General features: G+C 33.8%; 3 protein-coding genes and 2 pseudogenes across 4 annotated transcripts; 3 read left to right on the top strand and 2 right to left on the bottom strand.

Annotated features, from left to right (window-relative positions):
• The first annotated feature begins 17127 nt into the window (after nucleotides 1–17127).
• On the top strand, nucleotides 17128–19955 carry LOC143547897 (putative LRR receptor-like serine/threonine-protein kinase At2g16250; annotated as a pseudogene). Its single transcript, XR_013137859.1, has 4 exons — nucleotides 17128–18904; nucleotides 18979–19107; nucleotides 19213–19235; nucleotides 19324–19955. The product of XR_013137859.1 is annotated as a putative LRR receptor-like serine/threonine-protein kinase At2g16250 (transcript).
• Nucleotides 19956–20476: 521 nt separating this feature from the next.
• LOC143547891 (uncharacterized) lies at nucleotides 20477–23933 on the bottom strand. Its single transcript, XM_077039196.1, has 6 exons — nucleotides 23684–23933; nucleotides 23396–23592; nucleotides 21398–23299; nucleotides 21187–21310; nucleotides 20833–21101; nucleotides 20477–20725 (listed from the first exon to the last, which is right to left on the bottom strand). The coding sequence occupies exons 1-6, from the start codon at nucleotides 23931–23933 to the stop codon at nucleotides 20498–20500; spliced, it is 2970 nt and encodes a 989-aa protein (XP_076895311.1). The 3' UTR covers nucleotides 20477–20497.
• A 23673-nt stretch (nucleotides 23934–47606) lies between these two features.
• LOC143547870 (uncharacterized) lies at nucleotides 47607–50265 on the bottom strand. Its single transcript, XM_077039179.1, has 2 exons — nucleotides 49726–50265; nucleotides 47607–48319 (listed from the first exon to the last, which is right to left on the bottom strand). Exons 1-2 carry the CDS (start codon nucleotides 50243–50245, stop codon nucleotides 47694–47696), a joined length of 1146 nt encoding a protein of 381 aa, XP_076895294.1. The 5' UTR covers nucleotides 50246–50265; the 3' UTR covers nucleotides 47607–47693.
• Nucleotides 50266–57015: 6750 nt separating this feature from the next.
• On the top strand, nucleotides 57016–60197 carry LOC143547898 (DUF21 domain-containing protein At1g47330-like). The gene is made up of 12 exons (XM_077039202.1): nucleotides 57016–57224; nucleotides 57942–58018; nucleotides 58114–58197; nucleotides 58280–58393; nucleotides 58458–58544; nucleotides 58613–58752; nucleotides 58844–58931; nucleotides 58997–59070; nucleotides 59161–59285; nucleotides 59377–59600; nucleotides 59675–59721; nucleotides 59815–60197. Exons 1-12 carry the CDS (start codon nucleotides 57050–57052, stop codon nucleotides 59897–59899), a joined length of 1320 nt encoding a protein of 439 aa, XP_076895317.1. The 5' UTR covers nucleotides 57016–57049; the 3' UTR covers nucleotides 59900–60197.
• A 4648-nt stretch (nucleotides 60198–64845) lies between these two features.
• LOC143547871 (uncharacterized protein At1g01500-like) overlaps nucleotides 64846–64939 on the top strand; it is an 878-nt pseudogene continuing 784 nt past the window's right edge.

Below are 64939 nucleotides of genomic sequence, written 5' to 3' on the forward strand. Positions count from 1 at the left end.
TAGCACTTTATTCATTCAACTTCTAAGTCTGACTCATGCCCTATATGAAACTTCAAGAATCTTCATAACTTAACTTCCATCACCTGAAAAACATGCGAGAGTGTCAACTAAAAATAGTTGGTGAGAACATAGGTTTTAAAAATAAGTTTTATGTTGAAAACATTCCATATGTGTTAAGTTACTTGTATACTTTTGTGATTACAACCAAACCTTTGACACGTTTAGCGAGTCGTCTAATCCATGATTAGACTATTATGTTTAATGTTTAACGATCGTTGGATTCTGAACACACAGGCCTCTACCCGAGGCCTGAGTGGGCGGGTCGGGCCAATAGATCTATCATCATACTACCACGGGCTTAACAAGTTAATGGTTGTACATGCGATTAAGCATACACTTGTAATGATTACACATAACGAATATAATGAAATAAAGCTTGAATCAAATAGCATGTATAAAACGTAGAATAAATAAGTTGCATGTTTCCACCCCGAAGTATAAAACGTTTAAAAGCATGTAAAAGGGGCTATGAACTCACCTTGTTTGATGGGTGAACACGAACACGAGCAAGAGTTTGTTGAACCAGTCAAGAGATGCCCTAGATAAAGTTTTTATTTTTAAATTAGTTAGAGTGTCGCATACTAGAATGTTTTAAACCAAGAGCATGACCTCCAGCAAGTTGATTCCCAGGTAAGAGTCACGGGTCCGATGGGATTATTTACGCCACTCTTGCCTTCGACAGAACCGTTTGCTTGTCAGATACATACATACCCGGTGTATACTCTATTTGTATACTAACTCAAAATGTTTTAGAATGGTTTTGATAAATAATAAAGTACGAGGTTAAAAGTGTAATATCATATAGTTTGGATGTTTATTGACATTTAGGAAAGTATAGGGTTCCAAGTGTAAATATTATAGTTCAGGATGTTTATCGACATTTATGAAAGTATAGGGTTTAAAGTGTAAATATTATAATTTAGGATGTTTATTGACATTTATGAAAGTATAGGGTTTAAAGTGTAAATATTATAATTTAGGATATTTATTAACATTTATGAAAGTATAGGGGCTCTGTTTATAGGCCAAAAGTTAAGGTTTGAATATGATTTAGATAGAGATAAAACTTGTTTAAAGATTAAAAGATAAACTAATAATAATAATAATGATTATGATAATAATAAAAAATAAATAAACATATGTAGATTGATATAATTCACGGCACTTTTTAATTTCTTTTTTTTTTCTTTTTCAAATTAAAAGGATAGATAAAACAAAGCTTAAAGAACAAGGTTAAGATAGAAGGTTCTAGAATGTTCCTTTTAAATCACATGATTAATTTCAATACTTAGAATACAAATTTCATGTTATAAATATTAATTTAGGCATTCCGGTTCAATGTGTCATACTAACTATTAAACATGATTATGATAAATGTTCATAGGATCATATAATTACGCATATAAAGATAATGTTATTCAATAAATGACACATAATTCAACACTAATAAATGTAAACGATGAAATTAATACGAGGAACTTTATTTAATACGAGCACAAAAGACTAGCGTTTTTGCAAGAGAAATCCATAGATGTTACAGATAGTCAAGCTACTATTCGTATAGCTAAAAATCCGGTCTATCATGAACACACTAAACACACAGAACTGAACTGTCATTTAGTTCAAGAAAAGTTACAAGATGGTCTGATCAGTTTATCTCACATTTCAACAACTAAACAATCGGCTAATTTGTTTACTAAGAGTCTTCCAAGCACCAAGCATCATGATCTTCTTTGCAAGTTGGGGCTGTCATCTTCCCCAATTTGGGGTGGGGGGTTGGTTTATTTAAAAAATAGCTTAGCTAATCAGCCGTTAGTGTCTTTAGTTTGTTGACTATCTGTTAATCAGTTGTCAAAGTTTTGTAACTAGGTTATATTTACGCTTGATTTCAATGAGAAGTTAAGTTTTTCCCTCATTTCAATTCTCTCAAAAATCACAAATACTCGCCTAACTTTAAAATATAAAAAAATATATATATTTCAAAACATACTTCATCTCTTCCATATTTTACTTCTGTAACCCTAAATTATACAAAGTTGTTATAGTAGCTTTTCATATGTGAAAAGCATCTTGCATCAAATTATTGTGAATGTATAAAAATGATAAATATAAAAATAAATGTTTGTAAGTATGATAAAAAGAATATAAATGATGAATGAGATATGAAAGATTTTTTAAAATGAGAGATGCATTTTAAAAGTTATGAATTTTAGTTAAATTACAGAATAAAAAAATAATGAAGGAGATGTGAATTCTCGTAAAGATCTACTTTATACATTTACTAGATTTTATCCCCCGTATTACGGGGGTTGTTTTACATTATTCGTTTTTAATATTTATATATATATATTTTGGATTTTAATTTTATTTATTGTAAGAAAGTTAATAATTAGTATACTTAAGGTTTGATGATAAAATGGTTTCACAAATAAATGATATGTTATAATCCAGTTTAAAAGCTATCTGGGTTTGGTGATACTCATTACCCGTTTATTTTCTTTATTATAAAATTGTTTCTTAATTATAAATAGTATCTTTTTTAAAATAAAATAGGATAGAAATTTTTAGTATATCCATATTTTATAGGATTTTCATATCAAATATTTTATGAGATTAATTTTTAATATAATGAGATGTTATAACCTATTTAAGAGCTATCTGGGTTTGGTGAGACCTTTAGTCGTGAATTCGGGTCAAATGCGTGAGAAACCTTCATTTACAAATAAAGCAATCTGATGGCTTGAGAGAATGGTTGTTTTACATTTTTCATTTTTTAATGTTTATTTTTTGGATTTTAATTTTCTTTATTGTAAGAAAGTTAATAATATACTTAGGGTTTGATGATGAAAGGGTTTCATAAATAAATGATATGTTATAACCCGTTTAAAAGCTTTCTGGATTTGGTGACCCATGACCCGCTTATGTTTTTTATTATAAAATTGTTTATTAATGATAAGTAATATCTTTTTTTTTAAATTGGATATTAAATTTTAGTATATCCCTATTTTATAGGATTTTCATATCAAATAATTAGTAAGATTCATTTTTAATTTAATGAAATGTTATAACCCGTTTAAGAGCTATTTGGTTTTGGTAAGACCCATATATAAAAATTTGGGTTAAATCAATGAGAGACCTCCATTTAAAAATCAAGCAATCTGGTGGCTTCCATAAAAAGGAGGAGCGATCACATCTCGACACGTAGGATTTTAGGGTTTTTGTTTATATATATTATAGATATATATTCTAAGATATTAAAATAGATTTTTATTGTTCTGCCTGATTTTTTGTAACGGTGAAATGACTTATCATCTTTACTTCATGTACTATAAGACTTTTATTTGGTCAGCTCACAATATTTTGTTTGGTAAACTATCTTTCGTATACGTACATCTTTAGTTTAAGTGTAACAACTTCAGAATAATGCTTTTGTGAAGATAGTGGTTATGATATTAAAAACTCCTCTTACTCAGGAAACATAACGATTTTAATGAAAAAGAACAACGAATTGAGTGAACCATATGAATGTCTTTTGAAGCCCTAAACTATGCACACTAAGGCTGGTCTCCCCCCCCCCCCCCCCCCAAACGGGTATCCTGGAACCACCATCTCGAGCACTCCAGCACCACGTCCGCCAACGGAATCCGGCAGTTCATCGACGAACTCTCTTCCATTGTCTTTAAAAATCTCTGCTGTTGTTTCTCCGAATAACCCGGGTTTTGTTGGAAACGGATTTAGCGACCCGTTTGGATTGGTCGGATGTTATGATACGGGCGAAATCTTGAAGCGTTGGTGAAGATGGAATCGATTTTCCCATAAAACGCAATATCTTTTGATCCAATTTCTTGACGGGGGAGTTCCTCAATTTTATCCTAACCACTTTTCCCCTTTTAGCTTTTCTTTTTTTTAGGTTTACAGACCGGGTATCTGGATCCGCTTCGATATCCGTTAGGCTCGTAAAAATCTAAAAAATAATTAATTATTTATATCTATACTATATATAATGCATGAGACATTAACAAATTAGGTTACCTGCTTTTTAAGTAATTTACAACTTATAAACCATAATTTCAGCATTCAATCGGATTTGGTTGAACATATTTTGAGTAATAAGCAAGATGACAGCGAGGACAACGACTAAAAATGACTTTTCTTGCAAGCAAAGTAATTAATTAAGTTTATCTATTATTTAGTTTTCTTATTGGTTAAGTTTTCTTTTTTCATGTATTTGTTTTCCTATAAAATGTACTTGTTAAAATAAGAAAAATAATCAAAAAATTTGTCCCAAATCGGTTCTATCCTTCTCTTCTTCTCTTCTTGTTCTTGGAGCCTATCAATTTTGATAGAGATCGATTCAAGATGGTCAATCTCCCGATAGATACTGATGCGTTGTAAAACATACTTATTTTCCGCTTCTTTTATCTACGTTACTATATTATATTTTATGTATTTTAACTTGTTTTATATATGTTTTACATAGTTTTGATTATCTTGTAGGCAAAGGGTTTAAAGGAAGAAAAACCGAGCTTCTTGAGCAGTTTAAAGGCCTTTTACGCATACGTTTTCAAGTAAAACTCAAAGCCCGGCCCGTTACAAAATGGAAAAGCCCAAGCCTACTATTATATTATAATATAAAAAAGAAAAAAAACCCTATGTGGGCAGCCCTGGTTCCGATCGCAGAAGGCAGCCAAGGGGAGGTCGGTAGGTAATAAAATAAAGGCATAAAGGCAACCCCCACACATCCGATCGCAGTTGGTAGAAGGGAAGAAAAGAAGAAAAAGTTTTGTGTAGCTAGGGTTTTGATCTTGTGAAAGCTAAGGAAGGAAGAAGGAGGCAAGAACAAGTGTCGGCCACGTTTCTCATCAGTTTCACCCAGCCAAGAGTAGCCCCGAACATCACATATCCTTTCGTTATTCCATTGTTCAACAACTTTCTTATTCTTGGTTAATTGTTAACTAGTTTTGCAATTACTTGAATGATTGAAGTGTTTATGATTAGTATTGATTGTTGAATGATTTTTGAGATGATTGGAATGAGTTATTTAGTGTTTTTATCAAATATTAGCTGTTGTCCAAAAATTATGTTAGGCTAATCTTGTCGGTTCTACCTAGGAATGATGATTATTGTTAGTGTTTGATGAGTTTATTGGATTGTTTGATTGATAGACGTATTGTTATTGTAAAGTTTGATTTAGACATGAAATAGGTTGTGTTTAAGGGCTGGAAATTTTGGTAATTAATTGCATAAACCTTTTGCGTTGGTTGATTAGTTTTGTAATTCATTGCATAAACCTCTTGCGTTGGTTGATTAGTTTTGTATTGATTGATCGGTGTTTGTTTAATTCTAGACTTTGTGTTTAGGGTTTGTTTGCGGTAGGTACAACCGTAAGATTTTGTTGCATGAATTTGTGGTTAAAGTACAGCGGTTAGACACCTTCTTAGAGACTGAGAGATGACAAGAAGTTAGGGTTGTCTCATTGCCTTTGCATGCTAGAATAAGAATTGCGCGAGAGCGAGTTCGTTTCTTGTCAGGTTTAGGTGTTTTGAGCGACTAGTTAATCTATTTTGGTTTAAGTTGAATTGTTCCTCTATCCTTGGTTGTGTAGTATTCATCGCCATTAGGGTCAAGTGTTGGTGAGACCGAAAGGTGAGTCAGCATTAGAACACGTTAACAACTGTTTCCCGGTTTGGTCGTTTTATCCGATTAAGAGTAGTTAAGGTTTATTAACTGAGACCGAGAGGTGATCCAGTGAGCCCGAGCGATCCTTAGTCGTGTCATCTTTAGGGACCGGTGTCTAGATATCATTCAATCCATTTGCTTGTTAGGCCTACAGTTTGATTCAGACCTAGGTAGACATTTTTCTCCATCCGAAGTCAACACAGTTAGTTTGTCGTTAAGTTTTCTATTTTTGGTAACTTTTGTCAGTCAGTCTAGTTAGTCCAGTTAAGTTATAAAAAATCAAAAATCAATTAAATATTATTCTTAGGTAGGTCTTGTCTAGGGTTAGTGATCATTAGCGTTCTTACGTGTCCACGTGTTCGATACTCGGACTTCCTAGATCTATACTACTTGCGATCGGTACACTTGCCCGTTGTGTGTGGTTTTAGGATTTTTATATTTAAAGCTTATTTGTGAGGGTTATCCAACGCACATCAGATAACCGTAGATTGGGTTAGGCTTCAAGAAGAAGAAGATAAGAAAAAACCGAAGTTGGAACATTTTTTTTCTTATTATTTTTCTCAAACAAGAAAAGCCTTTTATGTCATAAAAGAATTCGAGCATGAATAATATTATGATCGAATCACAAGTCTAATAATTTATAAGCATATTGTTTCAATAGGGCCGGCCCTAGGGGGGGTCGACGACCACAGGCCCGACACCTTGCTAGGCCCGATTTTTTTAAATATATATATATATTAAAACAATATGTATATTTAATATTTAAACTCAATTACATAACCACTAGCTTGGTCTAGTGGTAAAAGGGTATTGCTCCCAACCAATAAGGTTATGGATTCTGGTCTCATTTGAGACATATTTAATTCTATTTTTATACAAAAGTTTTTTACACAACATAAATTATAACCAAGTAAACCCGTATCAAAATTAAATTGTTTAAACCCAACAAAATATTCCTTTACTTAAGGCAAGCCCAAAATTTTTGTGTTTTCTTGAAGCGGGCCCTATGTTTCAATAGTATATTTCAAGACAGTAAAAATCTAATAAAATAAAAATAATTTTTAAGTGATGTCTACTGTCTAGTGCCGTGAATGAGTTGTCTATTTTCTTCGTCAACGAGGACATATTTATGATATCTATTAAACTTTATGTGATATGTTCTTGAGACCAAGTCAATCTGAGTTTGTGTTAAAAAAATGAATTTTTTATATCATTTTTTTTGTTTATTAATGATCAATACGACGACGAAGAAGAAATGTCATAATCGTATTTCACGGATGTCTTGCTTTCTCACTTTATGTGTGAATCTATTGTTCAAAATTGATAGCCTCCCGTCACTTTTAATAATTTTTATTAAAATTCTTTTACATAAATTGTGCATATGCCTTTCTTACATAGAATATATTCGGCAGCCACTTTCGTATGAGGATATTTCAACAAATAAATAGTGATCTTTTTAACAACCAACGAATAAAACCCGGTTGCTCGGGATAATCCAATGGCAAAATACGACCCCATACCCCGTAATTGTAAATAGCACTGGGTAGCCTAAAGCCCACCATCTCTTATTTCGAATAGTGAGGAAAAAAACATAAAATTTAAAAATAAAAAGGCTTGAGTCAACTTATGACAAAAGCTTAAAACAACTTCAGACTCTTACGAATCTTGTTATATTTTAAATTTGATTCATTGAAATTGAGTTATGTTGTTTTAATTTTTTTTAATTGAGTTACGAATACTTATTTCTATTGGTTAATTGATTCCACACCTCCAATTCACTACTCAAACTAACAACTCTAGGTTTTGTCAAACCTGTCCACAATTTATAGAACACATATATAAGAAAAATTTAAAAGTAAATATTTTCTTCGGTGTGTCCTCTCTCTCTCTCAATAACTATACAGTGGTCTCGTGCATATATAGCTATGAGATACTTGAAGTACTGGCCAAGTGTTGATCACTTTCGTTCGAGCGTTGATCACTTTAATTTGTTCGTGTATCCTAATTTATTCCATCAACGCAAACTAAAAATCACGACGTACATGACTAACAACTTCTTTATCACATTACGTATATAGCATGCATGCTTCCTTTTTGTTTTATTTATGTATCTTCTATTCAATACGTTAGGGCTGGCATATCGTGTATACCCGTACACGATAAGACATGAACACAAAATGTGTATACCTGTACACGACACGAAAACTTATCGTGTACCTGTTTCCCAAACACGAACACGAACCTGTTAATACCTGGTATACACGATAATACACGATAAGAGCTTAAATCGATCCTACGATAGTCAAATTATTCGTATTAACCTAATTATGAATGTCGTGAGAATGTGACGGCTGAGAAAAAGTGAGAATATTTTAGGAACTTAGGGTTTAGGATAACTTATATATATATATATATATATATATATATAGGGGATAGTTCAGAAGAGAAATGAAATTACTGTGAGAAATGAATATGGGTCACTAATTTTAATTTAGGTTTTAAATGCTTAAAGATAAATGAGGAAAGTATTAATGCATGCTTTCTCTTCAATTAATATAACTAATAAATATAATAGTTATCTATTTAATTAATATAACTAATCAAATTATTATAATTGGATAATATTAAGAATTCATTTATTTTTATAACTTATTTTTTTTCTCTTTTGAATTTTTATCCTACATAAGTACAATTTATTCATACATTAAAATTTCTTTTTATCCAAAACCAATCTTTTCCAACTCAATATATTAATATCCATTAACACGTATTTACATTGTGATGAATAGTACAAAAAAACTATCCTACACTTGTTTACATTAAATATCAACAAAAAAGTACACAACCTACACAAAAACATATAACCTACACTTGTTCTTAGAATAAGAAAACATATAACCTACACACGAAAAACATATAGCCAACACACAAAATTCAGCATTAATAAACTACATACGCACACGAAAACGTATAACCTACACACGAAAAACATATATACACTCAACAATTTTATCCTACACATTTAAATACAATTTATTCATACATTAAATATATTTTCTATCCAAAACCAATTTCTTCCAACTCAATATATCAATATCCATCAACACATAGGTATATTGTGATGAATAATACAAAAACCATCTTACATATGTTAGCATTAAATTTCAATAAAAAATATACAACCTACACAAAAACATGTAACATACACTTGTTTTAAAAATAAGAAAACATATTACCTACACACGAAAAACATATAACCTACACACGTATAGGATGTGTGTATCTTTTTCTAGTTTATATAATTGTTGATGTCGAATTACATATGTAAGTTGTATACTTTTTGTATGTTGTACGTTTTTATTGCTCAAAACAAGTGTAGGCTATATAATTTTGTGTATGTTGTATATTTATTGTTTATATTTAATGAACACATTTATATGATATTTTTTTATTATTATTTATAACAATAATTTTTCTAAGTATATCAATTGAAAAAAAAATTATGTTTTGATATTTATTAATTAGAGAGGATTTATTTTGGTTATATTAGTTGTATTAATTGAAAAGAGAGGGATTTATTATGGTTATATTAGTTGTATTAATTGAAAAGAGAGAATGCATTTATTGTTGCATTTACATTTTTGCATTTATTTTTAAACATTTAAAACATAAAATAAAACTAATGGTCCATATTCATTTATCACATTTCTCACAGTAATTTCATTTATCTTCTGAACTTAAGCCAATATATATATATATATATATATATATATATGTGTATATATAATCAAATCAGGTACTTAACAGGTAAACGGGTATTTTACCTGTTTAGACACGAAAATTAACAGGTGGATTCGTGTCTACCTGTTTAGTACACGAAACCTGTTAAGGCCTTACCCGGTACCTGTTAAAGTTGTGTAGGTACGTGTCGTGTATTCATGTATCGGGTATAAATTGCCAGCCCTACAATGCATAATCCTACTCAATGCGTAAAGTTTCAACATGTCTAAACATTGTTAGTAAGATCAATCATGTGAGTAGTGTTACCAAACCAGAAGTCAAAGCACGATAGGTTCAAGCCATACACCCAATGAAAAGAAAAGGTGGGGACTTCGTTCAGTTTGGTGTCCATCTAAAATATTGAGTCTTCTTGTCTTTTAAGGTAGTTCTCGTGCATGTGGTTTAAATGTTTAATATGTTTACAACCCTAATGCCTCTTAATCATCACATCATATTGAAGCAATAAAGATGGCAAGGATTTATACAAATTAACAACACACCAATACAACCATCATATATTTATTGAGGTCTGTATCTTTTCAACCATGTTTACGTTGAATGGGTTTGCTAGCATTCTTGCCGTCACCTTTTGGTAAGTTGAAAGTGTATAGAAGTTATTTTCGCCTAATTAATTTAGCAACTAATGCATTATAATGTGAAGAAACACAAGTTCGAACTTCCGTTTACCCTAGATGTGAGTCTATTGAATAATAACGAAGTCAGATCCAAGCTATCTGCCTGCAAAACAGAAACCGTGAGTCTTGTTAGGGGAAGGACACAATGGGGGGTCTTCCTAAAGTGGATGAACTTGGTATTTATAGCCGAAGGTGGGAGAAGGTGATTGGTGGAGTTGTCACTATCGTAATATTCCTCCTCTACCTGAATGGACACGTTTCGAGCCTTTATTGGATGTGACAGCCTGGACCCTTTTATGGGACCGCCATTATCTGTGCACATCGTGGGGGTGGCCATTACGTGTCCAGGTGTCATCTTTCCATTGGTCTATGTCGCTATCAGGGGGTATTGGGGGAATCTTCTAGAACTAGTTTGTTACAACTGCTCTTCCATACACGTGAGGGATCATGCGTGTGATGAGCCCCTTGTGTTGCTTACGAGCTCCTCCCGCGGATGTTCATTGGTAATCTGCGGGTTATGATAGAGGTTCGCAAAGCTTGTCTTATGGACAGCGGGTGACTGTGCCGGTCTTTGTTATGACTGCAAGTGTTCTGGTCCAAATGTTCCTTTCACGGATGTTTATTGACGATCTATGGGTCGAATTAAGGATCCGCGGGTAGCTTTACTACCCTACCTCTATAAGTCCCCCAGTCCATTGTTGCTTTGGCGATGCAATGTCGCGGGTGGAATTATGGACTCCCTGCTCTGGTCCTTTGTTGCGGTTAAACTTGTTAGTCCTTGGAATTCTTGTTGCTTTTTGAACTGGGGGTAATGTTTGTTGTCTGGGATGTGACGTCTTCGGTCTGAGTCATGTCAGGGGGTGGTGCTCGAGGAGCTTGCACGTAGTTTTAGGCGGTTGATTCAAAATTATTTTGTTTTTGTCAGTTCCCGCCTAACGTGTCACCTCCTGATTGGATAATTAATAAAAGTGAGCCATACCCCTCTTCCTCGCATTAATTGCAATGTGTATATATAGAGAGGGGAGTTTCACTTTTCCGACTTACTTGCAATAATGGTAGTCTACCGTGTGATCAAATACAATAAATGAGTGTTGCTAAAGTTACACTCACACACATCAATTACCTTCATATTGGTCATTTAGACTATGTATAAATGTTTAACTCAAAGTGATTCCTTATTTGTCTTCGACTCATGGCGATTCCCTCTATACGAACGTTTAGCGCTTGATAATTTCTTGTATACTGGCGTTTTAGCCTTAAAATAAGTTGTATTATCTACCATCTGATTAAGCGCGGTAAATGAGTCTTGCTGAAGTAACAAGCATACACATCAATTACTTTCATATTGGTCATTTAGACTGTAAAAACATTTAACTCAAAAGTGATTTCTTATATGTGTACATTCTATTTGACATTGGTGATCCTTATATACTAACGTTTAGCCCTTGATAATTTCTTGTATACTAAGGTTTAGCCTTAAAATAAATCAAATTAGTAAAAGGTTGATTGGTAAGGTGAGTTTCTTTAGTCGGTGTAAAAAATAAAGAACTCACTACATTACTTTTTTACGAAGATGTCTTTAGAAATATCTTTTGCTGCCAGCTCAACTGGCATTAAAGGAGAAACGAAGATTTGGAATGGAAACTTCAATATCTCAAGTTCAAATCCTATCCTAACAAGATGTTACCACAGTGGGTCTTCGGACGACGGGTTTTTCCTTGAAACACGAGATGGTGGGCTTAGTTTACCTAGCACTCTCTGCGATCATTGGCGTATAAGATCTCGTTTTGCTTTTGAATCACCCTAATTAGTTGAGCTTTATTTGTTGACCATTAAAAAATATAGAGTTGATTTTTTTAGAGTCGCTTTGAGTTTTAAGAACTCGAATGAACTCAACGTAACAAATTTGTTTTTAAATCTTTTTTTTCATATATGTAATATGTAGGTTACATGTACGTAAAAATATTACAGTATTTTTTTACACACCGAATCGACTTTTTACATAGGTGTAAGTGTGTAACTAACGTTTACACCAGTGTTATCATCACGCATTTTTATTCTCCCTCCTAATTTATTTTTCAATCAGATTTAATCTCAACTATATATTATATACTTATTTAAATGATTGTGTGATACATATCAAGTTATTAAAGTTCTTATAACTCATTAAATTCTCAAAACATCCTTCTCCAAAAAATATATGTATATCTTCCACCTTCTTTTTTATCACGGCAATATATAATATGCAAGTTATTATTACTACGCAGAAACATCATCTATCTATTTTATGCTTACTATTATAACTATAGTATAAATTAGAATGTTGGTGTCGCTAGAAGATGATTGGGCCACTTGGCGGCTTGTGATTGGCTGGGTAATTAATTTTTAATTTTTTTGTTTTGTATTTTGATCAAGTGATTTAATTAATTTTTTTGTTTTAAATTTGATAATAAAATGGTTAAGATCTAGTACATGTTACAAACATAACCGATACCAACCAAATTATGTTCAAGTCTGTAAAGAACCTTACCTTCACCGACCGAATTATACTATGATATGTAACAAGCCTAACTGATACCGACCGAATTTATGGTTGAGCATTAACGAGTATATTTTTTTGGGTATAGTTTTAGTGTTGTTTATTTGATTGTCCGTTGGTTTTACATATGGTACCATACAAACCTAACCGATATCAACTTAATTACGGCCCGATCTTTATGTTTATGAGTTTGCCCTGATAGCCGATACTGTTAATCTGACAGAATTTGCGTTGGTTTGCAAGCCGTTGGAACATGATTTTTTTTTTGTTTTAAATTATGTTATTCTTTTGGGGCTTACTAATTTATATCAACGATTTAGCGCCAATACCGTTGATGCGAACTGAATTTGTGTCGGGTCGCCGTAGCAACGCAAGTGTTTGTTTTTAATATATTAATTTGTTGTATTTAGGCGTTAATGAAATTATCTTTTGGTTAGTTTTGGTCTTGTAATCTGATACCAACAAAACTCGCGTTGGTTAACTGTAGAAACACGCGTGTTTTTTTTAGATATGTGAATGTGTTGTATTTGAGCTTTAACGAATTGATTTTTTTTTTGTTTTGTTCCTATTCTGTACCCCAATATCGATTGAATTTGTGTCGACCCGGAGCAGCACAACATGGATAAAACCAACCAATTACAAGTCGTCTTAAATATGTTTTTTTATTATAACCTATACAATTGACATTCATATTCTATGAGTTTATTATTTTTGGTTTATTATCGTTACCCTTACGAACCTAACTAGAATTCGCATCGTTGCGCCGCCGCAACGCGACGGGTTATTACCTAGTTTTAGCTATAAAAGAACTACCACTAATCAATGCATATACTCTTAGAAGTTAGACCACCTTACAAATGTTCCACCAAAAGGTAGATTCGAAAGCTACACCTTAACTCTCAAAATATACACTTTTACATTTTAAAATATTAATGAGCTTTTAGAGTAATTTATGAAATTTGTCCTATCATAATTACAATATCATCCAGGACGATATTTTTGGTCATATTATCATTGTTTGCTTTTAGTTGATACAGCATACAAGTAAAGGTAGAGTGTATAATGTATCATTTCCCATTCATTCTTTCAATTTTTTTTATTAAAACTTTTAATTAGTTATACAATTAACAACTATTCTCACTTGCACTAATCTCATATCATCTACAACAACAAATATTAATTAACATCACCTCATATTTCAAACTTTCTTAAAAAAGCACTATTTTCTACCACAACAATAAATCTTCAATCGACAAATCATCATCAACTTTTACAACTAATTTTATAGTTAATCAAATTAATTTTACAACATATTATTTGTTTATATGTCCTATATGTTTAAATGATAAAATGTATTTTAAAATTAAAAATATAAAATACATATTTTGTTAGAATGATTGAGTAGATAGAGGTGATTGATAAGATGCGAACGGATCAAAGTTAGAATGATATGGTTGAAACCGAATGTGTTGCATATTTTGGGCATGCTAATAAATATGGAACTCAAAGGATGGAAAACCGAGGTGTTGAAATTGGCCAAATCCGACATTTGTATTATGGAATTGGCTCAGGCTTCGAGTTAGGATCTATTTGCTCAAGTTTACATTTGTGGTATCGTTTAGCTATTACTAAAATGAAGTGTTACCATCCATTTGTTAGTTGAAAGTGTGTGTTTTTTACGATAATTGTATGGGTGTGGAATACGATAAAGGTATGTGGGTGCTATTTATAAATTTTAATTTTATAAGTAATGAACTTTTTTATTAAAAAAAATGCGGTTAAAAAGCCTTCTATTTTCAAAAAAAAAATTGAATTTTTGTTATTTTAATCACTTGAAACCATTGGTGTAGGCCCACCACTTGTGTTCGCACCATGTCTGCAGAATCAGACATCCATGCCAGACTTCCACCCCAAATCAGTCTCGTTTATGACTTACTCATCCACCTCTTATCAATATCATCTGGATTCCACAACGATGTGCCTTCATGGATGCTCTTACACACTATCATCACCATACACCAACCGCCACCACTATCGACAACCAATGATGGTCGGGCATAAGCTTAATATTTATTTATATTATTTTTTTAGTTTTAGTTGGTTTTTAGTGTAAACAATGGTATTCATACATGCTTATGTGTTTCATGTCATTAATCGTTAAAGATGTTAATTTGGGGCTTATACGAGCATGAATGAAGTGTCGAGAAGACCACGAGCGAAAATGGACTTGAAACGAAGAGTTAGTGAAAGTAAAAAGCCTAGAGATGGAGAATTAATTATACCAAAATCGCTCGTTGCGGACTGCAGGAAGAATGTGGTTGTTGGGCGCAACCAACTTAAGAATATAATTAAAAGTGCACACCGCGAACCTCATGGAAACTAGCTTGCGGTCCTCAAGCAAGCCTTGTTAGGAAAAAGAATAAAAAAAGCACGCTGTGGACCGCAAGGGATTTGGCATGCGGTCCTAAAGCATCCTAAAACTCGAAAAAAAAATAGGGTTTTTAGTTAAAAAGACGTCATGATGAATTAGAAGGGAGAACCTCTGCTTCCAGCTGCTATGGGGCTAACAATGGCGATTTTGGAGCCCCCGAGACCACTCTTACCATTCATTGAAGATCCAATCTCTACCAGATGCTGCAAATGCAAGGCTAGTTCATCTGAGTCATTCTCAGGTGTTGGATTGTAAGATTTAGGTTTATGTATGTTTTTCTGAACTATTGGTCATATTTGATTAAAGTTACATGCTTTTAATTGTTAATATTGTTTTAAACTCGTGGCAGTCGAGATTTTCTTGCATCATTGACATTATGAGATGATTACTGCTATTAGGATTAAGGCATGCTAGTGTTTATTGATTGTTTTTAGTTTAATGAAGCATACAATTGTCCTCAATTGAGTCATGTTGTGAAGGAACCTCTGGTTACCAGTTACGTATTAGATATAATTGTTGATGCCTATGATCAGGAATTCATATTAGCTAATCCAGAATGTCAAATTATGATTAATCAAACCATTCATATAAAAGTTGAGTTAATGATCTTATATATCTAAACCCTTGGTGTGATTTCGTTTTCTTTAAAAGATTATTTTCCAACCATACCTGCTAGTTTGATCAGCACTCACCGAACAAATCTTCATAATCTTTTTCATTTATCTTTTCAATAATCAGTTTAAATAATCAAACCAACTGTACAATATTGGTCATATGCTCCTCTGGATAACGAATCAACATCAATCTCCAACATACTCAAAGATGACTAACACATTCCAATGTGTGAATAAAATAGCATGAAACTCCTATCTTTACAATTGTCATATGGTCTGGTTTTAATTTCGTCAACTCAAGGTATATTGAATTTGTTTTTCTAGGTTGTATGCTTATGTTTCAAGTTGCTTGCTAAAGAGAACAGGAAACAGTTTGGATACTATGGAAGACTAGAAAAGAGACGATCTTCAACAATAGCAGAACCCGGGAGGTACAAGTTATGGAGATGATAAAAGAGGAGGCTTATTCTTGTTTGAAAACTAGCTCTAACGTCCCATTATCTTTGTAATCCGTCTTTTATTTTTGTGAACTCTTGTAACATGTTTCTATTGGTCTTTGGTGTTTATTGGTCGTAGATATTCTGAACAGAACGCTTGACTCATAATATATACGTTTTAAAAAAAACGGAAAACCAAGCTCTAGCTTATTCCTATCAACAAGTGACCCTCAAAAGGTACACGTAAATAGTAAATTATCCCCTTGTGATGTCAAATTGATCATTTGCACCAATAAAACAAAAAACCACAACTAAAAAAACTCTTATTATTTACTACCCACAAAAAGAAATTCCAATTGAACATGCCTTATTTTATATCCCATTTTTGTTTTCCCAAAATTCTTTTTTGTGAGAGATCCAGTTTTATTAAAGATTACAAGTAGATAAAGCAAGATCACTATATAATGAATCAATGATACACGTATATAATATAATAAAAATAAATATCCTTATTTATTAACCATTATGATTATTATATTATTTGATTAAATAAAATACAAAAACAAATATATCACCTTTCTTCCTTCATTCTTCGGTCAACGAACTCCTCTGTCTATAATATCTTTCTCTCTCTCACACACACAAACTGTGTGTTGAAGAGCCTTGAGTTGAGTTGAGTTGAGTTGAGTTGAGTTGAGTTGAGCCATATTTATTATTCTTCACCTTTGTTGTTGAGCATATGGTGCTTCCATTGATGAGCAACCATTAAAGATCACTTCTTTAGTTTCATTTCTCTATTAATTTCTACAGTAAATACCCTTCTTTCTTTCTATAATGCATTTAATTATTATTTCAAAACTGGGTTTTTCATTTTTGTACTTCAGTTGTAATAATATAATCATCCTTGTATGATGGCCTCAGTTATTAATAATAACTATTAGCTTGTGGCACTATGTTAGTCAAGGTACAATTGCATATCTGTGTGCTCTTGTTGTTGCTAGTTAACTCGGTGGTGTTGACTCAGGTGGTGCCACTGAGTTCAACGGTAGAACGAACAGCTTTGTTTGATCTCCGAGCTTCATTGGGTATTAGGGCCATATAGTGGCCGAGGAAGTCTGACCCGTGTGCTAATTGGACCGGGGTTGAATGCCGAAACGGCCGGGTTACCGGGATCAACTTGTCGGGTTTGAGACGGACTCGGGTTGGCCGGACTAACCCCAGGTTTGCTGTTGATGCTTTGGTGAATTGTAGTCAGTTGGTTTCTTTTAATTCCTCTGGATTTAGTCTTCCCGGGTTGATACCGGATTGGTTCGGGTCGAATCTGAATGCACTCCAGGTGCTCGACCTAAGGTCTAGCTCAGTTTTCGGTCCGATTCCGTCCTCGATTGGGTCGTTGAATCAACTTACTCGTTTACTTCTATCGGGTAATTCGCTTACTGGGAATATCCCGGATTCTTTAAGGCAGCTTTCGTCGTTGTCGGAGTTGAACCTTTCGGTTAATATGCTGACAGGGTCGATTCCCTCGTCGTTTTCAGCTCTCGGGAATCTCACACGGCTTGATTTGTCTTCGAATTTCTTGTCTGACCCGATCCCACCCGGGTTTGGATCGCTTGCTAGGTTGAATTATCTGAATCTTTCTAATAATAATCTTGCTTCTAATGTGCCTACACAGCTTGCAAATCTTTCTCAGTTGGTTAACCTTGATCTTAGCGTCAATTCGTTGTTTGGATCGTTACCGTCCAGCTTGTTAATAAACCTTCAAGCTATTCTCTTTCTTGATGTATCTAGCAACAACTTAACTGGTAATCTTCCGGTTCTATCAACATTCTCTAACGCTACGTTAAACTTCTCGAACAATCGATTTTATGGAAGCGTGAATTCCAGTATCTCATCTTTTGATTTGATTGATGTATCCAATAACTGTCTTCAAGGTTTAGATGTCCCAAATGGAAATAGAACATTCTTATCAAGAAACTGTTTTCTTCGACTCCCGGATCAAAGGAGTTTGAATGATTGCAGGGCGTTTTGTGCTTCAAACGGTCTTCCTTTTGATGGAAATCCCATATCTCCAGTGCAACCTCCGGTCCGAAAAAAGGACAACAACCGTTTGAAATATGTTTTGGCGGGAGTTTTTGGTGGACTAGGTGTCGTTATAATTATAGTTATAGTATTGGTTTTGTTACTGAAAACATTTAATAAGAGAAGTGTAAGTCAAAGAAGTGCAAATGTAGAGAGCCTGTTGTAGAAGAAGGAAACACAAAGGATAAACGTATACCTGTTGATATAGTAAGCTTAACAAACTCGTTTAAATATGAGCAAATGCTACAAGCTACAAGTGGTTTCAGTGATGCAAACCTAATTAAGCACGGTCACAGTGGAGATATCTTTTCAGGGGCGTTAGAAGACGGGATTGAAGTAGTTATTAAAAGAATTGATATGCGATCTTCAAGAAAAGATTGTTACATGACGGAACTGGAGTTGTATAGTAAGGGTATGCACACCAGATTGGTGCCTCTTATGGGACATTGTTTAGAACATGAAACTGAGAAGCTCTTGGTGTATAAGTACATGCCAAATGGAGATCTTTCAAAGTCTTTGTTTAGACCTACTAGTCTGGTAGACGATGGTTTACAGTCGTTGGATTGGATCACACGGTTAAAGATTGCTACAGGAGCTGCTGAAGGGTTAGCTTACTTGCATCATGAATGCAGTCCTCCCCTTGTTCATAGGTAAAAATTTCAGTTATTAAATGAGTTATTTTTATCTTAACTTGTTCATTTATTTACTTTTATCTTTGATTTGCAGATATTCAAGCAAGCAGTATTCTACTTGATGATAAATATGATGTACGGCTCGGAAGCCTTAGTGAAGTGTGTGCTCAAGGAGTTGATAATAATCAGAATGTAATTACAAGGCTGCTTCGTATATCTTCGTAAGTATTTATTCAAAGAGTTAGATATTTAAACTAGTAATTTTGTTTTTGGAATTATAATTAACCTTTTATTTATATATTTTTCTTGTCTTCGTGATTGTGCAGGAACCCTGAATCAACTCCATCTGGTACGTGAACATCTTTGTAACTTCAATTACTTTTGTACAACATTTAACAAGTCAAGATTTATATATTTGATGATACTTTGGAATACAGGATCAGCGCCTGCTATATGTGCATATGATGTATACTGTTTTGGAAAAGTCTTACTTGAGCTGGTTACGGGTAAACTTGGAATCAGCGGTTCAGAAGATTCATCTACAAAAGAATGGGTTGACCAAACGTTGACTTCCATCAACAACTATGACAAAGAATTGGTATCCAAGATTGTGGACCAATCTCTAATTATAGACGAAGATTTATTGGATGAGGTATGGGCTGTAGCCATAGTGGCTAAGTCTTGCCTGAACCCAAAGCCCGCCAAACGGCCTCAAATGGCTCATATTTTGAAAGCCTTAGAGACCCCTTTTAGGGTTGTAAGGGAAGAAGATTTCAGTTCAGGAAGATTAAGAAACAATTCATCAAGAAGGTCATGGAGTGCTGCTTTGTTTGGTAGCTGGAGGCAGAGTTTTTCAGGGAGTATAAATAGTCAAAGTCAAACATACAAAGATAATAATAGTGGTCCGAAGCAAGCGGGGAGAGATAACTCACAGGGAAGTGGTGCAAATGATAGAAGATTTTCAAGTGAGATTTTCCCAGAACCTATTGATAACAATGATGTGGAGAGACCGTAAAGTCAACATTAAAATGGGTTGAAACGTCAACCAAAGGCATCGTTTTTAGCGGGATCGGGGTCACCATGATGGGGTGACTGTAAAGTTTGAGGCCAAATTCTTTTGTGGTTATGTGATTTTGTGGTTTCAAAAAGCATGTATTTGAAGTTGAGTGTAAATTGCAAATTGCAAAGTTGGTGTCTTTGTTATGGATCCAGATCCATTTGAAGCCGAGTGTAAATTGCAAAGACTGAAGCTTTGTGGCATATTTGAATTGTGTTTAAAGCCATCATCCTTTGTTACTGCGTTGGGCTTACTGAATTTTTAAACATAGACACGCACATAAGCACTCGTAAGCAAATGCTTGCCAGATATAGACACGGTTAAAACCGTACGTACAAACATTTATATTGGATACAATTTATACAGTTATCTAGTTGAAGTTGATTTTATATTGAACAATCAATCATATGTGAATTCAAATATTAAACACACTTGCACAGCGTTCAAATCCAGACGTTCAATCCATTACTATTATATCATCAACGTTGTTGTCTACACTTGTTCCAATATAATGACAACCGAATCTTTAGTAACAAGATTCACAAGCAGCATAGCTAATTAACCAGCTGACTAGCTTTAACATATGCTAATAACTTCAAACCTTTAAGCCTTTGTGACCCATTAAAACCAAACCTGTGGTACTTTGGTCTCAGAATATCATCAAGATCATCTACACCGGACCATGTAAGGCCTCTAGCCGAACTCCCAACCCACAAAAACCTCTCTGAAAATGGATTCACCAGGCTCGCACGAAATTCTTCTGCCGCTTCACACATAATTCCCTGTAAAAATGTGAACACGGTTTTAACAAATTTGTAAAAATAATAAATAAATAACAATTAATAATAATAATAATAATAAAGCAACTAAAATAAGTTGTGGGATTTACTTCTGCCATGGCTTTGATCTTCAGTGTGAGGCTATCACTGAGAATAATGATCTTTTGATCTGTAATTTGTTCTCGGAAGTGGAGGGCAACTGCAAGAACATCATGTAATGCTGTAGATGAATGAACAGCTTCATCATCATCATCCATGCGAATCCACCATCTTGTATTCATCATACATTCATCAATCCATTTCAATGCTAAAGAAGCCTTTTTTGAGTCTCTGTTGAAGAAACTAACTTGGCTGTTGATGTCCATTAGCTCTCTTACAACTGAGAAAGGAAAACTGTCAGCTACAACTACAACATGAAGATCAATAAATTTCAGCTTAATTAACAGAAAAGCAGGACTTATTACCAATTTTGGGTACAACAAGCCGAGTCTCTTTGATGCCTTCCAAAAGTTTCATATGCCTCAAAGACTTCGGGTCAAGCAGATTGCTCGTGTCCACTACCATTGTCCATCTCTTCTTTGTAAAGTTCTAAACAAGAATAAAATGAACATTTCTCAGTTTATTTTTATAAATCTAAGAACGTTAAATTTTTTTAACGAAAAACACCAAACTTACTTGAGAGGAATTAATAACGTTTTGAGTCTTTTGAGCAGATTTACTCCCTTTTTCTGAAGAAACACTCAAAACTTCTTCATCATTCACAAACTGATCAACCTTTTGTTCTGTATACACACCTTCATCAGTAGCAAATAACTTTTGTGAAATACCAAAAATCCACTTTTCCTCAGAGACAATAGGATTAACAGCTTGTTTTGACAAAGATATCCCAGAACAAGCATTGGGATTCTTGTTCTCTTTATCTGGAGTATAAAAGTCCACTTCTTTTCCATCTAAACTATCAAAAAGCTTCATTGAAGCCGACAGTTTCTGTGCAGATGGCAGATTCGTATGCATTTCTTTGGCTTCGGATATGCCTTGAGTGAAAGTTTTATCTGCATCCATTTCTGCTACATCAGGAAGAAGCACAAAAACTGATTCTTTCTTCATTGTCTCGTGATCAACGGATTCAATACTGACACTCATGTCTACACCATCAGAAAGAACCATAGTAGCTGATTCTTCCATCATTCTCATCTGATTCACTTGCTCAAATTCACAGCCCACATCTCTAATTCCGTCTGAACCATTGTCAGCTTGCTGTTGATACTCATTGTCAATGATAATTTTACTGCTTCTTGCTATGTTTTCATTTAAATCATCTTTTTCATGTGTTTCAATAGCATTAGAAAGATCATGTGTTTCATCCTTTTCATGACTGATATGATTAAACTCATTGCTCAGATTGTTACACAACCAATCCAACTTATCTTCTGATTCGTTTACACAGTCTGAAATCTCTGTTTCAGATACAGCTTCTGAGGCAATAAGTGGAGCCTGAACACAAACGGTGGTGAAGAGTTCACCGTCACCATTTCCTGTTTTCCATGGACTTGTGTGTTCAACCTCAATATCATCATCACATTTTGAGAAGTTTGCCATCAACTGATCCTCTGAATTGTTTAGGTTCTCAGAAACCTGTGTTGCAGATGTAGCTTCTGACACGATAAGTGGAGCCTGAACACAAACAGTGGTGATTAGCTCACCATTTCCATTATCTGTTTTCCCTGGACTTGAGCGTTCAACCACAGTATCATCACAGGAAGATTTTGAGCAGTTCAGCATCAACTGATCCTCTGATTTGTTTAGGCAGTCTGAAATCTCTGTTTCAGATATATCTTCTGAGGCAACAAGCGGAGCCTGAACACAAACAGTGGTGAAGAGTTCGCCATCTTCATTGCCTGTTTTCCATGGACTTGAATGTTCTACCTCAGTATCATCACAAGAAGATTTTGAGCAGTTCAGCATCAGCTGATCATCTGAATTGTCAAAAACCCGTTTTGCAGATGCAGTTTCTGACACAAGTGGAGCCTGAATACTAACAGTGGTGAAGAGTTCACCATTTCCATTGACTGTCTTCAATGGACTTGAGCGTTCTACGTCAGTATCATCACAGGACGATTTTGAGCAGTTCAGCACCAACTGATCCTCTGAACTGTTTAAGTTGTCAGAAAGCTGTGTTGCAGATATGGTTTCTGACACAATAAGCGGAGCCTGGATTGAGACATTAGCAAAGTTGTCATCATTTTCATTGCCTGTTAGTGGACCTGAGTGCTCTACCTCAGTATCATCACAAGAAGTTTTTGAGCCGTTCAACATCAACCGATCCTCTAAACTGTTCAGGTTGTCAGAAACCTGTGCTGCAGATGTAGTTTCTGACACAATAGGCGAAGCCTGGATAGAATCACTAGCAAAGATGTCATCATTTTCATTTCCTGTTAGCGGACCCGAGTGTTCTACCTCAGTATCAGAATCAAAGTAGTCGTTCATCGAAGCTGTCAACAGGTCCAACGCCTTCAATTGCGAATCATGAAGCTCATTGGATGAAGACACATCCAAACACTCTTCATGTTTCTCGTTCTATACAAATAAAACAAAATCAAAACAAAAAACGTTAAGCGGCATTTCATCGAACACCTTCCAGACAACCATACAATACAAAAAAGCAACACTCACAACTATCTGATCCGATTCTTCATTAATCGTACACACAGCAGGCACGAATTGTTCATCAGCATCATAAGCCTGGCTACGTGGGACCCAATGCAGCTCGTAAACCCTACTCGAACCACCCAATCGCATCGTATCCCCCTCTTTAAGTTTCACATGAACCTGCGGTTTAATCTTCCTCCCGGAAACCCACGTCCCATGAACTACACAAATCATTTTCCCCAAATTAAATTAAACCAAAACTAACTAATTACATAACCAACAAATAAAGACAAATGAATCGAATAATCATACCGGAGGATAAATCGACGACAGAGAGGGTCTGTGCAGAGGGGTTGGAGTGGATACGGAGATGGTGTCTGCTGATACTGGGGTGCTCGAGAGTGATGTGACAGTGTGGGTGGCGTCCAACGAGTAAGATGAATTCAGCGGGATCTTGATTGTGTGGAGTTGCGGATTGTTTGCGAATGAGAAAGATGTTCTTGAGGATAGAACCGTTCTTGATTACGGTGAATGCGGGTATTTTGTAGTTGTTGGTCTCCATTGTTGTTGTGAACTTGGAATTGGAATTGGAATTGGAAATGGAAATTAAAAGTTTGTGGGATGAAGATGAGTTTTGAGAGTGGGTTTTAATGGCGGAAACGAGAAGAGGGTTTTGAAATTCAAAAACAAGTACGTTTTGTAAGTTGTAACGGATTCAAAGTTTTGTGTTATATATTGTTGGTAAATTCAAAAGTTTGAGTAAAGTTTTAAATGTTGGCTTATATAACTTCCAATTTTAATCGCTAACCTTTTATTTTATCACTTATTAGACCAACCATGTGTAGTCATAATATTTCTTCACGGGATATTTTTTGCGTCATGTGATGCTCAGTCAGCTTTTCTAATTTTTGCAAAAATGGGTGTGGTCATAGGTGCTGTTAGTTTTATCATAAGTAAAATGTCAATAGTTTGCGGACCACATCTACAGATATCTGTAGGAGAAAAATGTGTACCAAACATCTGCAATTTGCAAGAAGAAGACTGTTTGTTTTTTAACGTCTATTATTGTTAAAAATAAACTAGTGGTGGTGTACGAACTATGGTAGTGGGTGGTGGTGGTGCTGGATGGTGATAGTGGTAGTGGTGGGTGGACGGTGGTGGTGGTTGGTGGACAGTGGTGGTAGACGATGGTGGTAGCGGACAGTGGGTGATGGTGGTGGGTGGTAGACGATGGTGGTGGCAGACGATGAGTGGGTGGTTGGCAATGAAGGTGAACGGTGGTGATGGCGGACAGTGGGTGGGTGTACCATGGTGGTGGTGGCGAACGGTGGGTGTTGGTGGTGGTGGTGGACAGTGGGTGTTGGTAAGGTGTGGTGTTTTAACCCTCTGCAGACCTTAGGAGATCTCAGAAGTGGATGGGCCAAGTCTGCACAAAGAATAGCTTGTGCATACGTGTTTTCACGAAACGTCTTTGAGAAAACAAACAGTCTACAAAGAGGATTATCTGCGCGTGGTCTACGCGGCGCAGATAAAAGAGCCTGCGTAGACCATTTTTAAGAAAAACAAACAACACCATAATGCCCCTCCCCTATGCATTTTGCGCCATGTGGCGTCCAGTCAGTTTTTCTACTTTTTGTTTTTTTTATTTTTTTTAATAATTAAAATTTAATAAAAAAACTAAATTTAATAAAAAAAACTACATTAAAATTAAAAATAGAAACTACAAAATAAAACAAAAAAACATAAAAATTACTTAAAACAAATAAAAACTATTTAAGGTTGTGTTTTTTGTAAAAAATTTCATTTATTCTCTTTTCGGGTAGCCGCTAGATTCTCGGGTCGGATTCAGGGAGGTCTCTCCCACCTCGAGGTCAGTGTCAATTTGCCTCACTAAAATAACATCAGCGACCTTTTTATTAAATTGAAGACGTTCATAACCAAGGTCGTGTATATCTTAGAGTCGACGATTCATTTCTTCGAACTGTCCTGCCATATCGGCACCAACAATGGTCGACGATGACTCGGCCCTTTTCCCCTTTGCCTTGCTTCTCCTACCCATTAGTCGACGAATCTCGAATATATTCTTAACGGCATGCTCGACATCATTATCATCATTTAAGTTGAAGTTACGAGTATTGGACCTCGGTGTCTCTAGATCAACCGTAGACGAGGTCTTAAACCTTTTTGATGGCCTTTGACTTTCGGAGGTGCCGATAGTTACTGGGCACCGCTTAGGGTGAAATTTCAGACGATACTAACAAGTAGGGGTGAACAAGATAAGGGTCAGATCCTTAAAACTCGGTTACCCGACTCGAATACCCTTAATTACACCCGAATATATAATATGGGTCGGGTTAAGGGTATTTTAATTTCAACTCAAAGGGTAAAAAGGTTTTAAGTGTCCAACCCTATTTCAAACCCTTGGCCCGTTTACTAGTTTCTAGATAGATATACATTAGATTCGCGGTTAATTTGAAATTTAGAAGAGATTTATATTTCATATATGATTCATCCGAAATTTCCTAACTACTAAGAAAAATAAAAATAAAGGGCCATATATATGGGAATCATTAAATTGTTCTCAACATGTAATTTGTGAATGTGAATATTATTTGTATCAGTTCAAATGGTTGATAAACTTTCGAAGTTAGACTTTACTATGCTATCAATTGAAAGTATAATTGTTCTAGGATTCATATATTAAAGTTATATATGAAATATACAGCTAGTAAATGCAGAAAAAAAGATGTAATTACTGTCTTAAAAGATAAAGGGTTGGATCCTTAAAACCCTTATTTATACCCGACCCTTTTATTGTTTTGAGGGTAGGTTCTCGGGTCCATATTTCTTTCTAAAAGGGTAAAGGGTTCGGCTAGGGTATTAGGTAAAAGGGTCGGGTATTACCCTTTGAACGCTCCTACCAACAAGCCATGTAGTGCAAGGTCCTCAGCCTGCTTTGAAACTCTATCAACGACTTTTCAATGATCTCTGTAACATCACGGATTTTTCAAACCCGTATTCGTTTGCGTATAATCCGACCCGGAAACATTTATAGATCTTTATTGTTATTGGAAATCAAATAATTATAAGACTTTAAGTTCCTAATATTCACTTTAGGCCCTTCATACTTTAAAAGATGTTCAATTCTTGATTTATGCATAAAAGATTCATTAATTATCCAATTCTCAAACTACAAGAACTAAAAGCGTCAAAAATCAAATTCCTCACATTTTGGCCGGAGCACCACGTGGTGGGATGGCCCTCCCACCGCGCGGCGCTATAGGCAAGCTGTTCAGATTATTTTGTTTAAAATCGTTTCCTAGTTCGTTTTTGGCCCGAAATCGCTTATTTTTGGACGAAATCAAGTGTTTTAAGCCCCAAAAAGTCTCTCAAAGCCTAGTTACATGTCCATATACATTAACCCTTGTACAAGAACGAAGTCCTTTGGTTATTCTATTGATTTGATCATTAAAGGCCCATTCGGTTCTTAAACGAGTAAGTTACCATATTTAGTTCGATTTAGTGAATCCTATATAAACATATCATTATTTCTCTACCACAAATCATCCCTAAACCCTAATACACAAATCCCAGCCGTCACCTACCTCTGCCATACTCCATCTTCTTTGGTTTTCGTGTTATTGTTGAAGATACAAGTTAAGACGGTTGACTTTGCTTGCTTTAGGATCTTTGACTCTTCGTTTCTCCTGATCCTTTCACATTCCGGGTAAGTTGTAAGTATAGAAATCGTTCATATACATTCCCTAGTCAATAACCTTCAATCAATTTCGGTGGTTGAAGGGTTTTGACTGGTCAAATCGTTTAAAACTCGTTAAAAGGCAAAATAGTCAACAAGTTTGACTTAACGGTTTCTCATACTTCTGGTCAGATTCAACGTTCGGTCCAGAAGACTTTTATTCTCGTAATGTAATTTTAAGGCTACTGACCAAAACCCGACTTCCGACTCGCTGTTCAGATTCTGGTCAGTACCAGCTCGCTTAAATCTTAAAACAAACATAAATTTAGTTTTAAAAGTCCGCTTGGATTGATTCCAGCGGCCACGAGTTTGTTTTTAATTTTATTATCATATCTCACAGATTCATATTCTGATTATTTATAACATTTGACGTGTAGTGGATGACTCGCTTATTCGTTAGCTCATTTAATCATGTTTAGTAATCTCTTAAGGTGAGTTTGATCATTCCCCTTTTTATACAGTTTTCAAACGTTTTGGGGACATTGCATACTTACTCATATCTTCTATCCTATATATATACACAAACTCGCAAACATAATCATTGTGTGAATATCAGTTGAATGCTATTTGCTAATTGCTACATGTTTAATTGTTTAGTTGACAACATTTGGAGAGGTCCAACATATCCCATTTGTATAGGGTTCTCATTATTATGATCATACGACCATCTTAGTAACCGGATCCCGATTCGCTTGGCGAAGGTAAACCGACAATTTTAGTCATTGTAATCAATGCCCGATTCGCTTTGCAACGAATCATTGGCACACTAGCAAGTCTTTGGTTGTGTTCATGATTGATATATCTTTTGTTATGATTTGATTGATTAGTATCACATGGTTGGTTTGCGCATTCAACCCTTATCATTTATCAATTATCTATCATATATATATATATATATATTATTTGTTGTGTCAAACTTAGTGATCATCTCACTCAACATATGTTATTGACAAAACTCAATTTTCTACGTATATGCAGGATGCCTTGTATTGAATATTGAAGTTGGACGCTTAGACAAGACCTTAGGATATAAACAAGATAATCATTATTTGAGCTTACATTCATGTATTTAAATTGTTTGTTCTATTTAGATATTGTGTGTATTCTTTTAATAAAATAATTAATTAGATATTGTCACCTTTTATGTATGATAGAATCTTCAAGCTGTGAGCAATCAGATCACGTGTGACATTCGTGACAAAACCGGATACACCTTAGTTACTACAAACTCGAATAAGCGTTTAACCGTTTATTGCATAACAAGCAAACGAATAACCAAACGGGTCTGGTTATGAACCGGATATCCCGATGGGCCATCTATAAGAGATATACGTTTAGTATAAGCTAAAATATTAGTAATATGGCCTTAGTTCGATAGCAAACAAGTTAAACGAAAACATGCTCGTTTAACTACCCGCTATAGGTTTAAAAGCGAAAGATAGTTACAAACCAAGCATTGTATCATCCATTAAGTCGAAAAAGACTTACCAAACACTTAATTGAAATGTTTTAAGCGATTCGTGAAAATATTTTCGATTTTTACAAACAAATAGTATGTTTTTATAAATTTACACAAAAATAGCCGGAAAACACTCGTTTTCGCGCTGTTTGTCGTACCCGATATGTTTTTTGCGCCAAAAACCAAACCCAAAATAAATTTGGACTCGGTATTTCACGTTCGGGCATGCAAAACAAGACTAATGGGCCAAAATTGGGCCCAAAAAGTCTAACCCGCCAAAGTGGACTAAACCACCCTAAATCCTTTTCACATTTAAACTAGATTTTTAATATTTTAACAACATTCTTCTCAAAAATTCTAGACACTTAACTCCAGCTTTCTTCACACACTCAAGAACCCTAGAGGTAAGTAGCTAGTTTTGATCAAAATTAACTTGTTTAAACATGGTTTGTTTATAAACATGAAACTTTGATTACCAAGAATTACTTCTAACCATGCAAAAACCCTAAAAATGGTCCAAAAATATGTTTTGATCTACACATGGTTAGAAACCTGGTTTGATAGTTTTTTTGGCCATAAACACGGATTAAAGGGTTGAAACGGCGTTTTTACGGTTCAAAAGTTCGTTTATGTGCACTAGCCGAAACCCTAAGTTAACGGCTGTTATGTTGATGAAAAATTGCTTAGTTTGTGATATAGGACTTGTATCTAGCCTAAATAGGAGAACAAGAGCTTGAAAAGTTGATTAGAAAGGCGGAAACGAACCAAAACCGCTAAGGTAATGCTGAAACACTCGCTTACGGGCTGTTTAGGTTAAGGTTGTGATGTGCATATTTTTAGGCCTTGAAATTTTTCAGGGACATCAGGGACCGTGTCATTGAGTCCCTGTTCAAATTTGGTAATTTTTCGACCAACCGAGAATATTTGGCGAATTTATTACCGAATTGGGACGTTTAATGGGGAAAAATAGTTAAAATGCTCCAAAAATTATGAACTTTTTCTGGGAACTCATATTTAATGTATTTTGATCACATATGAATTTTGGGATCATTTGTAGAAGTCTAAAGGTGTTTTGTGTATATGCGTTCTTGTAAATTTTTATAGCCGAATTTGGACCGAAAAGAATATTGCGTGAGCTTTTTACATTCTGGATTTGATACAGGTTGTTTTGGGACATAAATTGGATATTCAAGAATTTTGGTGGAATTTTTAGAAATTGTTTGGGATAAACGGACGATTTTCAGGCGAAATATAGCTGATAAAATGAATTTTTATAAATTAATAAATCAATAAATAATCCAGAAATATTTTTATAAAAATATACATATTTTAATTGATAAGTGGCTAAATTTTCATAATTTAATGATTAACGTTTAATTAATTATGCTAATTTGAAGATTAAACAAATTCAGTTTTTATAAAAACCGGCAAGTTCGCGACTAACGAACCTGTGGGAATATCAAAACACCAAGAGTGATCAAAAATCATATTTTTGGATTAATTAAGTAAAAACAAACTTTTCTATGAGAAACCTGGACAATCTGAATAGATTGTGCGCATTTCTTCTTAAATCAAACTGAATAAACGGAAACGGGCCCCGAGGCTAATCCGGTACCCCAGTATGTGATCCTTCTTTATAACTTAATCATTTTATTAACCAATACATTTACCCAAGCTTATTTCCCCATAACTGTTTTCTGAACTCGTAAACGAACAACTTGGCCCAGCTGGGAAAACATGAATCTGAGCTAAGTTCGGTTTTAAGTATTAGACATTAAACAACATCACAACCTAAGCCTATTGCCACTTTCTGGGTGTTCCAGCTATACCCAGACCAGTTTAGTACTGAGATTATAATAATATTAAAAAATTTATATTATTATAATATGGACTATAGGGACTAAGTGATAGCAAGGGAAACGAACCCCGAGCTGATCTCGCACTGAGTGCCTACAAAACCGTGAGTTATCATGACTACTTTTAAACTGTGATAGTATACTTGTATTGTCAAACTAGTAATTATGAAAATGCTGCAACTTACTAAACTAAAGTTGAGTATGGCCTATGAGCCAAGTTCTGCTGCAACTTACTAAACGAAATAACTTGATTATGACATGAGTGTTAAGAAAATATTATGATTATATATGTTGTGGGCGGAAAGGGCGCCACAGTGATTAGTAATACGTGATAAATACTATATATATGTGTGTGTGTATTGTGTACATATATATATATATATATATATATATATACACATACTATGTGGATAGGTGTAGGAAATTCTATGTGTAGAAAATAATAATTGTTTGTGTATACAATGTGTAATGTTTGAGTTTATGTGAAACCATTGTGGTCAGAAGAGGGACCATAGTGGTGATTTTACGTGGAACCGTTGTTGGCGGAAAGGGGGCCACAGGGATTGATTTTTTTTGGAAAATGAAGGCACGAAGTACGAATTAGCAGTCACGATTTTATCGTAGTTTCAAACACTATCATAAACTTATACACATACATATCAGTATACAAAGACGTAGATATACATATATAAATGTAAATACATTTTCTTATATACGCGTGTACATACAAACTATGACTGCATGGTGCGCAGAACTGATTTCGTTAAAACTTATGAAACTCATCAACTATTCGTAGTTGACCTGTTTTAACATGTTTTTCAGGTAATCAGATATGAAAAGTAATTTCCTGTGCGTTACGTGTCTGATTGGTGATTGATGTCGTGGGCATTTGAGTTAGAAGTAAAGTAATTGAAGAACCGGTTTGATTGTATCACCTAGTGTGTAAAAGATGTTAGAACAATGTAATATATTGTAAATTAGTTAGTAATGTTTCTTTATGAACAATGTATCTGATACCAGTTGTATCTGTTGCATTTCCGTTTTACGCTTCCACAATTCGCTTAACGGGGTGTGACATCACGCCCCGGCATTTCCGCCTTAGGTTGGGGTGTGACAGATTGGTATCAGAGCAGAAGGTTATAAGATAGGTCGTTAGAAATTGTCCTAGTCATATGTTAGGAACCCTATACGTGCCTATCTAAGTTGCCTTATGCGCTATTTAATTGTTTACAGCTTAATTATTTTATTATACTTTATCTTATTTATTTATTGCACACACACATGAATTCCGAGGTTATGCCTCACTTTCAAAATATGTTTTTTACTCCTCTTAAGAATTCCCGCGTTTTGTTTTTGCTATTTCACCTTGAAGCATGGGGGTATGACAAATTTCGTACAACCATAACTTTAGGTGCTACCCGTAATCGGCTAAACGGTTGCGTGGTAAACATAACCGGCTAAACGGTTATACTTCCAAATTATGTTTTTAAATTATTTTAAAATGCTTAGTTGGGTGAAAAATCCATGTAAATCCATGGGCACTCCAACTATCCATTTCTCACCCCGTTTTCAATTTGATTTTTTTGGTTGGAACGTGTCGTTCGGGGTGGTTCCCAAGATACACCAACTGCTCATATTTGATTCGTTGATTCGATATTTAGTTGGGTCGGTTAAACGCCATGTAACGCTAATGGTCCGAACAACTCCATTGATTTAATAATTCGTTAATTAGTTGGGGTCAGCTAAATGCCATGTACACGCTCATGGACTGACCAACTCAATTGTTTATTACTCGTTATTTGAATTGGGCCAACAAATTGCCATGGGACGCTCATGGGAGGCCAATTCACAATCTTTATATGTTGCTTTATTTACTTGGGTTATTCAAATTGCCATGGAAAGCTCATGAGAGGTCAACTCATTTAATTTGTTTGGTGACTTTATTCTTGGAAAATTTTATAAACACTATTCATTTACTTAAATGCTTCAAAATTATATACATTATTTTAAATTCCGACTCGTCCTCGAGTCATCACTTGCACAATTCTATTACACTTCTCTATTATTCCATATTGACTCATTTCCACAACTTACTCATCATCTTATAAAGCTTCATCTTTGGTCCTCATAGAATGTCTTCCCTGGGAAATCATCATCATAATCAACGTCGTTCACCTATTTCTCGTGATTGTTGTTAGACTACTAAGATCGACAAGGAGTTTGCTGATGTATTCCGTTAACCAAACGACCGCCAATCTCAACAAAACTAAAATACACCAAACAAGAAATCTTATACTAACTCATATCTGTTAAAATATTATTTAAATTATCTTTTCTTATTTATATCCATATTCTCAAACTATAAATTTCTAAGTGCATTTAAATCCTTATCCTCAACTTTAAACTATAAATATTTTATTATCTATTGTTTTTCCTCATGTTACTTTTCACAACTTACTTTCCATAAGTTTTTATTATTAAAATTCAAACGTTGCAAATTTTATCGATACTAAACTGAATTTTTCATCATCCAAATTTAATTCTCATTATTAAATAAAAGTTTTCATTAATTAAATTTTTACGATTAAAATTGACTTTTTGATAAATCTCCATTAAAAACTCATCACTCACTTTATTTATTGATTAAGTTCGTTATTTGAAACTAAACGTTAGTTTATAAAGATTTCAACTCTCTACTTTGACTTTTGATACATTTTGAAAACTTTGAACGTTTAAATGATAAATTCGTAGTTGTTTGAATAGTCATGGTGGTTCATGCATTTCTAATCTCGCGTTTATCTTATATACTTCACATCTTATTTTTGGAATCACAATTAATTTAAAATTTGTTATTTACTTGAATTTCCATTATAAATCATCAATAATTCAATTTACTTATTTCCTACTATTTATAACGATTTAAAAAAAAATTCCACGAATTCCTAATTTAATCTAATATAATATCTTCAATTATCTACTTTATATTTTATCTAATTTTAAATATTTAATTGGAATAGGACTATCTCGGTGATTCGGAAAAATCCGCTTCCCAGTTTAATCTATTAATAATTTTATTCAAATATGCATATTTTCGCATTATCATTAATATTTAAATTATTAATTACTAACTATTATAATATCTTAGAATATCTTTAAATGAATTAATCTAATCTCAAAATCACCAACTTGAAAAGCTATGACTTTATATTAACTTCTCGTTAAACTCATAAGTACTTAAATTAACCAAACTCGACTCATCAAGATTTTCGTTAACTATGTTTAAACTTATACTCTCGATCTTAAGAACTTCATTCCTAAAGAATACGATCTTTAAGGACTCCGCATGCTATTAACTATTTTAAGATTTGTTATAAATTAACTTCTGTGCATTTTATCGCCTGAATAAAATTCCTTTCATCAAGGTAGACTTATTAGAATCTTGTACATATACCTCAATTCTTTAGTCTCGATTATCATGATTCATAAATAACCTTTATTTCACGACATTTGTTTCTTTCACAAGCAAAAGATATTTTTGAACTTACCTTATTTCATTAATCAAACTCGAACATTTATTAAATATCTCTTGAATTTAAAAATTTTTCAAAAGGTTTGCTTCTTTCCAAATGACGGTTTTAAATGTTTTATAAACCACATGATGGAACGGATTATGCGGACCATCCGACGATCTAAGTAATTATGGGTCGACACGTAATTACCAAAGTTCTCGCATGGAAATAATAATATGTACAATTATGTGTCATGATTTAAAACCTAAAGTAGCTTGGGTAACGGTACGAATGATGAGATGATAAGGACATGGTGGATACGCCGTTGGTACATCCTATATATAAGTGCCCTTATCGGATTGTCATTTGAAGCGTTGCTTTGGTTATTGGAAATTCTATGTTATGATATTTTCTTTAAAAGTTTAACTATTTTCAAACAACAATGATGTTTTGGTTTTCCTTAATTTCGAGACGAAATTCCCTAAAGTATGGGAGACTGTAACATCTCGGATTTTTCAAACCTGTATTCGTTTGCGTATAACCCGACCCGGAAACATTTATAGATCTTTATTTTTATTGGAAATCAAATATTTATAAGACTTTAATTTTCTAATATTCACTTTAGGCTCTTCATACTTTAAAAGATGTTCAATTCTTAATTTATGCATGAAAGATTCATTAATTATCCAATTCTCAAACTACAAGGACTAAAAGCATCAAAAATCAAATTCCTACAATTTTGGCCGGAGCACCACGTGGTGGGATGGCCCTCCCCCACCGCTCGGCGCTATGGGCAAGCTGTTCAGATCGTTTTGTTTAAAATCATTTCCTAGTTCGTTTTTGGCTCGAAATCGCTTATTTTTGGACGAAATCAAGTGTTTTAAGTCCCAAAAAGTCCCTCAAAGCCTAGATACATGTCCATATACATTAACCCTTGTCCAAGAATGAAATCCTCTAGTTATTCTATTGATTTGATCATTAAAGGCCCAATTGGTTCTTAAACGAGTAAATTACCATATTTAGTTCGATTTAGTGAATCCTATATAAACATATCATTATTTCTCTACCACAAATCATCCCTAAACCCTAATACACAAATCCCAACCGTCACCTACCTCTGCCATACTCCATCTTCTTCGGTTTTCGTGTTATTGTTGAAGATACAAGTTAAGACGGTTGACTTTGCTTGCTTTAGGATCTTTGACTCTTCGTTTCTCCTGATCCTTTCACATTCCGGGTAAGTTGTAAATATAGAAATAGTTCATATACATTCCCTAGTCAATAACCTTCAATCAATTTTGGTGGTTGAAGGGTTTTGACTGGTCAAATCGTTTAAAACTCGTTAAAAGGCAAAATAGTCAACAAGTTTAACTTAACGGTTTCTCATACTTCTGGTCGGATTCAACGTTCGGTCCAGAAGTCGGTCCAGAAAAATTTTATTCTCGTAATGTAATTTTAAGGCTACTGACCAAAACCCGACTTCCGACTCACTGTTCGGATTCTGATCAGTATCAGCTCGCTTAAATCTTAAAACAAACATAACTTGAGTTTTAAACGTCCACTTGGATTGATTCCAGCGGCCACGAGTTTGTTTTTAATTTTATTATCATATCTCACAAATTCATATTCTGATAGTTTATAACATTTGACGTGTAGTGGACGATTCACTTATTCGTTAGCTCGTTTAATTGCGTTTAGTAATCTCTTAAGGTGAGTTTGATCATTCCCCATTATATACACTGTTTTCAAACGTTTTGGGGACATATGTGTGCTTACTCATATCTTCTATCCTATATATATATACACAAACTCGCAAACATAATCATTGTGTGAATGTCAACTGAATGCTATTTGCTAATTGCTACATATTTAATTGTTTACTTGACAACATTTGGAGAGGTCCAACATATCCCATTTGTATAGGGTTCTCATTAGTATGATCATACGACAATCTTAGTAACCGGATCCCGATTCGTTTGGCGAAGGTAAACCGACAATTTTAGTCATTGTAATCAATGCCCGATTCGCTTGGCAACGATTCATTGGCACCTTAGCAAGTCTTTGGTTGTGTTCATGTAGTGTCGGACCTATAGTAGAAAAGGGTGAAGCTAGGGCTTGAGGCCCCTTGAATTTCCAAGGCCTCATTTTTCAAACAGATTTCATATACGGCAGATGATTGGAACTTGGAAGGGAGCAAACTGCTTGGGAGATGAAACAAAAATATGCTATTGCCTTTCCACAATCATCACTTTCTGTTCGATTTCTTCTTGTTCGCGATTTAATTTTAGTTTTGCTCTTCCACACTTTGAGTTCTTGATTGCATTTCAAGTTTTCATTAATGTTGTAATGTTGATTTCTCACTGTGATTCAATTTCGAAATTATGAAATCCAATTATTGATTTCCATCTCTAGTTATTCGATCATCATCATCATCATCATCATCATCATCATCATCTATTCTTCCACTGTGAATGAGATTTTTCATTATCTAGTGCACGAGAGACTTCTATGTTTTGAAGATTGATGTTGAACGTGGCAAACATTGAAGAGCCCAGATGAGTAGTATTCGGGATCGATACGGTACCGGTATTTCTCGAATTTTTACCTTCAATACCGGTACCAAACCGAATATTTTGGTTCCGGTACCAAGATTTTGAGATTTTCGGGATCGGTATTTTCGGTACCGGTATGATACCAAGCTCATCCCTAGTAGTAAGTTTCTAATTTCTTATAGATTATCATTTCAATTATGCCTTGTAAGAAAATTTCATTTTTCATGTTTGTTTGGTTTTTTTTATTTTTATGTTTAATTGTAGCAAACCATTTGTAGTACCAAATATCATCACCAGTAACCATTCTTTTCAAATTTCAAGTTTTTTTTAATTCTATTTAAGTTTATATTCAACATGTATGATGATTCCAAACTCATAGAAGATTAAACTACTCTGAACAAATGAAAATAATGGCAACAACAGTTTCGGTTGCATTTAGAGCGGTTGGACGAGAAGTACCTAGAAATACAACAATTTTTTTCTAAGTTTTACTCCAACTATTTTATTATTTTTATCTTTTACATATAAGGACAAAATTTGGAAAGAGCCTCAATTTTAGTGTTTGCTTTAGGCCATCAAAAAGCTTGGGTCGGCCCTGTGTTCATGATTGATATATGTTTTGTTATGATTTGATTGATTACTATCATATGGTTGGTTTTGCGCATTTAACACTTATTATTTATCATTTATCAATTATCTATCATATATATATATACTAGTTTTAGAGCCCATGTCAAACACGGGATAATTCAAATTATAAAATTATAAGTAAAACAAATAATTATATAACGTATATGAAAAAAAATGTATTACATCTATGCTTGTATCTATACAATGTGTACATAAATTGATTTGATTTATATCACAAAATTATTTTTTTAATTGAACTTAGTAAAAAAATGCTCGTGCAAAAACATACCCGAGAATATTTCTTTCTATTGAAAAATTCATTCTCGGTGCCATATATGTATAATTGAAAGACTTTTTGTTATGAGCCAATTTCGGAAATAAAGATTCTCATACGATAGTAGTTCTAACCATTCAGTCTAAATACAAAAGGAGCGTTACCTTTATTGATATATTTATCAATTTACCACTAATTAAAGGAAATTAGAACATTAAATTGTAACAATGGATGTTCTTCAAGAGCTATGTTTTTCCAAGCTACACCATGAAAAAGATTTTGATAAGTGTCAGAGGGCTTCTCGACTTTGTCATAATGACAACATAAAAAATAACATGTTAACCCATCCAATTTTGTGAATATTTTGTTTCATTTGAGCATAGTTTTCCATGACATGCTTCTCATACATTGTTCTGATCACCATTGAAGGAAAATTTAATGTTAACATAAATATTTCAAAATTGATAAAAGTTAGAAGCATTAACAGGCATGGGGGTGGTATGTCGAAAGTGTTGGCATCTTTTCTTACATTTTAATAGTTGAGGGAAAAATAGTCAGTTTGCCCAATCCCGAACCTTTTGATTATTTTAAAAAATGCCCTTAAAAATAAATTTTAAAACGAATCATGTTTAAAATTCTAACTTTCATACTTTTGACATTTCAAAGTCAACACTTTGAACCCATAACAAATTTCACGATAAATCTATTGTTCATTCTCAAACTTTTAAAAATACTCAAAAATTTCATTTTTGACCCGTAACAAATTTTAACCTAAATGTAGTTAATTTGTACCAAATAATCTATTTACCAACTTTTAACCCATAATATCAAATTTAAGTTCCATAAAAAACCCGAAACAATTTTCATTTGAGAAACATGATTTGTTGTTGATTTTTGAAATTCATCCAAGTATTTTGAAATATATAGTAAAATAATATGTTAATATTTATATTTATAAAAATATATAAATATTATATAAATATAGTGTAAAAGGAAAGTGAATAATTATTGATTTATTACATATATATTAGGGTAAATTAGTTTTGGAGGGAAAAAATTGTGATAATTAACCAAAACATGACAAGTGTCCACATTTGTTTTACTTTATTAGAATATGTAGATGTAGATGTAGATGTAGATATTATTATTTGTTGTGTCAAACTTGGTGATCATCTCACTCAACATGTGTTGTTTACAAAACTCTATTTTCTACACATATGCAGGATGCCTTGTATTGAAGATTGAAGTTGGACACTTAGACAAGACCTTAGGACATAAACAAGATAATCATTATTTGAGCTTACATTCATGTATTTAAATTGTTTGTTCTATTTGGATATTGTGTGTATTCTTTTAATAAAATAATTAATTAGATATTGCCACCTTTTATGTATGATAGTATCTTCGAGCTGTGAGCAATCAGATCACGCCCTGGCATTTCCGCCTTAGGTTGGGGTGTGACAATCTCCGCATCACCGGCACCACTATCGCGCACATCTCTACTCCGACAGTAAATCGAATGAAAGCGTTGGCATCTCGAGTGTATGTCGGTCCATTTTGACATTATTGAATCTTTTTTTCGGCACGAATTGATGTTTGGGTAAAAGTTAGTTACTTATATATTAATTAGTTATATTTAGCTAAATAAATGAATGAACATTGGTACTTCAAGCATTGCTAAGTGTTTTTAGGACATTGGAAGTTAAGGAGCTTAAACGAGCAAATTCAGAGCCATCCAGATGAACATTAAGCAAGCCTCGAGAAGATGGAAGTATCGGGGAACATATATGGATGGTTAAGAAAGATTCGAGAAAGGATTGGAAGAGAAACCTGAAGCTGAAGTGAAAACTGAACAAGATGGGTTGCCGGTAAAGTGTCTTTTAGTAAAACGGGCATATCTGGGCCTAGAAAATGAGTTACGGAATCCATAATATATGAATTTATGGTTTCTCAATGAGACGAATCTGAGTATGAAGTCAGTTTGCACCTTCGCGCAATGTGAAGATGCTAGACATGCAACTTCGCGCAAAGCAAAGTTGCCTAAAACCGAAAAAATCTAGGGTTTGCCTTATATAAACCCATTAACCCCACCATTCGGTATATTACGACTTCCAGAGGCAAAAGAGAGGTTCTTGGGCGATTTTTCATCATTCCAAGACTTCCAGTTCATTTCGGGTTTGCATATTCATCAAGATAAGTCATTTAATCGATATGTCGATGCTCGGCTAAGTCCCGTGTTCATTCTAGGTTAGGGTTTGTGTATTTTAAACTTATGACCAGATTCATATGCTTCATGTTTAAGAACTTGATTGAGTTATTGCTTATATCTTGTTTAATTATTGCTTGATTATTTAAACAATTTGTGTTTTGGGATTATTAGTTAATACATCACTTGTTTGGTTTTGTTCATCAACACTTAGGGTTAGGTTCTTGTGTCATTGGACTATTGATCATCAAATATTGTTCTTTAATTGGTTTTCACAAAACATAAATTGGTAATTAGGTAGATCGAGTTCAATTGTGTCATCAATTCGGTTAGGGTATCATTTGTCATCACAATCAAACTACTAGGTCTAGTAATTACTGCGTAATCAAGATAGGTGAATCTGGGATTAAGTTGAAAATCACATCACCCGACCATAGAATGAATGTTTTCATTAATAGTATTTACAAATCTTTTTAAGTAATCGTTTAGTTTTAATTAAATATTTTTCTAAAAACCACTTGACATCGTCTGTCTGCTTTAGTTAATTAATTTAGTACTATTAAAATTAGCACTTTCCTTGAGTCCCTGTGGATACGACCTTACTTACCCGTACTTATTATAGGTATTTAAGTCTTTAAATAATTGTTTTTGAGTAGACCACGACAGCCTACGTCAAAATGGCGCTGTTTTCGGGGACTCAACGCGCAAAGTGCTAGTTTAGTTTAGAAATTTAGTTTTAGTTTTTTTTATATTCATTTGATTTTACGCTAGGTATTTGTGTGTCTCATGTGTGTAGGTACCTCAAGATGACGTGGAGTTGGGTTTATGACCCACATGAAGGATATAAGGTTGTGGAGGATGATTATTCGGATTATCCACATTCATATGATGAACCATCTTCACCAAACCCTCAAAGCTACTACGAGTCAAGTGAATATAATAGTGATGGACTTGAGACGCTAACTTTTGTGAGTTACCGAGATGAGGAAGACTACTATTATGATGAGTACCCCCAACCTATATACGAAGAAGTCCCTCAATATTATAGTCATGGTGGTGCTTATCAAAGGAATTATCAGCAAGATCAAGAAGATTCCTCTGGTAACAATGAAGAGTCTATGAAAGACGTTATGGATTTTCTTAAGGAGATGAAGAGAGATCAAGAAGCTCAGAATAAGGCTATAAATCAAAGGTTAGAGCTTCAAGAAACGTCTAATGAGGCCCAAGATGAACTGATGAGTCAACTATTAAAAGAGGTAGCCCAAATTAAACAAGAACGAGAGAAGTTGGCTAGTGGTGTCGTGGTGGATAATGAAGTGATGGATGAGGTTCAAGGACTTTTAGAGCACGAAGTGGAGTAAGAGGTTGTGGATATTAATACCACACCAACTCCGTTAATTACCAATGAGCTAATGAATGTTGTGGTTGTGATTGAACAAGATGACATTGAGGGACAAAGTTCAGATCCTTTAGGGCATGAAGTTGAAAATTTAGACCCGGTTGAAGGCATATCAACCTTTGAAGAGCCTATGATTAGAGTAGCTCAGGTGAATCCCAGTTGTTCTCTTATAACAATCACACCAATAAACAACGTTGTGGGGAATGGTTCAAGTTCAAGAAAAAGGAAAGTGAGTTTGGAATACACTAAACAGAACATGGTGGAATGGGCCTATATCGTTTTTATTGGTATGTCAACCACAAGGAAGAAGAGGGGCACACGGCACCTCAACTACTGAGCATACCCCGGGAACTTAATGGGGAAATGTTCAGCTCGCTTTCGATCAAAGTTGGGTTGCTCAAACAAAAGAAAAGGTGGGTGTGCTCGACTTGTTAACCACCAGGCGTATATGAGAAATTCTAAGGGTAAAAGTGCATTCACACCCGCCTGTATGGGTTCATCAAACATACTTAACTGAAGGAAGAAGAGGAGCCAAGGCATATCAACTACCGAGCTTTCAAAGGAAACTTGGCTGGAAAATGTCCATTTAGACCACCATAACCAAGAAATCAGGTAACGATCTGGCTGAAGACCTTAACAAAAATTTAGCGCTAACCGGGAGGCAACCCGGCCTTGTATTCAGGTATGTGTATATTTTTGTTGTAGTTGAACTTTGTGTGTGTAGTTCACTATAAACCCTCACGAGATCATACTCGTCCACCCGGGCTACCGGGGGTTTAAAGGGCTTGTTGCATACGCTAAATGCAATCGTGATTCCTACGAAAGTGAGTTAGGTCTTTTAATATTTTCACTAGTTTAACAAATTTGGTTATGAATTGAATTAATATTAGTTGGTAATTTAAAATTAATGGTTTTGCAAACGGTTTAAAAGACCTATATGTTTAACATTTGTGAGAAGCTTGCTTATACATATATGAGAGTTTGCAGATTTACTTTTAAGAGTTGAGGAGTTAAGTTCACTGAGGGCATGAGAGTTGAACATGATAGTCTTATTTTCTATCAGGTAAGGCTGAGCACGGTTCGGTTCGGTTCGGTTATTAGGCGAAACCCAAACCGAAACCGAAGTAATCGGTTATTTGAATATGCAAGCCGTTCGGTATTCCGGTTTTTCGGTTTTAGGTTTTTCGGTTAATTTCGGTTTCGGTTCGGTTATTTTCGGTTTTTTTTCAATTATGTGTTGACATTGCAAAAAAAAATTAAAAAATTAAAATGTATATTTTAAGCTTGTATAAGAACGTGTTAAAGTACCACACGCCACATATATATTGAATTTAAAAAACAAAAATAGGCACGTGTTACGTGAAACTATACGAAAACAAAGTTGCTAAATAGAGTTTAAAAATTAAAAGGCATTAAAAGTTTAGTCCCGATCTTCATTCAGCATCTTATTTATTTATCTTAAAAGTTTAATCTATTTCTCATCATCTTGATAATCTTTATCATCATCAATCGGTTCGGTTTTTTTCGGTTTTTTAAAAATGGATAACCGAATCGAAACCAAAATTTCGGTTTTTCAAAAAAACAAAAAATTAACCGTCGGTTAATGCTTCAGTTCGGTTTTTTTTCGGTTAATTCAGTTTTCTGCTCACCCCTACTATCAGGTGATTTCGTTTTCATAACTTTCTTTGTTTTTTAGTTTTTGTGTTAAAAGTGTAATTGTATTTGTGTATAATTAGTTACGACCATCACATTAGGCCCGGTTTTAAAATTGTCAAAGTGAATTTTAATCCCGTCCCTATTTTATGTCTTAAATTTTAAACATTGAGGACAATGTTTGCCTCAAGTATGGGGATGGGGGAGAAATTGAAAAATTTTAAAGTTTTAATGTTCCTTGAATTAAGATTTTTGCATAAGAAATGAAAAATGATAGAAAAATCGGGGGTTATTTTTCTAAATTATTATATAATATGAGATAATAAAAACGGGAATGCACTTAATTTGGGATGTGTCGGTAGGCTCAGCCTTGAGAATGAAATGATAATTTGGTTGTTGAATTAATTGAACCTTAAAATGCTTGATTTTTAGTAGGAAACGCCTTCAGGGTTTTGTTTGTTTAGCTAAGCCTGTGTAAGGACTGGAATGAAAGATTAGGTTATACTCAAGCCTTTTGTTAGATTTGATCACCAAAAATATATTTTAATATGAATAGTCTATAGTACAATGTTTGGATAGGCTTAACATTAGAGTATGCTAGATGACTTGTAATATAAACCTAAATAAAAAAATACTGCTAGTTGAGTGGTTAACACTTCATAGGCATATGGTTTTATGGCCTTAAATCCTGTATTGATCGGATGCTTCGAGGTTCAGAGACCATGGGTCTGTATGCGGTTTATCATCTAGGTATGCGTAAATCCTAAGTGGATTTATGTATATTAAATAAGCTTAAAAAAGAGCAAACCCGCAGTTATCTGCCAATTCATAAGTCATTAAACATGATCACAAAAAGTGCTTTAAAAGTACAAATTCACTACTGACTTGATCATACAGGCTATTAGTCATATGGGGTCCCCGTGCTCGCATCTCATTACCATTAAGAAACGAACCACACGGGACACGTCATATGTAAGCCCTACAGATGAATTCATGCCTACTCACCTATGGTGATGGACTTTGGGGTGTTGCTTGATAACGGAGGTATGTCATGTAGTGGGGGCAATTTGCTAGTTAGTTACTTAATTGCACCTTAATTGTATCTGATGACCATTCTGGTAGACTTTGATGCTTAAGTTTAGGTTTTGGTTTTGATAAAATATCCAAGATTGTCTTAGCTATTACACATGGGCTTAAAAAGTGTACAAATGTGCAAAAATTTTGATCATCTAATTTTAAAGTTTAAGTCAAGTTGGGGTGGTCTAGTTCGGTAATACTATAATGAAGCATGGTAAGGCGGCTTCAGGGCTTTGAGGTGTGGGTTCTATTTTAATCATATGAACTAATAGAACTATCACATCTTATTTTTCCCGGTAAGTATTAAGGCATGGGTTTAAGTGGACAACAATATCGGCAATCGCGGTTTTTGTGTTCTTTGTGCTTAATTAAGATAACCTAAAAAGTATTTTGAAAATAGTCTCTGATTCTGATTCTATTGCAAAGTCTTTATCGGGACGAAAAAGGATAAGTGTGGGGATGCGAGTCTCCTCCAATGTCTTTGAAGACCTCCAAAATTTTTTTCCAAAAATGTCGGACGCTTGATAGTTGGCTACAAAAGATAGTTAAATAAGTATTACTACAAACTTAATATTATTTTTCAAAAAAATAATAAAATAAAACAATAAGAATAGTATTAAACATTTACAACATTCGGGATCTTCCGATACCGCTACCCACGCCCGTGCAACGCATTCACACCCGTTCGATGTCCATGCTATAGTTTCCTTTGTAGCCCGAGGTTCGCCGGGGGTATCTTTGGGTGTTTTCTCTCACCGTCTTTTTTATGTTGGCTAGACCCGGCACGAGTCTTTAGATCGGGTTGTGTCTCCAGCACCGTCTCTTCTTCATCTTGTTTGAAACCGGCCATCGTGCTCGGATTTTGGAAACCGGCCATCATGCTCGGATTTTGAAAGTCGGTCATCATGCTCAGATTTTGGAAGCCGGCTATCATGCTCGGTGCTGGAAAACCGGAACCAAGCAGTTGCATGTATGCCATCATGCTTGGGTCATAACTAAGACCGGCCGGGTACGGATATTGAGAGGTTGGTTGGGTGGTGTTTGGTTGTGGATTACTTGGGTCGGGATTGTCTGGGTCGGGTTGTCGGGAGAATTGACCAAAACCGAGTACAGAATTGTTTAACGGATCCATATTTGTGGGTAAAAAATGAAGGTGGAAGAGAAATTGGTGAAGTTGGTCTTTATATTAATAAAAAAACGGTTTAAAAAAATAATAAAAATATATTGACAGTTATCCAACGGTCCAATATCTCAAAACTCGAGCCACGCCAACGTTTTGTACAAAATGCCGGTCCCCAGCATTCACCCCAAAATGCATGGGGGGGGGGGGGTACCGCGTTTTGGCCCAAAATGCCGTGAAATTTAGACGCGTATGGACAGTCTAAGACACTGTTGTCAATGGCAGTTGCGGATTTCATGGGGGGCGAAAGGAGTCGTTTGCCTATCGTTATATGTAATTTTTTTTGGGCCAATTTCAGGTCGGTTCATATGGAACAGATAATTAAACTAAATCACATAATAAACAAAAATTTGTTGAAGGTCATAATTTTATTTAATCTATCTTCTTGTTCATGTCTTTTTTCTTCTCATCACGAAAGCTAAGATACAATACGCTCAATGGCAAAACCCAAAATTTTAATCAAGAGGTTGCAGTGAAACACTTTTTACATTTAAATCATGGTTGTGTCTCTATTCGAACTCCCTCTGCATGATAATATATTAAGTTATTTTTAAGATGCATTGAAGTATTAAAGAAATCAATATAACTCTAACTAAAACAATAAACAGTTATTATGCTAGTACTTTCATGTTTTTATTACGAGTTTCTAAACTTATGATATAAGTGTATGGTTTAAAATTAAAAATAAGCTAAAACTTTTTCTAATTTTAAAGGTTGTAGGAGTTTATTTTGTCAATATATGACTATGTTGCTTGTGTCATTATCTTTCCCTGGATAGTACATTTTACTAAAACTTTGTTTATTAGATTATGTGAAACATTGCATCTTCTCCACCTTCTTGGTGTCTTCTTTTAAAAAAGTTAAAGAACACTCAACTTAGCATGAAAATTTTGATGACTAGTTTCTTCCCTCTTCTTATTTTCTTCTTTAAAGGGTCGGTTCAAAAATTTATGGAAGGCGCTTGCAAACTTTTATGCAGGGCGATCGTGATTTAAACACGTACATAACATTAAAAACTTTTTCTAAGGTGGACCGTTGCCCCCCACCCCCCCCCCCCCTTTTGTCAACTATAGGCCTGGTCAATGGTTTGGTAAAGGGAATCGGGTAGCAATTTCAGGTAGTAGGACCTGAAGACTTTGGGGAAGAAAACGATGACTGATTGGCTTTGGTTTGGGTGCTTCGGGTACGCTATCGTCAACGAATTGGTTTCATCGGGTACGAATGAGGTGACGTTTTTCGAATGGTTGTACAGATTGGGTCAATCGGGTTGCTCGGTGATTGCTCCGAATATCCTTAACTCTTTATTTTGGATGGCAAAAGTAAACTTTAAAATACGTTAGGGTGGCTTTTGAAAAAAAAAAGTTACAGCTTCAAAAGAATTTGAAGGTCTTGATGTTGATAGATTAAGGGGCTATTAGTGCCCTTGGTAGTGGAAATTTAAATTTTACAACTTAAGACGGTTAGCTAGAGTCATATCTTCGATCCACAACTATTGAAGATTTGCATGTTCAATTCCAAGAAAACTCGATGTTTCTGGTGTATGGAAAAACATTGCTACAATTGAATCATATTTTGAAAGACTCAATTGATTTTAGGTGTTTTTTTTTTCAAAGAGATCATGGGGCATGGAAAAGACATTGCATTATGGCTTGATCAATAGGCAGACTAGACTCCTTTATGTGATCTATTCCCGTTGCTAATGGATTTGGCATCCTCAAAAGGTTGCAATATAAAAGATTGGTATACCAAAGAAAAAAAGATAACAAACTTTGGTATGGAGTTAAATTCGAGAACCATAAGAAGGGTGATGAGACCAACGAACTCAAACAACGCAAAAATCTTCTTAACGAATTCTCTTTCCTTGATCAAAGAGATACCTAGGTACGATATGGGCGTCGACAGTGATGAGTTTTTAGCTCAGTCTCTACGGATGGAGATCTCACTCACTAAATATCCAAGGCTCTCAATAAGTCTTGTGGTCATGTTAGATCCATTAAAAATTAACGTATTCGTGTAGAGAGTGAGTTGGGTAGATTTCTCACTCTCTATGGGCTTTTGGTTAGAAGAATTAATATCGGATTACACATATACACATTATGAGGTAATTCATCAAAGACTGCCAATAACCTACATGATCTTGTTCCTATGAAAGTTTAATCCGACCACCCCGATATTTTCGTTCAAGCTTCTCCACTGCTCTAAAGTATGTGAAGACATCAAAGCGAACGGGTTCTTTGGGTAAAAACAGAGCGGCTATTTAGATTTAAATTCTAACAAATTCTATTAACCGAACACGTTAGAAAATGAAATTATGAATTCTATTAAATTCTATTATAATTACTTGCCATTGTTCAAATTTCTTTGGATGAATACTTTCACAATTTAGAAATAAAACTGAATTCCTTTATAAAATTGTCAACCAAACATGTTAAGATTGAAATTTAGATTCCAATTCCAACAAATTCTATGAACCAAACACGTTAGAAAATGAAATTATGAATTCTATTAAATTCTATGAAACAAATGTAATCTTAAACCAAAGTACAAATATAAAAATTCTAAAAGGAAGAAAGAAGAGAATAGCAATCAATTATAGTCATTACAAAAATATTAATTAGGTAATTATAAGTACCTTCTTATAGCAATTGTCACACCAAAGATTTTTGGACCTATTTAACTCACATGAACTTGATGGCTTCATTCTTTCAAGAAATTACCAACACTTGATGTCATCACTTACCATCTTCTTATTCCAATGTTGCCAACAAAACTACATGCTTTGGTCTGGTGAACCAGAAGCCTGCACCAAATACAACCGGCGGCACGGAGTCCCATCATCCGGGTGGTTCTGAATCGACCGCGGCAAACCACGCACCTTATTAAACAAATTAAGTGGATCATGTAACAAACCATAATCCGCATCCGGGTCACCAATTTGTGAAAGCTTGACATCACAAAAGCCTAGAGACGGAAGCAGGTGATCAGGCCAATCGCTGTAGAAATGATAGTTGGTAGTCGAAAGCGCGGTTGATTGTTTATTCATGAAGTCTGCTAGCAAAACCGTGTGTGTGATTTTGCAATTGTTGGCAATTGTTTTTAGTACTCCCATTGCATGGGAATGAGGGAGGTAATATATGATTCCTTCTAGAATCCATATGGTCTTGTTCTCGGGTTTGAACCCGGATTCGTGGAGCTTCGGGAGCCAGTTTTCGTCTCTAATATCGGCTGGTATTCTTGTAAGGGATTTCGCGGTTAATGTGAGTTGACTCGGGTCGTTTATGGACTCCATTGCGGCTTCAAGTAAGGTGTCTTTCATTTGTATGACCTCTGGGAAGTCTATTTCGAATACATCACTTTCTTTCAAGCATTCCAGCCTATATGCCCGTGTATCCATTCCTGCAAGTGATCAAACTACTCAATACTCATTCTTGATTCTTTGGTTTAATCATGCAGCTAAAGTTGAGGGGCTTAATTGCAAAAGTGTGAAAGTTTATAGCTTTTCTATTTATTTTTTTTTTAATTCGGAACGGTGTCTGGACCGGAAACGTGACCCTAGCCTGTAATGTTGGCAAAGGTAGAACCGACACTAGTTTAACTGATCGGAGTTTAACGAGTGATGGTTGAACAGATTAAACGGTTTATGGTTGGTTCACATGTGAGTGTGGTATTTTTAAGAAAAATTGTCAATTGGATTAAAAAAAATTGTATTTAAAACTCTTTTACACAAATCCTGGAATCTGTTGGTTTTATGTTCCATTATAGACAAAAAATTTTAACACTAACTAAAAGAATCATTCACTTATTTCTTTATACTTTTAAAAAACTTTAAATATAAATAATCTATAAATAACTAGCCACCAACTGTCATGTATCATACATTTGTAAGTTTAACATACTTTTTCTTATTACTATTATTTTTTTATTTTACTTCTTATCGTTCATATTATAGAAATTTACAACTTGCAATATTTAAAAAGGTTCTTTATTTAATATTTCTTTTATTTAACTCGTGTAATATAAGAATTTCAAATCTAGGATAAGAATATACTATTTAGATAAGTAATTGTTGAACTATTGAAGTTAGACCCCTAACGGTAAGGTCCACCCAAATTCTAACGAGTGCTAGATCGAACTAGTAAAGTAGTTAATTGGTTGGTTGGGTGGTTTATGTGTAATATATTTTAACTTTTAATATTACTTATAAATTATAAAATTTGAATTTGAAACTTTCATACGCATATGTTTTAAAAAATGTGTTCTTTTGTTTTGATTCTTTTTTATATAAAAAAACAATATTCTTATTTTGAATATAAACAAATAATAGCATACTTTTAAAATTTTATAAAATCTATAATTATTTATTTGAATATGTTTTTGATTCCGTTTGAACTCCGATTTAATAATTTAATTTATTTTTATGTTACTTACCCGTGTTCAGCGGGTCATGCATAGTAATGTTATGACTCCAAGATCAGCAAATATAGTTTTTAAAAGATTGGGTTTTGCGATTCAAAAAGGAGTAGCGGTGCAGCTTGTTGCCCGCTTGCCTTCTGTTTCGATGTAATCCAATAAACAATCATATATATAGAGAACTGATTTATTTTTGTTCTAAACGGCTCCCCATTTTTATCACTTTGTGACATATTTAATTAACTAACGTTACAGAAAATAGCCGTCACTTAATTATTCCTTTTTACATTGTTCACACAAGTAACACCGGTAGATGTTCCAATGCACTTCATACAACCCCCCCCCCCCCCCCCCTCAAAAAAAAAAAGAAAGAAAAAGACCGGATCACCAACCTGCACCTAGCAGAACAACCTGAGCACCACCACCAAACGACTTAATCGCGGCCTCAAGCTTTGAGTCGAACCACAGGGTCCTAACCGCAAGAATGACCCCCGAAACTTCCCTCGCATTGTTCAACCTGTCCTTCTTGATCTTCTCATAAAGACTTTTCAAATATGTCTCACCCGCAAACAACTCGGCTAAAGGATCATGTACAACATGCTTCCATAGTGCCCTCCCGGCGGCAGTCTGGCAAGCCGATTGTTTAACCGAGTCCCACTCATTCTCAATGGTTGCATGAAGTTCCCGGACCGCTTCACTATACAACAACCCGGATTGTGGCCAGTTATGGTGATCAGGGAGGGTGTCATTCATGGTTGTTATTATTATTTTTGGAATATGAAAGTGTGAATAGAAGGATATGAAAGAAGTGGGGTTTATGTTGTTGAAATTAAAAGGTTTAAGGGATAAGGGAAAAGAGGGCCACACACAAAATACTAACCAAATGCTCAATCGTATCCATGTTCTTTGCATAGGGTTAAGAAACACTCCACGATGACCACCCAATTTTCTTTCAAATGTTCTGCTGCTTTTTTCTTTTCTTTTTCAACATTACTAATACAAGCGGTACGACCATTGAGCTAACCTGACCCGACCCGTCATAAAGAAAGAAACTAAGGTTTAAATAAATTGAATATTTACCTTCTACCAATAGGATTACTGAAGTCACTGTCACAGTCCGTTAGGTTTTCTCCACCTAGTGGGGACCAACGGGCGTGATCAATGACATCAACTCTATTCTCCACACGATAGAAATTAATCATGCATGCTTTCTCACTCACTAATGTTTTACTCTCATACATCGTTGTAGCTTGATAAGTGTTTTTCATCAGTGTGATGACCTTGTGGAACGGATCTGGATATTGTATCATCCGTAATTCCGTATCTAGATTCCTTTCTTTACTGATCTGTTACCAATAAACTCATTGGGTAAAACACAACTTGTGTTGATCGTACAACCGTTAAAGATAGAAAACTCATGGGGTAAAACACAACTTGCGTTGATCTTACAATCGTTAGACAGAAAACGTGCGGAGGAGCCCATATGGACCATTTATTTTTAAATTTAATACATAACTTCGTACTCCATGAAAGTGGGGAAAAATATTTCTATGGTTAATATTCAACGTTTAATTAATAAGTTGGTTCGTGTGATGAAGACGATAAGAGTCTTGATGCATGATGCACAAGGGGTGAAAGTAACTACACAAGCCCAAAAAAATCTTTACATGACCACCACATGGATTATGGATAGCATATTTTAGTATTTTACTTATGAAATTGATATTATGAGTGGTTTTCAAGAACGGTGAAATGTTGTACTAGGGTTGTGTTGGTCATCCTCGACCACCTACTACTGTTTTGTTTTTGCCTTTTTGGTGGTGATGGTGTAAAGCTACGGGTTTATCTTGGTGTGGCTCCGACAATTTGTGGCCTTGTGGGCAGAGATCGAGGTGGTACACATTATATGGATAATGCTTATATTAAAGTTTTCTTTTTTGAATGGTGGGATGTTTTATAAAAATAAAAATTATATGCAACTAGCAAGGAGTTAGAGAAAAGGGCGTCATCAAAATCATGATACGTCTAATATAAATATTTTAAAATGAATTACACCATTGAGACCATTATAAGAAAGGTGTCTTCTATCTTTGAAAGGGTAAACAAAGAGGAGATGCATTCCAACAGATTAATGTTAAAAGTAATCAATAATTCCTTAGTTACTTTTAAATAATTCCTTATGGTACTTAAAAGTAATCAAACTTTAGGAAAAGATTAATGTTAAACCAACACTATGCAAATCGTTCACGAGAACCAAAGAGAAAAACTTAAGTTTGAAAACATCTCGGTTTCTTGTTAAATATCATATAAGAATGTTCAGAAAAAAGTAATAAGCAAATCATGTATTTTTTTTCAAGTCTAAAAAATACAAGTTATTTGAAAATAATCAAATTAATTGTTAAATAAAATACTATAATATTTTTTTTTTAAATGTATAATGTTATGTGTTATTTTCTTAATAATTCTGTTTAAAAGTTCACTTTGTTAAATTCGGTTTAGGCAGGCTCAAACTAAAAAGGTTATTGGGTTGTATAGGTTAATTTTTTAAACTTTATAGATTAAAAAAAATAGTTTCATGTACAAAACGCACAAAAAGAAAAGATAAATATAGGCAGTGTTTGATATGAAGGAATGGAAGGTGGAATGGAATGAATCATTACAATGTTTTGTCATGGGTTAATAGAATTGATTATTCCTTAGGGTATATTTGATATGACGTAATGGAATGGATGAGAGAATGGAATGTACGTGGGAATGGAATGAATAAAGGAATCCATTACCATTTCATTGTCATGTTTGGTTACCATATAGGAATGGAATGATCATCCATTTATTATTATTATTATTAACTCCTGGATAATAAATAATATTAATAAAATATGAATATTCCTATTAAGTCATTTGTAAGACGTGCGCGTTTCAACGAGACCACTAAAACGAATAAAAATAATCATAAAAATGTTGAATCACGCATGCGTGTTATGAAGCGTTGACTCATCAAATAATTTTAACAAATGTTGATAATACGATAATAACTATAATATAATCATTGTTATATTATAATATGAAAATAATGATAATACAATAAAATTATTAACAATAATATAATAATATGATAATGTAATAATAATTATACTATAATAATAATAATTTTAATATAATAATAATCATAATATTTTATTAATATTGTTGTTGTTGATTCCATTCATTGAAGGAATGAAAAAAAAAACATCTAGGTAGTGTTTGTTATGGAAGAATGGAAGGTGGAATGTAATAAGTCATTCCAAAGGAATGGAAAAAAACATGTTTGGTTACCTACCATGCATGAATGGAATGGATCATTCCAAATGGAATGAAACTCCTTCCATTTTTAAGATTTTCATTCCTTTGGGTATGGGTGTTTTTTTTTCATTCCTTCAAATAATGAAAAAGTCAAAAAGTCAACATCATTATTACTATTATAAAATTATAATTATATTATTATTATTATTATTATTATTATTTTCTAATTGTAGTTATTATATTATCATTATCGTTTTGTATATTATAATATAACTATAGTTATATTAGAACTATTACTACATTATTAATATATTTTATTTTTAAATTAGATGAGTTAACATTTCACAACGCATATACAGTTTAACGATCTCATTGTAGCACGAGGTCCTAAAAATACTTATTATGAATATTCATTTATTATTAATATTATTTATTTATTTATTTTTTTATTATTATTACTAATAAAAATATTAATAATGATAAAGTGATTAATCATTCCATTCTTACATGATAACCAAACATGACAATGGAATGGTAATGATCCATTTCATTCCTTTCTCCATTCCATTACCACGTCCATTCCATTCCCTCATCTATTCCATTACCCCATACCAAACATACCCCTACTCCTTAAGGAATTAAAATCCTATATTTGAAAGGAATTTCATTTATTATGGAATGGTTCATTCCATTACCACATGACAATCAAACATGATTTTTTTCATTCCTTTGAAATAACCCATTCCATTCCGCCTTTCATTCCTTTCTACCAAACGCTACCTTAAGGAATGAAACAACTTCCATTTATAAGATTTTTATTCCTTTAAGAAGGAGTGTTTTTTTTTTCATTCCTTCAAGGAATGGAAAATACCCAATAATAATAATAATAATAATAATTGTTATTATAATTGTTACATCAATACTATATTCTAATTACTGTTGTATTATAAATATTATTATACTACATTATTACTTTAATATTACTATTTTATATATTATAATATAACCATTATTTTATTAGAATTATTATAATATTTAAATTTGGTTAGTTAACATTTCACAACGTGGATGTGTGATTCAACGTTTTTACGATTATTTTTATTCGATTTAATAATCTTAATGTAACACGCGGGTCTTAAAACCTAGGTGTTATGAATATTCATATTATTTAATTATTATTAACTAATAATAATTACTAAATAATTATAATTATAATATGATTAGTAAATATTATTATGATTATAACCAATAATAATTTTTATTATTAGCAGTAAATAATATTAATATTTATTATTATTATTATTATTATTATTATTATTATTATCATCACTAAATAACATTATTATTTACTAATACTTATTATCATATTATCATTAATAACAACAACAACAACAACAATAATAATAAAGTGAAGAATCATTTCATTCCTACATGGTAACCAAACATGACAATGGAATAATAATGATTTATTTCATTTATTTGTCCATTCCATTACCACGTGCATTCCATTTCTTCATTCATTCCATTATTTCATACCAAACAAACACTTAGGGCCTCATTTATTAGGGTTGTTTATGGTCTGGTTTTCATGGATTTTGATTAGACCATCGACCAAAACTGTGTGGTAGAACTCTTAAACTGAAGAATACCAAACTGTTAATAAACAGCTTGGTTTTAAAGTCTGGGCTTGTTTGGCTTTTATGCAAGATGCATAAATAAGGTATGATATATCTAAGTAAAGCTGTCAAGACTCCAGAATTAGGCCAAGGGGTATATTTTAATGTCCAGGGTGTTAAAGCTGAGTTAAAAAGGGTTAACGAGTGACATATCACTCTCTTCATGGGTTAAGGGATGTAAAATGCAAGGTGGGTTAAAATGTTGATGGACTTTAAAATCCTCTGCTTGTACGCACACAATAATTTAAGAATCAATTTTACATTAAATAAATAAAAGGGGGTGGCTAAACAATTTTTTTTAGATTAAAGTGGTGTGAAATGCGATAAAATAGATTATGTGATGCCTATGTGGTGAATGTATATAACTCATGACATTAGAGCGGGAAAAAAATGACGAGAGTAGGAATTGGGATTGAAAACTATTTCTAGGGTTTAAATCTTTAAATAAATGCAAAGGCTGTATTGCTGTGCGACTGGGATTTGGGCTTAGCCCATTTTTTATTTACCGTTAGGAAATTATTCTATGAAAAAAGGTCTTGAAATTTAATTCATAGGCTCCGTAATACGTTAGAGGGATGAGATAGGTACCGTACTGGTACTGGTATCGAAAATCCCAGTCCCGAAATTTATGAATTCTTGGTACCGGTACCGGTACCGAAATATTCAGTTTGGTACCGGTACGGTACTAGTAGTGAAGACAAAAATTCAGGAAATACCGGTACCGTACGGTACCGGTACTGTACGGTCCCGAAACTTAAAATTTTGGTCCCATTCGATACTGATACTGAATTTGCTCATCCCTTATATTGATAATGCTACAACCCAAATAATCCAACTTGTTTCTACAATTTACCTGTTACTAAACGACTGCTATTGTCTTATATTTTTTATTCCAGTTTGGTAATTTTCTTAAAAAACATGCATAACAAATAAATTTGGGTTATTGGCAGTTGAGTCACAATTCCAATATATAGCATTTATCAAACACTGGTTGCAGTCTTACTCTGATTTATTAATAATACTTTTCATTGTGGCCAAAAAGGCAATCTCTTCCATTCAAGCTATTATAGTAGTTAGGTTATTTTTAAGTTGAAATGGCTCTCAAGGGGATATCACGGTGCTTAAATGATGTGTCCAACAAGCAAAATGTTGAGGTTCAAATAATACATGTTGCATATTGTGGTGTATTTAATCTATCAAGACTAGGAATTGCTATTTAAAAAAGGTTAAGGGAAAGGGTTGTATGACGCCGGCTTGTTTATGCATATAAATTTGAGACAATTGTTTAGCGTCTTTAACTTTAGAAGATCTTAATTTTCTTTCTCTTCTATGTTTAGTTAACTTTTTGGCTTCATAATCGTAAATTATAAATGTGTTTAACTAGGTCTAGGTGCCTTTAAATTGTTGAGTCGCCTCTTATTCTAGATCCCAGTTAAGACTAAGTAAGTATTGTTGTAAACTAAAAGTATTTTTATTAATAAAGCATTAATCTAAAGCAAAATTGAGTCGCCATGATATAACCCATTTTAGGAAAAGTTACCTAGTGGATGGTGCTAACAAACATTATTGATCAGTATCAAGCAAAATTTATTTCTTCTTCAAATGGATAATAAAAGGTAGGCTTTGTAGGTTATGATTGGTGGATATTTATGGTTGGTAGACCTAGTGTCAGTGTTGCTAGGAGGCGATGGCCATGGTGGTCATCAATGGAGGTTTGTGAGGATGGGTGTGCCAAGTTACCAACTCATTGTGTGGGTTTGCAGCTTAAAGCATTTCATATTAGTCGTTATCACTATTTATATAATTTAATTAAAAAATATTTTTTTAAATTTTATTTATTTATAAAAACCTCACACATCCAATTTTCCATATTTATCTCTATCTTACTTACAAATAATTATTTTGTTGTTTTTCCTCGTTTTATACACTCATTATATAAATTGATAAATAGTCAGTCACCCTCTAAATATAGAGGGTTATTATTGGCTTTATCATTTTTTTCTTTATTACAGAACTTTCAATCTAACCTCTAATGTGATTGCTCTTTTAAATGATTGATAGCTTACGTATACACATTGCACACACACATGATATATATTAATCAAAATAAATTGACTTGGTAAACTTTCTCAATAAACAAACCGATTCGAGTCACTTATTTTACACAAGTTAAATAAGTTACTTTTATTGAATGCCACCAACAATTATCACATGTCGGTTGTCACTACCCTAGTCATCATAAAATAACTGCCGCCACACCACCGCTTATCACCGTTAGATACTCATATAAACAAATATAGCCAGCAAAATGATTTTGAGATTTCTTTTTCTTTCCTAAAGTAACTCGTTCAAACTCATTTTGACCCGGACTCGGTCAATATTTTTCTTCTAACGTCTATGATTAAACATGATCTCAGTTCAACCCAAACTCGTTCTATAACCTGACCCACTATGACCGTTTATATACTTTGGTGCACGAGAAGAAAGTATTTGTTGTATTCTTCGTTTTGAGTTGAGTAGTACAACATTTTTATCTTATTCGTTGGTGGGAGCAATCATTATCGAATATAACAAACGTGTATAGAAGAAATATATCCTCCATCCATCCATCCATCCATCATCCTCGTTAAATTCCCACTTTCTCCGTCAATTCGTCGGCTATTCCACACAAATTCAGTAACTTAAAAAAGTAACAAAACAAACTAAAATCCCCTTTACTAATTCAATTGAGACACAGAGAGATCAATTAATTAAGTAAATGGCGGATGTGGCGTGCTGTGAGTCGCAATTCTTCCTGTATTTAATGATAATCGTCGGTCTAGTTGCCTTCGCCGGGCTGATGGCCGGACTGACGCTCGGACTCATGTCGTTAGGGCTCGTAGACCTCGAAGTCCTCATCCAATCCGGCCGTCCTAAAGATCGCCTCCATGCTTGTAAGCTCTACTGTTTTATTCATCCATGATTTTTGAATTTTGATCGGATCAGCTAGATACTAGTTCTAGCTCATGAATTTAATCATACTTGATTTTGAGGTGGAAATCAATTATTATTATTATTATTATTATTATTATTATTATTATTATTATTATTTTGAGGTGGAAATCAAGTAGCTATTGGTGTCCTGTATTATTAGGTTAGGAAATAATATCATTATTACTGTCACCAGACATGTGAAAGATATCATTTGAGTATAGTAATATATTTGGTAGAGCTAACATGTGTCAGATTTGATACATTTGGGTCCCTTGCACCCGAAGCTGCCACGCTTCTGAAAAGAGTTCACCGCGGAACTATTACTTTGTTTTCAGTAGGATCGGTTTTGCCATTCAAAAGGGGGTGGCGGCGCAACTTGTTACCCTCTTACCTGCCTCTCTATTGTAATTGGATCCTTTTGTTCAGTTTTAATTGACAATAATAGTTATTATGATTTCTTTTATAAAAGAAGAAGATACATAATTTCTATAATTGTTATCGGAAGAAGCGCTAGGGCAGTTTAATAATTGTAAGTTTTGGGAAAAAGATGATTGAAGTGTAGTTACAGATTGTTGAAGTTACTTTGACTTCTTTAGTCAACCTTTGTATTAATTGGAGTATTTGCACAATACTTTATATACGTGTATGGTTAATATTTGTTGATATTTTGGTGGCAGCTAAAATACTCCCGGTTGTAAAGAATCAGCATCTATTGCTTTGTACACTCTTAATTGGCAACTCTTTAGCAATGGAGGTATGTGCAACGTTACAGGTTACAGTTTCTTGATAGCATTTGTCATTTGCATTGAGTGATGATTAATCTTGTTAAATTGTTTCTCTTTACTGTAGTCTCTTCCAATATTCTTGGATAAAATTGTTCCACCATGGGCTGCAATTCTGATATCTGTGACGCTAATTCTGATGTTTGGAGAGGTTAGTTATCGATTATCATCAAGACAGAAAAACTTGTTCTATCTAATCTTGTTTTTTTATCTGATCGACTCTGCGTGTATAGATATTACCACAAGCAGTTTTTACGCGTTATGGATTGACGGTTGGAGCAACAGTAGCACCATTTGTTCGTCTCCTGCTATGGTTCTTCTTCCCTCTTGCTTATCCTATCAGCAAGGTAATTTTGTAATTCTTTATTCTATTTAGGAATACTTTGATATGAATTATGTAATTTTGTTTAGGTTTTAGATTGGATGTTGGGCAAGGGGCACGCTGCCCTTCTACGCCGGGCAGAGTTAAAAACTTTTGTTGACTTTCATGGCAATGAGGTAGTCTAAATAACTGTGTCAGTTACGATTTAAAGTTTCAACCTTTAAGAAGTAAATTACTAATGTAGGCTGGTAAAGGAGGAGATTTGACCCATGATGAGACTACTATAATAGCCGGAGCACTTGAATTGACTGAGAAGACCGCAAAAGATGCCATGACCCCTATATCAAAGGCTTTTTCCCTTGATCTGGATGGAACTCTTACTTTGTGAGTTTATAACTCTATATCCTGATTTTCGTATTATATAAAAGTTTCACACGTGTTTTGTGAGTTAACTCATTTTCTTGTGTTGGCATAGGGATACATTAAATGAAATTATGACCAAGGGTCACAGCAGAGTTCCTGTTTATTCTGGCGACCGAACAAATATCATTGGAATCATCCTGGTATATTATATAATATATATGTTAAGTTTTTATATGTGTGATTAACTTGCATAATGGCATTACAGGTTAAGAATCTTTTGGCAGTTGATCCGGATGATGCGGTTCCTCTTAGAAAGATGTTATTAAGGAAAGTTCCAAGGTACGTGTATCATATATTGTTAATTTCAATAATTTGTTATCATGTGAGAACAGATTTGTTTGATGTAACTAAGGATGTGTAAAATTTCAGGGTTGAAGATAATATGCCTCTATATGATATCTTAAATGAATTCCAAAAAGGGCATAGTCATATAGCTGTTGTTTACAAAGATCTAAACAAGAAGACAAACATGCGGAAGTCCAAGGATACAGAGAGTGAGAGAATATATATTATTAACTCGCACATATATATACATAAACGTATATGTTTTAGAATTAATTTTGCTTGTAACTTTTTTTTTTGTAGCAAATAAATCACATTTTCATGATGCTGATGGTGGTTTGATGAAGAGTGATGGAGATGAACAGACAAAAAGAAGTCCACCTTCAACTCCTGCTTTTAAAAAAAGACATAAAGGTTGCTCATTTTGCATACTGGATTTGGATAATAATCCAATTCCTGAATATCCACCGAATGAGATTGTTGTTGGTGTAATTACCATGGAAGATGTCATTGAAGAGCTTCTTCAGGTACACCTAAAAATAAATAAATAATGTTATTAATTTTATGATTTGAAAATGATACTAACATGCTCGATTTTCAGGAGGAGATATTGGATGAAACTGATGAATATGTAAACATCCACAACAGGTTAGATAAGCGAGTTATGATTTGAAAGAAATTAAAGATTTTGTTTGATGATAATATAGTTATTCTCTAATGAAAATGTTGTTTTGAATGTAGAATACGGATCAACATGAATGCATCACAGGAAAACCTTCTTGATCCACTCGCACTACAGTCTGCTTCAGGCGCTACAGTAAAATAGCAATACGTTGGAGATTACTTTCAAGATACAATGCCATTAGCTCAATGGGTTGCTTTTAGGTAAATCTTTCTACATCTGTACTTTATGCAGTAAAATTGTGTATTGGTTATAATTCCAAATAGCGAATATATTGGCGTAAGCGTATTGTATTACAGTATTAGTCTAGATGTCTATTGTGGAAAGCAACACTTTACTTTTGTTGTTAGTTTTTGTGTTTGATGGCCACAGATGCCAAAGGCTTGCCTTTTTGAAACTGAACAAAATACTTTAGAATACTTTTAAACCATTAATGGTTGTTTGATGTTAAAGGAAAGGACCGGTAGATTTGTTTTATAAATTTAGCTATATAAACGCTATTATATTTTACTATAAAAGAATAAAACTTTAACAAAGTTTATAATACACAAATTTGTAACACGGATACCATATTTGTTTCTATGCTGCACTTTGTTTCATTTTGATTAAAGGAGTTTCTATTGTAAGAAAAAGGCACAATATTATAGAGACTTGGTTGGTAGAAATTTCTTTAAATGCTGTATCTTTGTTTGTTTATAATGGCAAATGTTTCACACTAGGGGCGGCCCAACTCTTTTGAAACGAAACGAGAATTTGTCTTTTTGGAATATTATTATTACAAATCAAAACAACTAACCACGAATATGCTTGTGCTATTTCAAATAATTTAAGGGTCATTTTCAGAATTTTGTATGATTTCTTTTTTTTGCCTAACTTTGGTTTAAATTAGAGGCTCTATTAATGTGGGGATCTAAAGACCTAGCTTTTCAGTTTAGAAATACATGTTTATTTGTATGGATGCAAATTAAATATTCGTATTGACCAAATTTGTTGTGACCGATATGTTGTAACACGTTCTCTATATGCAATGTTTGATATGAATTCTGATAAAGTTAATATTGAAATATCGATAAATACACTCATCGCAACACATAAAAACATTATATATATATTAAAACAATAGTATAAGATCGCAAACAATCACCTCTGTCCCGGATGATATTCCCTTCCCTGAATATATCATTTTGACCGCGTGTTGATTACATTCTAGTATTCTACCTCTTTGCATTTATATTATTTGATTGAACTAATTAAAAGGTGGCTTTAATTTGGTTGCCTAGTTGTGGTTAACTACTTTTTGTAGCGTCTGTTCACATAACACACCTCACAGTTGATGAGTAAAATGATAGTATAGCTATGATTGTCGATTTATACACAATTTGATCAACATATTTATATTATATAATCATTGATTTAATCAGCATATATTATATAATCATGTGAAAACTTCCAATTATAAAATCCTAAAATTTCATATTTCTCTCCATATCTATATACCAAAATTTCAGTTAATTATTCTTTATGTTATTTTTTCCAAGTTTCATTCACTTCAAATGTGACACCATATGCTCGTATAAATTAACATTAATCATTCTCGACGCCATATGTACCAATAACCAATTGTTTGGAAAACTATGCATTGGCTTAACAACGTTTATCAAGTGTTTATTCGTTTCGCCGCAGCTACATCATGCAGTTTTAGTGCATTCCCCTTGAGTGAGCCAAGTGGGGTTGCAAATTTAAAGGGGCCAAAACGAGTAGATAAGAACGCTTTAGATTCAAATTTAATACGTTAACACATTAATAACGATGAAAACACTGAAATGATATAGTTTAATTACGCATATAGACATCTAAACGTTTAGTGTGTGACTAACATGCCAAATGCATTTTAAACGAATTATCATATTAAGCAATGTAACTTTTATCTAGGGATGAGATTGGGATGGTACTGGTACCGACCGGTACCGATTCTGAAAATCCCGATCCTGAAATTCGGAAATTGTTGGTACTGGTATCGAAATGTTCGGTTCGGTACCGGTACGGTACCAGTATTTCATGAAATATTCGGGAAATACCAGTACCGTACCGAACCGTACCGGTACCGGTACCGTACCGATACCGAAAGCTCAAAACTTGATACCGACAGTACCAATTCGATACCGAATTCGGTACTGGTACCGGTACCAATCGGTACCCGTACCAAAAACGCTCATCCCTAGTTTTATCTATTTTAGTTTGAACAAAATATAATAATGGTACATTCATCAATTTGGGATATGATACATAAGTCAAAACACACAGATACATTTAAAAGGGATGTTATATATAAAAACCACCCTATGTAGGGATGATCTTGGTACCGTATCAGTACCTGATATCAATTCTGAAATTCTAAAAAATTTGATACCGGTAACGGTATTGAAATTGTTTGTTTCAATACCGGTATCGTTGACAAAAATTCAGTAAATACTAGTACCAGTTGGTACCGATCCTAATTTTCTTAAAAACTTGGTATCGGCGTGCATATACGACTCATATAAGTTTATGCAACTTATGGACAATGCATGTCTGACATGTATAAGGAGAAATCAAAACCACAACTTTTTGTAGGCTATACGGCTCGTATAAGCCTATTACATATACGAGTCGTATACGTCTATCTTGCATAGATGTATATACAAGTCATATAAGGACATTAGGATAGTATACCTCGTATAGGCCTATACGAAGCATCTAGACATATTTTTTTTAATTTATGTTTTAAGTTTTTTTATAAGATCCCATTTTTTTATTAATTAATCTTAAAAAAACACACAAAGTTTAAGAAACAACATCCACGTAGTTATAAAATAAAAACATATAATTTATAAATAAAAATATACCTATTTAAAAAATGCATATTTTGCTTCATAAGAATTGAACAACCTACGAACAACATGAGTGTTTCAAGATACATGCCTTCTAAATGACGGTACTTCGAAATGCTCATGTTGTTTGCAGGTTGTTCAATTAGTATTGAGTAGTGTATGCACTTTAGATAGGTGCATTTTTATCTATTAACTATGTGCTTCTGTTTCACAACTATATGAGATGTTATTTTATTTTAATTTAGTGTTTTTTTATTCACATGTTTTGATTAATTAAAAAAAATTAAAAGAAAATATGCATGTACGAGGCACGAAAACAGATACTAACACAAAGCTAACTAAAGCAGGCCCTATACGCTTGTATAGGGCTTTACGAGTCGTATATAACTCAAATGAAGCCCCGATAATCATTATGTTGTCCAAATATGACATGCCTTTCCAAATTAAAGATATGCAACTATTTTGTCTAAAACAACAGAACATCTGGCTTAAAATTAATTATTTTTAAAGCATTTTATTGGCATAAAGAATGCATTACGAAAAAAAGAAAAACAAATTGAGATAAAAGACACAAAAATAAACAGATTTTAACCAAAAACACAACATCAAAATAAACACAAATTTTGGTTCAGCCAACATCACACGGGTCAAACTGAATATGACATGTTTAATAAATGAATTAACTCAAATAGGATCTGCTCAATAACTACTAATGCTCGAATTTAACTGTTTAACCTAACGACCCAAATTTCCCTCCCAACCTCCTAAGAGCATTCCCAACCCTTCTCCCAAAATTATGTGAGGGAAATTTGCAAATTATAATTTATAAGGTGAGGTTGTGAGTGTAAATTATAGGATGAAGAGAGAAAATATAGTGATTTTTTGTAAATTTAGCGAAAAACTTTGTTTGTCCCTATTTATATTTTAATATTTGTTGAATTGTTTGTGAGTAGAGAGATTACTGTAATGATACATGTATAAAAAATATTATTTAAAATAAATAAATATGATATTTTGTAGTGTAATTATAAAGATGGGTGGCTGCTATAACATAATAGGTAAGGGAGGAGCAAATAATACGGTACCAAATTAAGTACATCCGTACCAATTCGATATCCACGTTTTGAGTTAATCCATTTTATTCCAGAAATTTTGGTGTCCAGGGGTTGGAGATCAACCAATCAATCAATCAATCATGCCCAGTAAAATCCCACCGACAGCAAAGCTATAAGTAGGGTCTGGGGAGGGTGGGATGTAGGCACACCGTACCTCTATCCAAAGGAATAGAGAGGTGGCTTCCAGAAAGACCCTCGGCTCTAAGTACATGTGAATGAAGCAAAATAAAGGAAATCAAAGTTTAACAGTTATATAAAAACTACTACTAATTATAATAATATTAATAATAAGATCACAGTTTAACAGCTATATAAAAGCTAATAATAATTATAATAATAATAATAATAATAATAATATATGTAAGGGAAATACCATTATGGTATGTGACCTAAATAAGTTAAGTTTAAGCCCTAAGGTATTCAATTCTCTCTAAAAATCTTTAACTTTAATTCTACTTCTTCACGAATTCATATCCTCAACTATGTCCTCAGAGAGGTTTAGGTCTATCAAATCATGCCTAATCCTCTCATCCCAAGTCAATTTCGGTCGTCCTCTACCCCTCCTCTCCTCTATAGGAATATTTATGTGGCTGTATTATTATCCTTTAATTTAATTAGTACCAACCAAGAGAAATCATAAAACTTTTTGGTGGGCCATTTGAGAGAGATTTGAGGAATCACTGTGTGCATCCGTTAAGTGGTAGTTGAAAGATACTTGTTCTGGATTTCACACTGTTGATGCCACTTATTCAATCTTGGTGGCTCCCTGCAGCTGTTTGCATCATTCTTTTGATTCTCAATATCTCTATGTATGTATATATGTATCTATTTCTCTCTCACACTGCAAGATTTCAAATTGGTAAACGTTGATTTAGTGTCTTAATGACTTGCACACCACCTGTTTGTATAAATTCCAGTTCATTAAAAATCAAAATTTGATCTTCATTCTAATTTGAAAACTCAAGTAGCAGTCTCCTGTTTCATTATTTATTCAAAAGTTTAAAACTTTTGTATGTTTTCTTGTAGGGTTCATCTGCAAAGACTGCAAACTTATCTCTACATACGCATGATGTTATAGGAGGCTTTCCATGATAGTTTACTTTACTCCTTGTAAATATGGAGAAAGACTCAAAGACTCATGGCCTTCAGATTATCAAGCACCCGTCTTACGAATCGAATGGTAAACGATTATTATCTTG

The sequence above is a fragment of the Bidens hawaiensis genome, unplaced genomic scaffold (genome assembly GCF_021521415.1).
Source record: "Bidens hawaiensis isolate Kalapana, Puna unplaced genomic scaffold, B.hawaiensis_p1.1 tig00014849_1, whole genome shotgun sequence".
Taxonomy (NCBI): Eukaryota; Viridiplantae; Streptophyta; class Magnoliopsida; order Asterales; family Asteraceae; genus Bidens; species Bidens hawaiensis.

What these genes read in the sequence shown, in the direction of transcription:
- LOC143547870 (XM_077039179.1), bottom strand. Translation starts at nt 50,245, where the DNA reads ATGCAAAGAACATGGATACGATTGAGCATTTGGTTAGTATTTTGTGTG. An exon ending in GGTTGTTCTGCTAGGTGCAG is followed by an intron (nt 48,320 to 49,725) that starts GTTGGTGATCCG and finishes GATCACTTGCAG; the next exon opens with GAATGGATACACGGGCATAT.
- LOC143547898 (XM_077039202.1), top strand. Translation starts at nt 57,050, where the DNA reads ATGGCGGATGTGGCGTGCTGTGAGTCGCAATTCTTCCTGTATTTAATG. An exon ending in TTGCTTATCCTATCAGCAAG is followed by an intron (nt 58,394 to 58,457) that starts GTAATTTTGTAA and finishes AATTTTGTTTAG; the next exon opens with GTTTTAGATTGGATGTTGGG. An exon ending in TTATTAAGGAAAGTTCCAAG is followed by an intron (nt 59,071 to 59,160) that starts GTACGTGTATCA and finishes GTAAAATTTCAG; the next exon opens with GGTTGAAGATAATATGCCTC.
- LOC143547891 (XM_077039196.1), bottom strand. Translation starts at nt 23,933, where the DNA reads ATGGAGACCAACAACTACAAAATACCCGCATTCACCGTAATCAAGAAC. An exon ending in TGTCGTCGATTTATCCTCCG is followed by an intron (nt 23,593 to 23,683) that starts GTATGATTATTC and finishes TGATTTGTGTAG; the next exon opens with TTCATGGGACGTGGGTTTCC. An exon ending in AAGAATCGGATCAGATAGTT is followed by an intron (nt 23,300 to 23,395) that starts GTGAGTGTTGCT and finishes TTATTTGTATAG; the next exon opens with AACGAGAAACATGAAGAGTG.